Source organism: Phascolarctos cinereus, unplaced genomic scaffold, assembly GCF_003287225.1.
Source record: "Phascolarctos cinereus isolate Bilbo 61053 unplaced genomic scaffold, phaCin_HiC Scaffold_1;HRSCAF=81, whole genome shotgun sequence".
NCBI lineage: Eukaryota > Metazoa > Chordata > Mammalia > Diprotodontia > Phascolarctidae > Phascolarctos > Phascolarctos cinereus.
In genome coordinates this window covers 241802549-241874637 of record NW_027555514.1, presented here as the reverse complement: position 1 = coordinate 241874637, position 72089 = coordinate 241802549, and the positions used below count along the sequence as shown (strand labels likewise).

Here is a 72089-nt window from a genome sequence, read left to right as displayed (position 1 = left end):
GTGTGTGTGTGCTCATAATCCTGAGGAACAGCAGGGCCATAAAGGCAAAACCTCTTATTTCATTAGTCTTGCTCCCTCTAAGGATCTTGCTGTCTTACCTCAAGCCACCATCAGCTTACTTCCCTACGTTTTTCATTCATTTGCTACCAGATAGGCTGAATTAGATTTGAAGGTCACAGCGCCTGCTTTCTCTTTCTTATTTCCCTCCCAGTGGAGAGGCCTCAGAAGGGCTGTGGCATTCAGCATGCTTTTCTGGCATAACTGGTTGCCCTTGCCTGGAACCATTAGGTTACTGTTAAGGAAAAGCTTCCTAGACAAAAATGAATTATACAGAGTACGGGGAGTAGTTTGATGCCACGTTATTTTTGCATCTATTTATGTTGCCTGATACAGTTTGCCTGGAGGCCAAAGTGCAAAATTACAGAATCTGACAGAGTCAGCAGTAGATGACAAAGGTCACTCCATCTCCTCTCTGCTGGCCCATAGTGAAATCCCCTCTAGTGCTTGGTGAATGAAGTGTAAAAATCCTCCTGAATCTTACCCATTCCCTAGCTTGGCAGGAGATTAGATTGTAATCTGAGAATTAGCTTTTGGGTTTCTGGAGTTCTAAAACAATTAGTTTTTGGGTGTTAAATTCATTCCCCAGTCCCTGTCTTTATTCACTATAAAACTCTTGTGCTATGGCACTGCAGGATTTCTTTCAAAGGTGTAGTGGAAAGACAATTGACTGACTTTGAAACCAGAAACCTAAGCTTGAGGCTTGGCTCTGTTGCTAATTACTACCCGTGTGGTCCTGGATGAGTCACTTTACCTTACCCATGAAATGAGAGTCTTGCAACTGAATAAGAATCCCATCTGTACTTGCCAAGTGGTCTGGCAGCTGTCAGTTGAATAATAATAATTATAGTTGACATTTATATGGTGTTTTGTATACATTATCTCATTTGATTGTATAGCAATCCCATGAAGAGAGTACCTCATGGGTTATTTTTGTTTGTTTTTTTGTTTTTTAATTAGGCAGTTGGGGTTAAGTGACTTGCCTAGGGTCACACAGCTAGTAAGTGTCAAGCGTTTGGTCTGAGGCTGGATTTGAACTCAGGTCCTCCTGATTTCAGGCTGGTGCTCTATCCACTGCACCACCTAGCCGCCCCCTCATGGATCATTATTATCAGTTTACTGAAAAAGAAACAAGCGGAGAAGTTAACAACTTTCCCATCATCACACAACTCAGAAGTGTTGAAGGCAGGATTTGAACCCACGCCTCTCATGACACTGAGTCAGCATTCTTTCCACTATACCAGACTGCCTCTACAAGACTGCTCTATCACTTCTTCAACCTCAGAAGCCTAATTCAATTTGGGATCCTTCTATCTATTAGAAAGTTTTTCCTTGGGGCAGCTAGGTGGCACAGTGGATTCACTGTCCCTGGAGTCAGGAGGAACTAAGTTCAAATCCAGCCTCAGATACTTACTAGCTCTATGACCCTGGGCAAGTCACTTAACCTTGATTGCCTCCCCCCAAAAAAAAGAAAGAAAGAAAGTTTTCCCTTGTATCAAATCTGTGCGCACCTCTTTGTAAATTCTTCCCACTGCTCCTAGTTTTGCCCTCTAGGGGCAGGAAGAACAGGTCTAATCACTCTCTAGCCTGATAGCCCATCAGAGTTATAAAGATGATGATTATGCCCCCACAACCCCTCTATTCCTCAGGCTTAATTTCCCCAGATCTTTCAATGGATTCACAGATGGCATGATCTCAAAGCCCATGATAATCTTGGTTGCCTTCTCTGGACACTCTCTAGATTATTAAGGTTCTTCCAAAGAGGAACCAGAACGACACATGATACGCCAAATTTGACCCGACCAGAGCAAAGCACAACTTCTTTAGACTTGAATACCATCCCTCTCTTTATGCAAGAAACTCAGGGTCAGAAAAGTGACTTAGCCTAGGTCACACAATCCTCTATATACAATTGTTATTTAGTCATTTTTCAGTCATGGCTGACTCCTAATGACCCCATTTGGGGTTTTCTTGGCAAAGATACTGGAGGCATTTGCCATTTCCTTCTCCAACTCATTTCACAGATGAGGAAACTGAGGCAAACAGGGTTAAGTGACTTGCCCAGGGTCACACAGCTAGTAAGTATCTGAGGCTGGATCTGAACTCGGGAAGATAAGTCTTACTGACTCTAAGCCAGACATTCTATCCACTGAGATATTTCTCTCTCTCTCTCTGTATGTATATATATATATATATTATATATGTATATATATACACACATATATATGTATATATGTATATATAGACATGTATGTGTGCATATATATGCATATGTGTATGTATATATACATACATCTGCATACATACACATGCATATACATGTATATGTATGGGTATATAAGTATATATGTACATATATATTTACTAAATATATATATTTACCTAAATACACACATATATATATATATCTAAATATATAACATTTGTAATATGTATAAATTTGTGTAAATGAAAAGAGCACTGAATAACTGGTTGTCTTTCAGCTACCAATTTCTTGCTCCTCCATATCCCAACTCTTCCCCTTTTTACTGACTAGTCTTCCCCCCCGCTCAGTAAACTCTAATGGCTCTCTATCTCCTCCAGAATCAAATAGAAAATCCTCCGCTTGACTCTGAAAGCCCATCAGCTTAGCCCCCATCCTACTTTTCCAATTTTCTTGTGCTTTACTCCCCTGCACACGGTAGAATCCAGAGACACCGGCCTCCCTGCTATCCTTCACACCTGACACGTTCTTCCTCCTCCTCTTGCCTCCTGGCTTCCCTGGCTTCTTCCTTCAATACTCAACTCAAATCCCACTTCCCTCCATCAAGGATTTTTTCCTGGCCTTGCCCCTCCTCCACCTGCCCCCCCCACCCCAGTGCCTTTCCTTTGAAATTACCATCCATACACTATACACTGCACACATCTCATATGTACATAGTTGTTTGTACATTGCTCCCCCATTAGACTGTGAGCTCCTTGAGGGCAACAATTTTTTCTCTTTTATCTCTAGCACTTAGTACAGTGCCTGGAACATTGTAAGTGCTTGATAAATGACTGTTGATCAACTGGTTAATGGTATTCCCCAGTAAAATGCAATTTTGAGGGCAGAGACTGTTGCAATTTGTTTTTCTTTTTATCCTAAGCACCTGTACATCACACAGAGTGAGTATTTAATAAATATTTATACAATTGGATTAAATCCTTTTATCAAGAAGATTCATTTGTTATACAGGAATTTAGAAATACAGGAAGATCACTAGATTTAGCCTCATAGGACCGAGTTACATTTCAGACTTTCACTTATTACCTGCATGACCTTGGATAAGTCACTTGAGTTTTAACAGATCAACGAGTTAGGTGGAATAGGTGGATCATTTGCAAAATCCTTTACTACTCCAAATAAATGATCCTATGACCTTTGGAGGTATATAGAGGTGTCTTCTACTGTTTGGCAATATTATAGAGCGGCTGCTAATATCCCAATTACCTGGATATAGACCTGATGTTGCTGACACCTATTTCATCCCTTTGGTGCAATGCCAGCTCCAGGTAACCTGCTATCCTCTTGCACTGGCCCATCTGCTCTGGAATGCGACCAGTTATCATCTTAATAACACTTCACATGTATTCAGCACCTGTCTTCTGAGGAAATAAGAGAGATTCGTAAATTTACCTCATTAATCATCTTAGCTTCCCTCTGAGATTACAAAGCGGCAGGTGCTAGTCTCATTTTATAGGTGAAGGGAAAGAAAGCAAAATTAAGTTCTCCGCACCTAACTTGGGACCACAGAGCTAGTCAGTGGGGAATGGGGAAGGAAAGCAAGGGCTTTTTTCCCTTTATGTCCAATGTTATTTCCATTACCAAGCTTGTTTCAAAGCTACCTCACTTTCTGATATCATCAAGGTGGGCATTCTCTTCACCTATACAGTTGGTAAGTCACCCATGCCTATGAGACTCATGTCCATGTTGTTCCATAAATCTACCACAAGGGGTCTGGGGACCATCTCCAGTTGTCCTGATCTATATCTGGCCACTGGACCCAGATGGCTCCATGAGAGAAAGTGAGGCTGGTGACTTTGCACATCCCTCCCTCACTTAAATCCAATTCATTTGCAAGTCATGTGATGTCATGGTCCTCTTGGAGAATGAAGGACAAACAACAAGAGGTCCACCCATGATGCTGGAATGCCGCCCCCTCCTCCCTACCCCCCCGCCACACACACACATCTCTTAGCATTAAAAAAAATAGCAGAGGTAAAATGTAATTGAAATAATGCTTACAAGGTCAGAGATCAGTAACAGTGCTAGGACTGACCTAAGAGTCCATAGCGCCCAGTCCTCTGATTTTATAAATGAGTAGAATCAAAGAAATGTTAAGTAATTTGCACAGGGTCACACAGCTAGTAAGCATCAAGGGTAGGATTGAACTCAGGTCTTCTCTACTCCCAGCCCAGTGCCCTATCCACTGTGCAACATCGTCTTTTTTTTAGAACTAAAAAAGACATTAGATGTCATCTAGTCCACCCACTTTCAAAGTGGGAGCCAGATCTCTCTCAGGACAAGACCTGAACCCAAGGGTTATGTGATCAACCAATCAGGGTGGAAAGATGGATTCCATTTCTAACAGAACCAGACCTACATTATTCTCTTACTATCCTTACTATCCCTCTCTGTGCTATGCCCTTTACAATGTAAACCTCTTAAGAGTAGGGATTGGTTCACGCTTTTTTATTTATCCCCTTCATGTAGCACAGTAAGTGCCTAATCAATTCTTGTTGACTGATTAATTATTGTAAAGATACAGTGAATGGAAAGAGTACTAGACTTGGAATCAGAGGGTTTGGATGTATATTCCACCTCTACAGCTACTATGTGTAAGTCACTTAAAGTCTCTCAGCCTCACTTTCTTCACTTATTAAATGAAAGGGTTGGGTTAGATTACACTAACTACTAGCTAAACTTTTCTGTACAACCTAATGAATTAAAAAAAAAGTGTGCGCCCCTCCACATTTGTACATTTAATGATTTATAAATTATATGTAGTACCACTGCACTAATAACTATACATAGTATAAAAAAATTGAAAATAGACATTTACAAAGGATGTGATAAAAATGAAGTACCATTTGAACCTAGTCAATTGGGAGCCACTGGAGTTCACGTCATCTGTCCACTGCGCCACCTAGTGGCTCCATATAGGAAGAGCATGATATTAAACTCGAGGGTTAATGAGGTCGTGGAGAAAGCATAGAGAGAGAGGACAAAGACAGAGCCTTGGGGATCACCCACAGTTCGTAGAAGTGAAGCAGACGAAAAGCCAGAAAGGAGATCGAAGAGTCATTAGATAAGGCAGTAGAAGAACTAGGAATGAAAAGTGTTAAAAATCTCAGAGAGGAGAGCGTATCCAGGAGGGGAGAGAGTTGGCAGTGTCTAATAAAGCAGGTTATAAAAAACAAATATAATAAATACATAATGATATATGTTTATATAAATATAACACAATATATTTACATATAAATTCATGATCTGTGAACTTAGTTTTTTTAATAATTGTATTCAACATAACTGATTTCCTTCATAATCCTATGTATTTTATTTTATGCATTTAAAAACATTCTGAGAAGTGATCCCTAGGTTCCACCAGGCTTCCCAAAGGATCCATGAGATAACACAAAAAGATTAAGAATGCCTGGACTTGATCTCTAAGGTCCCTACCTGCTCTAAGATTTTATGATGCGATGATGATTTGTATAAATATGTGGCATGTTTATATATAAATATATAATAATAAATATCTAATAAATAAAGAAGCACTGAGAAAAGGCCATTCAGATTTATCAATTAAGAGACCTTTGGTAACTTCGTAAAGAGAGGTTTCAGCTGTGTGATGAAGTCAGAAGCCAGATTTCAAAGAACTGAGGAACAGGTGAGAGGGAGTAGAGGCACCAGTGTAGATAGATGTGGAAGAGTAAGGGAAGAGAGATAGAAAATGATAACTTGTGAAGATAGCAGGGCCAAGTGAAGGCCTTTTGAGGGTGGAGGGTACATGGGCATGTTTGAAAGTAGCAGGGAAGGAACCAGGAGACAGAGAGATTGAAGATTATAGAACGAGGAGGATTGAGGTCAAAATCTGCTAGAGACACAGAAGCCAATGGGTAAGAGGACAAAAAGGGTTAGACTTGGAAAGGAGAAGGGCCACCTCATTGTCAGGGTTTGGGTAAAGGTGGAGAGAATGGGGGATGGTATCGAGGGGTTTCAAGATAAAACAAGGAGAGATGAAGGCCTCAGCTCATGTCTCAAAGCTTCAGTTTTCTTGGCCTTAATTGACTTCATATGTCAGTAAGAGACAAGGCCTCAGATGAGAGAAAGGGCAGAGGAGGAGATGTGGAAAGAATAAAATATTTCCATTATCCACCCCTCACCATCTTCCCTCCAATTTAGATAATCCCTTAAAGATACTTGTAATGAACTCTGATTTATATCATCTATTTTAAAGTGTCTGAATGCCAATATAACATACTATGTTAAATATGTGCTGAAAGGAGATACTGGGCTCTTTACAACATGGTTTATCCACTATTTGTAACAGTTCTGCCCTCTAGGGGAAAAAAGGAAAAAAAAAAGACCCAGCTAAGTGAAAAGTTATTTTGAGAGTGAATGTATTTCATGTCTACACTACAGAAACATTTTATAAATCATAGCATCACGAAATCTTAGAGCAGGTAGGGACCTTAGAGATCAAGTCCAGGCATTCTTAATCTTTTTGTGTTATCTCATGGATCCTTTGGGAAGCCTGGTGGTACCTAGGGATCACTTCTCAGAATGTTTTTAAATGCATAAACTAAAATACGTAGGATTACGAAGGAAATCAATTATGTTGAATACAATTGTTAAAAAAAAAAACAACTAACTTCACAGATCCCAGGTTAAAAACTTCTGATCTAGTCCAACTCCACCCTTACACCTCCATTTTAAGATGAGGAAACTGATGCCCAGAGCTGTGAGGTGATTCATTCTAGATGTTACCACTAATAAAAGGTGGGGATAGAGCTCCTATACAGACATTCTGATATGAAGTCCAGTCTTCTTTTCCCCACAACATTCTTCATCTTTTTGTCTTAACTTCTCTAATAAAACTGTAAGTTTTCTGTGGACAAGGAGAGTATCAAATACTTCCTCTCTCTGACAGTGCCAAATGGTGAACAGAAAGAATAATAGCATTTTAGAGGTGGAAGAGAGTGAGGGAACATCGAATAATATAACCCTTTACTTTATAGGTGAAAAAACTTAAATTCCCCCAAGAGGTAACATAGCTAACAGCACACATTACATACATCCAGTTTATTGGCACTGAAATGAAGCCATGTTTGAGTTGTCATAGACTGGTTTCATTCCTCATTGTCTGACAGGGCATAAGTCTTTTATGCTAAGGACTTTGGTAGCTCCCTGTTCAGAGCAAGCAGATTTTTAAAAGACAGATGACCACCAAATTGCATTAACTGTACCTCCATAAAGACAAATTAAGATGAAAAATGTGCATTTGAGACTTGAATATTAACTTAATTCATTTCAGCAACATACCTTCAGCCCACCTTTCCATATTAAGTTCACACTCCTCCTTCTCCTCACACATTCTCTATTCCAACCAAAATGACCTATTTCTTTTTATATATGATATTCCAGCTCTTCCCTCTATGGCTTTGAACAGGCAGTAGCTAGAATGCCAGCCTGGAATCAGGAAGATGAGTCTTCCTGGGTTCAAACCCAGCCTCAGACACTTAACATCTGTGTGACCCTGGGCAAGTCACTTCACCCTATTTGCCTCAGTTTCCTCATCTGTAAAATGACCTGGAGAAGGAAAAGATAAGCCACTCTAGTATCTATGGCAAGAAAACCCCAAATGGGGTCATGAAGAGTCAGACACGAGTGAAAACGACTGACCAACAACAAAAATCCATCACCTGGAAAGGTCTTCCTCTTTACTGCTATCTCCTGGAATCCCTAGCTTTTTTGAAGGCTCAATTTAAGTGCTGCCTCCTAGAAGAGGCCTTCCTAATTCCCCAGGTTCATGAGAGATGCATCTTCCCTGAAAAAAGAAAAAAGCAAACAGCTATGAGAGGCAATGGCAGTTTTATCATTACCAAGGAGTGCCCTCTGCTGTTGGCTTGTATGCATCGGTGCTGGGGGAAAAATGTTGGGTGGACAACGCTCTTTATTTGTTGTTGTTGTTGTGTCATTTCAGTCATATCTGACTCTCCATGACCCCATTTGGGGTTTTCTTAGCAAAGATACTAGAATGGTTTGCCATTTCCTTCTCCAGCTCATTTTTTAGATCATGAAACTGAGTGAAACTGGGTAAAGTGACTTGCCCAGAGTCACATAGCTAGTAAGTTTCTGAGGATAGATTTGAACTCAGGAAGATGACTATTCCTGACTCGAGGCCTCTCACTCTATCCACTGCACCACCTACCTGGACACAGTATCCCCTATCGGTTCACAGAGAGTACATAAAAAAAATTGCAGAGGAAGAGAGCGCTAACGATTTAGCCCTACATCGTTAGTGCTTTCTTGCTCTGTAATTATTTTCTCTGATAAGGAGGCTTCATGGGGGAGGTGGTACCTTTTTGAATCTTCAAGAAAAGCAAGGAAGAGACAAAGATGAGGAAGAAATTCAGACCATCCATGGAGCACAACTTGTGCAAATGTGTGAAGGTAGAATATGAAGTGTCATGCTCTGGAACCGCTGGTTGTCCAGTTTGGATGGAGTACAGATTTCATAAGTAGGAATAAGGGAAATAAGATGGAAAGGTTTACAGTCAAATCTGGGGGTGTTTTAATGTCTAGCCACTGAAGGCTTTCGAGGGGTGGAAATGACATGGTCATACCTGTGCCTTAGGAGGATCATTTTGGTAGTTTTGTGAAGGATAGATCAGAGAATAGGGAGACTGGAAGCAGGCATGCCAAATAGGAAGACATTATCACACTGGCTCAGGTGAGAGGTGATGAGGGCCTGAAGGACAATGGTGTTAGTGTAGGTGGACAGAGATGTGGTGAAGGTAAATTGACAAGATTGATTACCAACTGATTTTTTTTGGGGGGGAAGATAGAAGAGTCAAGGATAATTCTAAAATTATGAACCTCAATGAATGGAAAATGGTTCTAGCCTCAAATAAAATAGGAAAGTATTGGGAAGTGAGAGATTGTATGTATGTTTATGCAAATAATAAGTCATGTTTGGGACACCCAGGACATTTAGAAGGACCTATCCAGCAGGCAATTGATTATGAATGACTACAGTTAAGGAGAGGGTTTAGGGATGGATTCATTCCTTTAGGAGTCAAGGCTATGCAGACAATTCTTGAACCCAAGGGAACTTAAAAGACCTCAAAAAGAGAGATAAGAGGCAAACACCGATTTTGAACTGGAGCTGACCTCACAATCCAACTAGACTCATCTCCCTCATTTTACTGAGTGCCAGAGAGGTGATTTGCCCAAGAGTACGTAGGCGATTGACGGCAGATCTAAGATTTTAACACGAGACCTCTGTCTACAAAACCAGAGATCTTTCTATGGCACTATACTGTCTCCCAGGGACTCTGAAAATTGAATATAATCCTGAAGGAATTTATTTACAGATGTAGAACTTCCAAGAGCAATGGATCCAAGTTGGAAAGAGGCACATTAAGGCTTGATGTCAGAAAAAACAAAACAAAACAAAAAACTTCCCAACAATCAGACCTGTCCAAAGGTGGGATGGGTTGCTTTGGGAGGTGGTGAATTCCCCCTCCTCCCTGGAAGACTCGCAGAGGCTTATGACAACCTGCCTGGTATCAGAGAGAATTCCTTTTTTTGTATGAGTTGGCCTAGACAGCCACTGAAGCCCTTCCCATTTCTCACATTCTGTTATTCTACAGTCCTGTAAACAGATCACAGAAAATTTTAAAGCAGCAGCAGCAGAAGTAATAGATTTATCTTTCTAATTTTGTGGTATAATGATTAATTTTACAATTAGATTAAACTCCCTAAACACTCACCTAGAGAAGCTTGCTCAGTGATGGGGAAATATTCTATAAGAATTAAAGAAGTGGCCATAGATAATCCATAAAATACATATTCTATAAATGAATAATTGAAAAATGGTTTTGTCACTTCTAAATATAGTGAGAGGGAAAATAGGGAATGGTTCTCACAAGTAAGATAGGTGAAGTCAAGTCAAATCAATGAGCATTTATTCAGCAATTACTTTGTGGCAGGCACTGTGCTAAGCACGGGGATACAAAGAAAGGCAAAAATAGTCCTTGTCTTCAAGAAGATCAAACTCTATTGGAGAACACAACATGCAAACTTTCGGATGCAAAATCTTATGCATAAAGATATAGACAGGGTAAATTGGATGGACAAAATGTCTGTTTGATCCAAAAAGCTCCATAGCATTTGGTATTGGAGAGAAGATCTTCCATATACCCATTATTAGTCAACTTTGAATAACAGGAAGTATTCCATTTTCATACTTTCATTCCCTAAACCATTCACTGCTCTTAAAGATCCCAAAGCATAGATGTGGAAGCAGAGGTAGCAGATAATACCCTGCTTCACAAAACCACCCCATGCCTGGAACCCCCAAAAAGGGAAAAAAAAAGTCACACATCAGAGAAGGAAAGCTGAGGGGCCATCTTGGGAAATGCTATCTTACCACAATCTTGATAACTCCCACACCACTGCCCCAATCTGGATTCAGATTTGGAGGCATGTGATGTCCCACTCCCATCTCCAGCTGACTGTAAAGAATATCCTTTAATAGATCTCCTTTGGACAAGTAAATCTTATGCATGTGTTTCCTTTTCCTCTCCCTAATGAGGATGCTTGGGTTGCCACATAATCCCTCATTTAGAGAGGCATTTGCTGCCAAATGAAGTAATTGGAATGACCAAGAGAAACTAATCAAGTCCTGCCCTCATTTCCAAATTCCTCATACCCAGGGAACCCTCATTATCCCAATTACTTTTGTGATTGATTGACTCTAATTTAATATGTCATTTCCTTGTTTGAAAATCTTTGACACCCTACTGTCTATAGGATAAAATACAGTTCCGCTAGCCCTCCACTGTCCAACAATTCATGATTCACTGCCATATAGCATCACCAGGAAAAGACTAGTTTAAAAAAAAAAAAGATGTGTTTTTGGCATAATCGGGAGTTTGGGATCAGTGATAGCACTGTGCAAATTGCCAAAGGCAATTCTCTAATTTTTAAAAAATAAAATGTTATTAATATATTTTGTTTATCTTATGTTTATGTATTTTGTTCACATTGCAGAAATTTCACCAGGTATCCCTTCTATTTCCCCTTGCCAGGATTTTTTTTTAAGAAAGAAAAAAGGAAAGCAGGAAAAAACCAGTCAGCACAACATACGCAGCATTCCAAACAGTTTACCTCCTACTTCCACAAAGAAGCAGGGTAGAAGTGTCTTCTCATATGTCTTCTTTGGAAACATTCTTGGCTTTTTTAATTTTTTAATATTTACTTTTGATTAATTTGTGGTTTTTCTTTCCAATTACAATGTTGTAACCATTACCTATGTTGTTTTTTTAGCTCTGCCTACTTCACTTTGCATCAGTTCACGTCCATGCTTCTTTGTAATCATCTGGTTCATTATTTCTTACAGCACAGTAATATTCCATCATATCCCATGTACCACAATTTGTTCTTGTTTTCAGCTCTTTGCTTCCACAAAATGTGCTACCATAGACATTTTTGGTATATAAGAGGACTTTTTTCTTATCAGTGACCTCCTTAGAGTATATGCCTTTTATCGGAATCTCTGGGTCAAAGGGCAGGGATGATGACTTCAAACATTTGAGCCTGAATGACTGATACCCCTAGAAGGAAGAAAGAAGATAGAAGAACAGATTTTAAAGGGGAAGTTAGGGATAGGGAACAGACTTCTGATTTCATTGGTATAGCGAGGAAACTCCTTCTACCAACACAGAGCAGCATCTCTTGCACCACTTCTAGTCTTAGAGTTACCTGGGGGACTTTGCCATGAATTACACAATCCAGATATATCAGATGCAATGGATTTTTAAATAAACTAATTATCTTAAATGATGCTGCCCCTGCAAGTATTTAGACAAGCATATGATAATGTTAAGCTAGAAGAGAACTACAAAATCCAACTCCTTCAATTTATAGGCAAGGAAATGGATGTCCAAGAAGGGGAAGAAGGGAGGAAGAAAATAAGCATTTATTAAGGACATTAAGGTACTGTGCTAAGCACTCTGCAGATATTTCATTTGATCCTCATAACATCTCTAGGAAGTATATATTGTTATGATCCTCATTTTACAGTTGAGTAAACTGAGATAGACAGAAGTTGTGACTTGCCCAGGGTCACACAACTCATACTTGCCTGAAGCCACATTTGAACTCAGGTCTTCCTGACTCCAGGTCCAGCACTCTTTAGTGACTTGTCCAAGGCAGTTCAGTATTAATAGAAAACTCACGACTTGAACCCATCTCCTAACTCCCAGTTTGGTGCCTAGTTTTTCAAACACAATTTACTGCTACTTTATCTCTGGGTCACTTTGGTAACTTTGTAGTGCACACCAAACAAGAATTATGTAGTACTATATTGCATTCTGGGCATCTAGGTGGCACAGTGGATAGGGCACAGGGCTTGGAATGAGAAAGGCTCATCTTCATGAATTCAAATCTAGCCTCAGACACTTATTAGCTGTGTGATCCTGGACAGGTCACTTAATCCTGTTTGTCTCAGTCCCCCAAGTATAAAATGAGCTGGAGGAGGAAAGGGCAAATCACTCCAATATCTCTGCCAAGAAAACCCCAAATGAGGTAATGGAGAGTCAGAGAGGACTGAAAAAATGACTTAACAACAACAACAATGTATTCTGAATACAGGGAAATAATACTTCTAACAACAAATATAAAAATTGTCCCCAATCCTCTGTGGCTTGTGTTTAGCCATATGGGAACGAGCTACTCCCAAGATGCACCAGGAGAAAGATATAAAGCTAAGCCCTGAAATCTGATGTCCCCATTGTGAAAAGGAGCTAAACTAATTCCCTTTTTAATTAGAGAATTTGCAACAATGAAGTATCTAATGTCACCATATCTAATTAGCATCTCAAAATAATTTGTTGAAATATAAACCCATTAACATGTTTGAAATATTTTCCCTGAATAATTCATCGCACTGTTATACATCTCTGTGGTCCCTAGGCATTACCAAGCTCAAGAGAAGCATATGGATTTAACAAAGGCGGAAGATGGGCCTCTAGAAAAGTTCAAATATTCCTTTTGCATCGTGCATATAAATAGAGGACAGTAGTTGGCTTGTTCTGTTTGCATAAAATAATTCTCAGTAGTATCAGCAAATTTCACACATCACAGATCAAATCTTGAATATTCATGCATGCCTTAGTAAACCTTTCCTGTTGCTATGGTGGAACCTAATACCATGAAATGTGTTCCATTTTTCACCTCCGGAGGAGGATGTTATAACTGAAAATTGAATCAAAGCTATTGCTTATCACCAGAATGCTTTAAAAAAAAAAAAGAAAAGAAAAATGGCTCTGCATCTATACTGGGAAAGACTAGATTGGATTCTTAGCCATCGTAACGGCTTGGGACCTTAAATAGCTAGTCGTACACAGTATCTAGAACCCATGGGGAATAAAGCGTTCACCAGAACCATAACTAGGGTGAGGAAACAGAAAGTGCACCAAATGAGAGCACACTTCCATCCAGGAGGCAGCACTTCCTCTTTCTGGTGATGCAGAGACTGCCATCTACACACCTCCCCAATCAGTGAGACTGCTGTACGTACTGCTACCAGCCTGCCATTCGATCAACTAACCCACAAACATTTATTAAGCATCTAGTGCATACTGGGCACTGGGTAAGGCACAAAGACAAAAAAAAAATGAAATAAATTCTGTCCTTCAAAAGCTTGCAGCAATCAGGAATGATGACAAGTATATGTATAAATATATACAAGATAGTGTGGTAATGGGGAGGAGAGAAGAGGCATTAACAGGTGAAGGAATGAGGGAAGAAGAAGAAGGAGGAGGAGGAGGAAGAGGAAGAAAAAGAAAAGTAAGAGAAAGAGGAAAAAGAAAGAAGAAAAAAAGGAAGAAGAAGAAGAAGAAGAAGAAGAAGAAGAAGAAGAAGAAGAAGAAGAAGAAGAAGGTATTCCAAGAGGTGAAAGTGATAATGGTGGAGCAGTAGATAAAGCACAGGCCTTGGAGTCAGGAGGACCTGAGTTGAGTTCTAGCCTCAAACACTGTGTTATCCTGGTTGAGTCACTTAATTCTGATAAGAAAGGAAGGAAGGAAGGAAGGAAGGAAGGAAGGAAGGAAGGAAGGAAGGAAGGAAGGAAGGAAGGAAGGAAGGAAGGAAGGAAGGAAGGAAGGAGGGAAGAAAGAGAAAGAAAGAAAGAAAGAAAGAAAGAAAGAAAGAAAGAAAGAAAGAAAGAAGAAAGAAGAAAGAAAGAAAGAAAGGAGTGTAATAATAAAACAAAACACCAAAAAAAAAAAAATAAAGGCAAGCAACAGCCTAGGTAAAGGTATGGAGGCAAGAGACAGATTGTCATGTGTAAAGATAGCAAGAAGGCCATTGTGTCTAAACAACAGAGTAACAGTACAGCCAGAAAAGATGGGCTGGGACCAGGTTGTGAAGGATTTTAAATAACAGAGAGTTTGTATTTGAACCAAGAAGTTATTGAGTAGAAAGGTGACAAGGTTAAACCTGTGTTTTAGGAATGTGCCCTTAGTGGATATGTGGAGGACAGATTAGAGAGAGGAGCAGTTTATGGCTGAGAAACTAATTAGAAAATAGCAGTTGTCTATGTGAAAAATGATGTGGGCTTAAACTAATGTGATGGCCATGTGAGTTGAGAGAAGGGGATGGATATGAGAGATACTATGAAGGTCAAATCAATATGACTTGGCAACTGATTGTATATGTGGAGTGAGGTAGAGGAAGCAGTTGGGGATGACTCTCCAAGGTCACAACCTATCAGGGTGATTTGAAAGATGGTGATGTGCTTGACAAAAACAGGGAAATTTAGAAGAGGGATAGGTTTTGGGGAAAGATAATGAAACATGTTGAATTGAGGTGCCCAAAATAAAGGTCCAAAAGGTCCAAAAATAAAGATGGTGATGTAGGACTGGAGGTCAGGAGAGACATTAGGGCTAGAAAAATAGACATGGGAGTTATCTGCCTAGAGATAACTAAATCCATCAGAACTGGAGAGGTTACAAAAGCAAAGTGTAAAGAGAAAAGGAAACGGCCCCAGGAGACAGCCAACGTCCTTTACTGCTGTTACCCACTTCCATTCTCCAATTGTCCCCTTTGTAGCTGCTGTGGCTCCCACCCATCCTAAGGTAAGAAAGTGCCCAGTTATCCCTCTATCATTCATGCACAGAAAGTTCCATTTCCATTTTTGGAAAGATCTGGGAGTCAAACTGCATTCCCATCTGTGACTGAAAAGGAGGGGAAAGAAATAGTAACAGGAAGGTGATAGTGAATGAAACATCTGACTTTTGAGACCACTCATGCTCTAGTCCCACGGTGCCAAGACAGCTTTTGGTAGAAACCAGCTTTGCTCCTGCTGTATAAATGACTATAAGTGAAGGCTCCAAGAGGCAGCTCTAGATTGATATTGCTGATTCATTAGGTACCTCAGAGATAAACACAGCTTGCTGCTCCTTGTTGGATTCCTCATTGGCATCTTCCTTCCTGTGCATTCATTAATCACCTTCCTTGCCCACACTTTGATGACTACCATTCCTTTCTCAAGACATTCTATGGCCAATTCTGTGAGTCAGTTGTGCCAGAGATTCATATACTTTCAGACATTTACATTTCATGTCGAAGTATTTCATGTGAGGCCTTCCTTTCCAGACCCATGCTAGTCTGTAACACTGAGCATCAGAGCTTTAAAGATGAAAGGAGAAAGGGGGAGAGGAGGACAGGAATACAACATACATGTATCTAAAGCAGGATCTGAACTCAGGTCTTCCTGACTCCAAGATTCTATATATTACACAAATTTGTCTCAATAGGCTATGATGGTGGCAGTAGGAATGAAAAATAAGGAACAGATTTGAGAAATAAAAGGAATAAAACACAGTGCTTACTAATTGGGGAAGATGAGGGAGATGGTAAAAGTCTCATGCAACTCCAAAGTTTTGAATCTTTATGACCAAAAAGATGATACTATTGGCATGAATAGAAAAGTTAGATAGAAAAAAAAATTGTTTTTAAAGGAGGGTGATGAGTTTGGGTTTTGCATATGCTGAAGTAGATGTAACAATGGGATATCTAAGTGGGATGTCCAGTAGATAATTGGATATCTGGAACTGAAACCTGGTAAAGAGGACAGGATTAGAAACAGATTTTTAAGCTAGTAACAGAGAGGTAGATAGTTGATGCTGTAAGAACTGGTAAGTTCTCTAAAGGTGAGAGAATACATAAAGAAAAGAATATGGCCAAAGACAGAATCACAGGAAATACTCACATTTAGACAAAGAAGTGGAATGTTCATAAGAGACAATGTTTACCTTAAACTCTAGAACACTCAGGAATACTTTTTAATAAAATATGGGACAATCTGAAATGTTCAGACTTCTTTTTTCCACTTCAGTTTTTCTGTTTTAATGGTTCCATGGTCTCATTAGTATAGATACTCCCTCAATTGGTGCATATCATACCCTCACCATGTCTTCACCTGTGTCCTCCTTGTCCCTACCCTAAATCCTACATAGAGTATCCAACCAGATCACTGGAGGTCTTCTGTCTTGTTTTAAAAAAAATGGATCAGTGTAGCAATCAGGTTGTCCATATCCCTCACTTTCCCTATAACTGGATCAGTTTTAACTTTGCCTTCTTTTATACAATAGTCACTGTCCCTTAACAACACCCCTTCACCACTCCCCTCAGAACTGAACCATTCCTTGTCACAAAGTCTAACTGAAGACTGCTGTTGGACCCATAGAGGGTTGGGGGTGGTGCAGGGGTACAGAACCACTTCCTTTTCCACAGTAAGGAAACTGTCCGTTTTAGCTGTTATGATTACCTCTGACTCATTTAGTCAAGAATGCTCCCCATAGCCATTGCTGTGAAAAATACCTCCTAGTTTCCCCAAACTAATGTTTATGTTGTGATCTTTTATCTGTAATTCAAATGTTTATTTAGAGTTTATTGTGGCATAATGATATAAGATGCTGATCTAAACCTAGTTCCTATCAAATTGTGATCCATTTTTTTTCCCGCATTTCTTGTTGAAAAGAGGATCCTTCCCCATGTAGTTCATATTATTTGTTTATCAAACACTGAACTGATATATGCACTTATGGTTGGGTCTTACTAATTTTTCTGCTCTACTCATCTACTTTTCTATTTTAAGCAGTACCTAATAAGGAGGGACAGAGGTGTTTAGATACATCCATTAAAATAGAGAGATAGATAGATTGATAGATAGATGATAGCTAGCTAGCTAGCTAGCTAGCTAGCTAGCTAGCTAGATAGATAGATGATAGATAGATGATAGATAGCTAGAGAGACAGATTGATAGATGATAGATAGATATATAGATGATAGATAGATGATAGATGATAGATAGATGATAGATGATAGATTAGATGATAGATAGATAGATGATAGCTAGCTAGATCTGTTAAACATTTACTATATACCAGGTGTTGAACTAAGCAATGGGGCTACACACACAAGTAAGGAAGCTAGCCGTTGCCCTCAAGGACCCTGCATTCTAACTGGGGAATCTAACATTGAGACAAGAGCTGCAAAGGGGTAAGGAGGAGCAGGGGAGGACACCCCCACTGGGGCGTGGTGAGATGATAGCTGGGGAGTAGTGCGGAGGCCTGGTCCCCTGCAACATAAGATGAAAGCTCACCTATCAGACCCAGAGCTAGGAGACTCAGGGACAGAGTCCAAGTTTCCAGTGGACAGGAAATGGTGGGAGAGTGGGATAATAGGGAGGAGATAGCACAGAAGTAGTATGGATGCCTGGGGCCTTGCAACATCAGGTAAAAGCTTACTTATTAACACTGGGATCATTTTGTTTCTTTTTTACCAATGTCTATTTTTGTCAATGTCAACTGTCAATGATCTTCTTATGGTACTTATCAAATGCTCCCTCTTATAATAGGCTATGACCTACTTCAATCCAGTAATGTCTTTCTATTGGCCTATTCAAAAGTCTCACACCTGTTCATCATGAATATTTTCTTTAAGAAAGTAGTCAGAAGGCAATGGAACATAGCGAATGCTGAATAGCATGAGAAAAATGAAACTGACTGTATTTTAATTTGTTATGGAACTGCCTTTCACTTCTAAATAAACCATATGCACTCTGATCATCTATCGGCTAAAACGAAGGTAAAAACAAATGCAAATTAGACAAAGGGTGAAGATGAGATTGTACAATTACAGTTGTTCCAAACTGACGTGTATAGACAAGCTAGTGACTCCTTCCTTTTTCTTCTTCTTTCTTTTAAGTCACTGATAAAGCCAGCAAAGGTTTTCTTTTGGAAAAGAATTCCAATACTTTCTGGTGGATATTATCACTGAGACTTTTCACATATCTGGCCTGATTCACTGACAGATTACCCTTTAGCTTCAGTCCCTCACTGAGTTCTCAATCACAGAATTTAACTAAAGAATCAGTTACCAAACAATTAAAACCACAGCATCAATTAATCTTGATACCTGAGACAAGTAATTCAAATTGTGAATCATTTGTTGGCTCTTGCAATAAAATTAAATATCTTGTGAGACGCTGCAAATTGCTTTGTGGAGAGGTTGAATGGAAAGGAAACAGATACAGTTTAAAGACTGAAATGAAGTATAAAATTTCTTAATTATTCTAAATGCAGCACTGCCCAGCTGCCGAAAAGTAATTACCTCTTACATAAGTAAATACTATAAAGTATCCAATTGTCCAATTGCCTTCTGCATATTGAGCTATCTGAAAATTGGCTGCCTATGTCAGGATCACTTTCATTAGGACAGTTTCAAGAGATCATAAAAAAGACTGGATGCCATTTGAATGATGAGTTTGTTTTCAGAATTTGAGTTTGTATCCTAGGTGAGAGAATGTTGATTTTTTAAAAATCAAGCTTTAGCTAGGTTGATGCAAACCACTTGGGGCTTTAAATAAAAATGAGTAGGTTAAGATGTCTTGTGGGCAGAGATCATATATGACATATATCGTGAAATCTCAATTATCCACAGCAAAATCTCTTCTCGATACCTGCTGACATCAGCACCCATATCTTCTATTTAAATAATTCCTTTTTATCATCACCAAGTCTGCTTTCTTTTCTTCATTCAGTTTTTAATTTAATGATAACTGGACAGGACAGGTCTTTTAAAACAAAACATGTCAGAGGGGTGAGATGAAGAGAAAGCTCTTCTCCCTCCAACAGTACAGATCAAAATCCTTCTACAACTTGAGTAGATAGTCTTGAGTAGATAGAATTGCTATGGCCAAAAATTCCATCATTCTGTAGCCAACATTATGAGGTTTCCTGAATTTAGTTAAAACCGACTTCAGAAAACACATAAAAGCCAGCTTTGTAGGAGCTGCCACAGGTTATACTTGACATATTGACATAGCTTTCGACAACCCAGAGTCACTTCCACATAATGGCTAGCTTTGACTTGATTTAATTCATGCAACTTAATTCAATTTAACAAGCATTCAGTTAGTGCCTACTGCTGACAAATACCATGCTAGACATGGGTAGCAGAGAGAGGATCATTGCAGCAGCCTGCTAATTGTTTCATGTGTGTTGGCCTTCTCTCTCTAAAGAGACTGGAAGCTCCAGAGCAAAAAGTGAATTATTTTTGGATCATCTGTACTGCCCCACAAGCACACATAATAGAATGTTTAGCCCTTTGAAGTGGGATGATTGACCCTTTCAGAGGCTACCCATTTTCTTCAGGATGTAGTAGTATGTGAAAGAACTTGATGAAACATTTAGTCCATGACAAGACTTAAATTTTTATACTTCCAAAATATACTCTTGGTTACTATTACTCTAGAATATTATCTGGGTATAAAATTAGATTTCAGTGACATGGAAAAATATAATTGGAATAACCCAGAAGGTAAATGGAATTGGCTCCATGACCTGCAGGGCAAACGTGTCACATTTTGTACATCTGATAGTAAGGGAAGGAGACTTGATGGCCTTCTCAACTCTGAAAACACCTGCCTAGTAAACACAGCATGGATGAAATGTATCTGTCTTACTTCCACACTCCAGTCCAAAGTGTTAATGAAGCTTTCAAAGGAAGCTCATGCCCATGTCCTTATTCTGTCCTCTCCATACGTTAGTAGGAGCTGTAGTCACTGAAAATTATTGCTTGAGTCTTGGCGTGATAGAGAGCAGACCGAGCTGACTTCTACTCTTGGTTCTGTCCCTTAACCATCTTGATCTTCATTAGAGCTGGAACAAATCTGGAGATCATCTAGTGTAACTCCTTTGTTTTACCGATGAGAAAACCGAGGTCCATAGGGATTACGTGTCTTGCCCAAGATCACAAAGGCAGTCCTTGAAAACAGGAGATTCTAAATCAGGACAGCTGACACCAAATGCGATGACTTCCCCATTGTGGTCTGTCATTTCTCTGCACCTGGAGCAGCCTCAGTTTCTACATTTGTAAAATGGAAATACCAATCTCCATGCCACCTGCTTCCTTAGTGTTTTAAGAATTAAATGGGATAAAGAAAAGGGAAGCTGCTTAAAAGAATATAATGGAATAGATCAATATAAGATGTGATTACCATTTTCTTTCCTTTACTTGACTATTTCAGAGATCCCTGGATCCCTTTAGTGTTGATGCTTCTTCTATTATGGCAGTTCCTTTATGCCACAGGAGACGGTTTTCTAAAGGTTTTGTGGCTGAAAAAGTTATCATCCCTACAATAATGTAAAGGAAAAGCATTTTGAAAGATTTCAGAACTCTGATCTTCTCAATAGACCACCAATTCTTTCTTTTTTTAATATATAAACTCTTTTATTTGTTTGGTTTTGGGGGGAGGCAATTGGGGTTAAGTGACTTGCCCAGGGTCACACAGCTAGTAAGTATCTGAGGTCAGATTTGAACTTAGGTCTTCCTGATTCCAGGGCTGGTGCTGTATACACTGTGTCACCTAGCTGCCCCAGGACTGCCATTTCTCCAGAAGACATGATGAATCATCTTTCCCATCTCTTGGCAGAGGGTAGATGGATGAGAGCTGCTGAATGAAACAAGAACTTTCACAGCCAATCAATGCATTTGTTTTGCTTGGCTGTTTATCTGTTCCAAGGGAAGGTTCCTGCTGGGGGAAATGAAGTTGAGAACTGTGTAGGGGAAGTATTTGGTAGGTACTGAGAGAGATGAAAAAAAGAAGAAAAGAAAGAAAAGGTCAATGAGGAAACAGTGCTAAATCAAAAATGCACAGAAGAGAGTTGGAAGAAATAGAAAAGAGAATGCAGAAAAGCAGGCCTCTTTTGTGGTGATCATGTTAAATTTAATAGGGATTTTAAAATTAACTATACCTAATAAAAGTTTATAGGTTCATATATAATCCTCTTTTTCTGTTCTGGGATGATGTTTGTTGAAGCTTGCTAAGTTTACAATATAAAAAGGAAATTCAGAGAATAATAATAAAGCCAATATCCTATTATCAACTTGGTTATGAACCTCTATGAAACGAGCTAGACTGGTTTTTGATCAACAGACATGATCCATCACCAGCCCCATTCTGGAAGCTTTACCATGTTGGCTGCAACTGGTGGAGTTTGTACTCCACAACACCATGAGGCCTTAGAATGGAACATCAGTGAGAACATATTAATTTCATAATTAAATTCATAAATAAATTATTAATTTTTTAAATAAATACTATGAATTTCAAGAAGTACCAGGATCTTCTGGATGGCATATATGAGTAGCATGCCCTATGGGTTACTCCCCTGATTTGCACTCACATTCACAGATTCCATGTCTAGAGAGTGGCTACTACTCCTAGAATTCAATGAGTATTTTGCAGAGACTCACTCCTAAAATTATAGCTCACAAGCCCCCACAAGTGGGCTTTCCATTAGCAATCAGGCAGCAGATACAATTAGATCAAAGAATAGGCATTCTTTGTTATTGTTGTTTTCCTTTGTTTTTGAAGAGGACCAATGATATTGTGATATGATGAGTGATGTCTTGACTTGTGAGTGAATTGGATTTAAGTAAGGCAGAGTTTCAAAAAGTTGTCAACCTCATTCTCTCAGTCATAGAAGTCCAGTGGCAGAACAAAAGTCAAGACAAATGGAAATGGCGCAGGATGTAATGGATGACCTTGGCATCTCCAATGTCTAACTAAGCTATAAATGCTCCACAACGCCTGCTTCAGATGCCTTCATAGTGACTGGAACAAATTGTTTCTATCTGTGACTGGGAGTAGTTTTCACATGCTCGGGGTAGACATTCCCCTAACTCATTGATCTTTTTGAGGCCTTTTCCCTCATTTATGTAAATGTCATGCTAAGAGCTGAAACTATAAAACATCCCTTCCCCACAAACCTGGGGCACATACACAGTATTAATGAGAAAATCAGGAACAAACTTAAAAGTATAATGAAGAGAGAAACACAGGTAGGGAACTTATGTGGTCATGGCTATTTACTTCTCAAATAATGTCTGGCCTTTTTCTCTTTTGGAGTCCTCATAAAGCTACCCCTGGGCTCAGCACCTCTACTAGACTATTGTTCAGCTGTGATCTCAGGATCTGGTCTTTTGCTTAGCTTGATTCTCTACTGCCAGGGCTAGATTTATCTTGAGACCATAGACAGCTCTTTTCTTTGCTGCTGGAGGTTGGTCTTTTTGAAGTTGCTTGAATGCTGGCCCCAAGTGAATGGTTTTGTATCTTTCTGGATTGTTTATATGTTTCCGTTCTTTCAACTGTGACTCAAATTGAAATGACTCTTGAAATGACAGCCTCTTGATGTGACTCTTTAATTCCCTGTGTAGGATATCTCCTAATGGGTCAATAGCTCCACCAATTCGAACCCAAGCTTCTCAGAGAGCTGGTTCTTCCTCCATTGCTGGATCCTAATCTGAATCGACTGGACTGCTGATTTTACTTTTAATGGTCACCTAAGGTCATAACCAATCATTGTTCATCTTAAGGTCTTGCTCCTCTCTGACTCAATCATAGAGTGTTCATATTTCTTAAATGAGAGTAAAAGGTGTTGTTAGTATGTTATTAATATATTAACACCTCTACATTTGTGATTAATTTTATGACTATATCAATTGACCTAAAGATAGTAGGGAAACCAATCCTCTTTGGCTTTTATGTGATTTTAAAAGGTAAGGAATATTTTATCTTCCGAGAACTTTCAATTACCTTCAGCTGACTCCTTGTCATATCTGAATCAGTTGGATGGCCTTAAATATCTTTCTCCAATTATCTATGTCATTTGTTCTCAACATTTTTAAGTACAGAGATCCCTTCTATATATCAAAAATATTTGTAAACTGTCATATGACAGTAGTTTAGCCACTAATCAATAAAATAATGATGACAAAAACTAATGTAAATTGAGTATTAGATTTTGTATATTAGATCTATTTTTGTTGGAACTAAATGAAGATCAAAATGATGTTTGGAGTTGTCAACAGGCAATCCCAACTTCATGAAACTTATGTGAAAACCAGGTTTATTACCAGAGAAATGGGTATGCATTTGGAGCCCAAAGCCAGAGCAAAGAGTTCAGTCCTTACAGAAGTTTGAATGTTTATGACAGCCCGGGACAAAGGAAGAGACACTAGACCCTCCACCTAATGGGGTGTGGCATGGGAGGGGAAAGGTGCACTAAAGGTGGGAAAAGGACAAAACTCTAATCTTAAGATAGAGGCACTTTGCTAGACTTTTCTTAGCTATGTATAGTGGCTATGACTAAAAAGCTAGCAGCTTGTTCACAGAGGTTCTAGATACCCTAGCAAGTTGAGGTTGAAATAGCTTGGGTGGCCCTGAAGAAATAATAGGGCAATGCCCAACAGAAAGATGCTGACAACAGAAAGATCAGCTAAATAAATACTAGGTATTGTTATTAAGGCAAAGACTGTTTAACAATAACAATTACTCTCATTTATATAGCACTTTAAAGTTTGCAAAACTCTTTAGCTGTTTAACTCTTTTGATTCTCACAATAAACCTATGATATAGGTGTTATCCTGATTTTACAGATGAAGAAACTGAGGCTGAGAAAAGTTAAGTGACTTGCTTAGGGATCCAAGCAGGGGTGTCTTTGGCAGGATTTGAACTCAGGTCTTCCTGACTCCAGGTATTGCCATCTAAGTATCCACTGTGTCATCTGGCTACTTTCACTGGGGGGGAGGAAGGGTGAAGACAACAGATTAGGGAAGTCTTTTAACCTTTCTCAGTCTGAGAGTCTTCATCTGTAAAATGTAAAATGGTCTAGATGGCTCTGATGAATTTTTAAGGTACTGGGTCCAGAGAATGCCAAGGCAGAGGTGCCTGGAATGAATTCACATGCTCAAGCCTTTTCTTAGTCAAGTGGCAAAAAGTGTATTGCAAAGCTTTAGCAAAAGCAGGCAAAGGTCCTTATGGAAACTCTGTGAGAGACTGAGGACAGTGCTAGGGTTTATATGGATAAGGGGCACAGGAAAGGAATGCCAGGGACACTAATCAGGTAATCTAAGGGTCCAGATATCTTTGGGCACGATGGATGGGAAAGTGTAGGGAGCATACCCGACATTGAGGGAGTTGTCAGAGGCATGGACCTTGGGGATCTTCCCGGAGAAAAAGTTCTTGGGTAACCAGGGACAAAAATGCTTGGGCCAGGCACTGCTCTTTCTATTCTGATAAGAAAATGTGTTCTGCAACAAGTGAAAATTTTCTCACAGGATAGGGACTTACTGAGAAATTGGGAGGCTTCCAGAGACATGATTTTAGGGCGGGGGCCAGAGCACTCCATCAGCTTCATAGGTACCTGCCACCTCTTGATCTATGATTCTATATTCTCAACATAAGTATTTCCAAAATAAATATAATTGGGTATGCCAAGATAAAATAAATATAATTATTAATATTCATATAACAACCAATATAATTGGCTAATTTGGATATAGGTATATATAATTGGATAAGGTAAAATAAATATAATTGTTAATAACATTAATAAAATAAAAGCATATTTGTGGTTAAGATAAATGCAATAATTATTAATGTTAAAATAATAAATAACTATAATTGGGGATAACGAGATGATTGGGGAGGGGGAGAGGAACTACTGAGCAGCTGCTGGGATCAGGAAATCTTCATGTAGTAACTGAGCTTTGAAGAGCTAGGGTTTCTAAGTGGCAAAGGCAAGGAGGGTCAGTCAGTCAACAAGCATTTATTAAACGCTTACAGGCATGGAGGACAGTTGTCCTACAAACACCGACACACATTAAAGGAGTTCTAAAATAATCTTATACTTGGTTAAAGTAGTAAATATAAAAATACCTCAGCCATAGCTGAGTAAAATTTACAAACAACGTTACCACTTGAAAATAAGACATCAATAACTTGGGGAACAGGCGATTACTATATCACAGTCGCGTGGAGGGTAAATCGTGAACTTCAATAACTTGGGAAGCCCAAGCTCACACCAGCAAGCAAAGAGAGCAGCCTAGGTAAGTCAAAAACCACGTGTGCCACAGATCTAAACTACAACTCCCAGCAGGCTCTGGTTGCTTCCGGGTTGCTCTTCCCGCTATGACTTCCTTAACAATAAACCCTACCCAGAAGTCCGCGTAGGACGCTCTTGGTGTAAGTAACGAAAGGGCTCCATGAGTCTCAGCCTTCACTGAGGCTGCGCAACTCCCTCTGTCCGGGGATTCCACGGAACTAATTTCGTAAGGGATTAGAACCTTAGCCGGCGCTGTACCGAGCGCTGCACTTCCGGAAGCCGGAAAGTCTTGCCATGGCTGCGTCTCCTAAGGCGCGGACAGAGAAAGAGTTCACAACAGCGGAGAAAGGGTTTCGGAACCAGAAGCGAGGGAACGACGGTAAGAGGATGGTGGCCCGAGCTGGTCTTTAAGTGCTCGCCTGGCGGGGTGAAGTTGGGGTTGCGGACGAGTGCGGGGGAATTGGGGACCCTGGTGTTCTCGCGAGAACAATGGCTTGCGCATGCCCCGGAGCGCCCGAGCTAGCGATGGAAGAGCCGCTGGCCGCATTTCAGCGCTGGTGGCGGGGGACTGGGCACTCCCGGGGTTCTATCCGTAGTCAAGGAATACAATTCATTTCAGTGGGTGCTTCCAGACAGTGGATAGTATGTTGTTCCAGGAGGCAGTTGTTGTCATAGTGGACAGTGTTAGACTTGAAGGCAAGAAGACCCGAGTTCTGATGCTGCTCAGATAGTTACTAGCTGTGTGACCCTGGTCAAGTCACTTTACCTCTTTTTGCACTCCTTACCTCATCTGTGAAATAGGGGTGATAATAGCACCTACTTCCCAGGGCATTTATCCTGTATGTAGCTTGCTTTGTATATGTTTATTTGCATGTTGTATCCTCCATTGGATTGTAAGCTCCTTGAGGGCAGGAACAGCTTTTTGCCCCCTTTTTATTTCCACGCTTAGCACAGCGCCTGGGTACGTCTGTTGTTCAGTCGTGTCTGATTTTACGTGACATGGGATTTTCTTGGCAAAGATAAATGGAGTGGTTTGCCATTTCCTTCTCTGGTGTGTCCACATTTTACAAATGAGGAACTGAGGCAAATACGGGTTCAGTGACTTGCCGAGAGTCACAGCTGTTAAGTGTCTCAGGCCGGATTTGAGTTCAGATCTTCCTGACTCCAAGCTCGATGCTCCATCTGCTGCACTACCTAGTGCCTGGCATATAATAAGAACTTAATAAGTATTAATTGAATTGAGGATTAACGAGCTAATAATTGTGAAGTGCTTAGCACAGTACTTGGCATGCAGGTGGTATATAAGTGTTAGCTGTTTTTGTTGTTATTATTCCCTTGGGGTTGAATGTTATTGGTAACATCAGATAAGATGATATATGTGAAGCTCTGCCCTATAAATGCCGGTTGTTATTGTTAAGATCAGCAAGCATTTGTTTACTCTGTGCCAGGCAGTGTGCTTAGCCCTGAGGATACAAAGAAAGGCAAAAACACAGTCCTCCTCTCATTGCAGTTTCCATTCTAATGAGTGCAAAACCTGGGTTCCAGTCCAGCCTCTGACAGCTTCTAGCCGTGTAACCATTGGCAAGTTGCTTAACCCTTTGAGCCTCAGTAAGCTTTTTAAGACAGCGGGTTGTGAACCAGTCAGTTTCCAGGCTGATGAAAGTTGCTTTCTAGGAGTGCTGACAGCAGCACTTCACTATTTAAAGCTTTGGGGCTTTTGCAGTTAAGGGATGTGATGGGAGACATCTCTGTAATCTGGAAGTTTCATGAGATCAGGAGCCATATTTAACCTTTGTATAGATTAGATAAACTTAGTGAATAGAGAATTGGCTTGGCCAGGAAGACCTAAGTCCAGGTCTCTGACACATACTAGCTATATGACTCTGGGCAAATCTTTTAACCTTTTAGTGTTCTATGGAACTTCTGAGAGTCAGCTGTAGAGAAGGTCCTAATGTTCCTTATGCCGGTGAAATCACAGGTCCAGTGTTGATAGATTAGTTCCTTTAAAGTTAGAAGAGACCTTAGAGGTCATCAATTTAATACTCATTTTACACATGAGGAAATTGAGGCTCAGAAAGGCCAAGTGCTTGTGAGGTTACGCAGGTTAACAAGTGAGCAACCTATGGAGGATCATATTGGTCTGTACACAGTAATCAGTCAGTCAGATACAGTGTTAATTAAGGGCCTACTCTGTACCAAACACGTTTCTGGGTGCTGAGGTTAGAAAGACAAAAGTGAAAATAATCCCCGCACTCACAGAGTTTACAGTCTAGCCAGGGGAAACAACATATACATTTGTACGGTAAGTACAAAAATGATTTCAGAGAGAAGGCACTAGTGGCCTAGTGGCTAGGGGACATCAGGAAAGGCCTTATGTAGAAGTTAAGCCTTGAAGGGGACCGGAAATTCTGCAAGGTGGAAGTGAGGAGAGAGTGTACTCCAGGCATGAGGGACAGCTAGTACAAAGTCATGGAAATGGGAGATGGGGTGCTCTTTAGGGGAAACAGTAAGAAGGTCATTCTGGCTGTAGCGTACTTAGAGTGGAATAATATGTGACGTGTTTCAGAAAGTAAGATATAGCCAGGTTGTCAGGGGCTTTAAATTCAAGAGATATTTACATTTCATCCTAACAATAATAGAGAGCAAAAGTGGTCAGACCTGGCCTTTCGAAAAATAACTTTGCATTTGTATGGAAGATGGATTAGACTGGGGGCACACCATTGCAGTAGTCCTAGGTGAGAGGTGGATGAGGGAGGTGGCATTGTGAGTGGAGAAAAGAGGGTAGAGGTATTGTGGAGCTAGGTGTGACAAGATTTGGCAACTGAGTGGACATGTGGGGGGAGAGTAAATAATTGAAGATGATGTCTGAGTTACAGACCTGGGTAACTGGCAGGACAGTGTCCACCACATTGGCAAAATAAATAGCGTACGTCAGAAGAAGGATGTGTGGGATTTGAGGAGAAGGACAATGAATTCACTTTTGGGCAGTGAGTTTGAAATATAAATATTTAATAAATGTTTGTTGGATTAGATTAACAATATTTATGAATAAATTATTTCGTAGATGTGGGTGAATCAGAACTCCTCACTGTTCCTGATGGATGGAAAGAGCCCCCATTTACAAAGGATGACAACCCCAGAGGACTGTTAGAAGAAAGCAGTTTTGCAACTTTGTTTCCCAAATACAGAGAAGCCTACCTGAAGGAATGTTGGCCTTTGGTGCAGAAAGCTTTGCATGAACATGTACGGATAGCTCCTGGATTCCTTTCATGAGACTCTTGCTCTTGCTCATGACTTTCCTTTAAAATGTTAATATGTTTCTAAGTTAAGTTTGCTAACATAGTAGGTACAATTTGTCTTCTTTTACTGACCCCAAGCAGCCTAGTACCAGAAACACGGAAACATCTTGTAAACCAGTGGTCTGTAAAGTAGGATTCAAGGCCTGTATGTATAGGTTGACCATAATTGATATGTGATAAACTGTTTGGAGAGTGGGAGTATGGATTGCTTCCCTCTTTTCCTACACAAAGGATGGATTTGTCTCTTAACTCCTCTCACCCACTGTAGTCCAGTGACCTCCCTTTCTTCCCCCACCCTCCTACTGGCTAATTGGGATGAGCAGAGTGGACCCTCCCCCAGAGCAGTTAGAACTTTTGACCTCTGACACTTGGGGAAGCTATTCCTACAGAATTCCCACTGCTTCCCACATATCGGGTGGCTGCCAGAGGTGCCTTTGTGCGTGTGAGCTCTTTACTCTGGGGCAGTCGCTGGAAAGCCTCCCTCTTTCAACTTCTTCATTTTGGGTTTTTTTTTTCCCATAGGAAAAAGCGAGCAGCACACCTTAAATATGCATAGATGGATTGAGATTGGCATTGCAGATCTCACTACATTGTCTTTTCCCCAAAACCTGTTCCTCCTTTGAACTTTCTTATTTCTGTTGAAGTCATCACCATTCTTTATTCATCTAGGTTCTCATCTTGGTTGATCTGTTTCACCAAATTGCTGAAAAAAATTGTAACAATATTACCTATCCTTAAAAACCCTAAATTTTTAGCCTATTTAAAAATTTTCTGAATGAATAGAATTTCACAGTTTTTTAAACTCATTTGTTAAAATTGTAAAAAATATCACACCTTCTAATTTGTAAGATTAGCAGATTTGATTTACTATAGAGGGTTGAAAAATTAATTTTATGTAATTGGTGGAAAAGATTAAAAATGAGTATCATGATTTAGTAAGAGCAGCCAAAGATGCACTTCTCATTTGTATCTGTGCATCTTTGTGTGGTATCTTTTTCTCCTGTGATAGACATCAAAACCAAGTATTAAATGGAACCTAGAACTAGATATTTGAATCACTGTATCACAAAGTATTAAGCCAAAATTTTCAAAAATATTGAACCACATTCATTCCCATAGTTCTCTGTAAAATATTTTAATAATATTTTAGGACAAAAAAGTTTTTTTGTACCACTAATAAATAAAATATTATTTTCAAAATATTATTTCATCCTTATCCTTTAATTTTTTTATTTTTAAGTAGCATATTTTATAAATAAATCAATTAATTTATAAGTAAATATACATTGTAGGCATATGCTCAAAATATTTTTACTGATAAAAAATTTGGAGACCATTGCTTTGCTATTGTGATGTTTCGATTCTTGCTGAAGCTTTTTACTCAGATTAGTGATCTGTTCCCTGAACTTTTGGTTTAGATGCAAGGATTGGATACTCCCATCTGGGGCCTATTTGGGGTGGCCCAGTGAGCCATATGTATTCTCAGGTCAAAGCTGTGGCAGCCGACATGGCCCCGTTGACTACAGGAAGATCAACCTTATGAGGAAATGTTTGCCTATCACTGGCATTTCTTGAATTTTATCTGTTGGGGTATGGAAATTAAGTACCTAAGTGGATTTTTTAATTTTTTTGATATATAGGTGTACAGTATTATGAAGTAATCTTTATAAATCTTAATTTTACCTCCTTTATTGCATTTTTTTCCTTTTTCACTTAATCTTTTACTGGAGGAAAGTTTAGGAGGGAAAATCTAGTCTGATAATAGTCTGTAATAGATTGTAGAGAAGACAGGGAGGGAGTATAGGAGGAACAAACTGGACTGTAAGTCAAGGCTTCACAGTATTGTATCTGATAGGCATTTTCCTAACTTCAGACTTATCCTGATCAATGTTCAATAAGTTAAAAAAAAACATTGTTGAGCCAAATCTTAGTCTGGATTGACAAGAATTTTAATCTTTGAGTGATTAATTAAAGGTTAATTGTTTATGGATTTAAAAGAAATGAGAACTTGAGGCAGTTGGAGCTAATTCTTCCCATATGAAGACCTAACTAATCATTTCCTAATATTGTTTTGTTTTACCATTTCTGCAGCACATAAATGCAACACTGGACCTAATTGAGGGTAGTATGACTGTTTGCACAACTAAGAAGACTTTTGATCCTTATATCATCATCAGGGCCAGGGACTTAATAAAGCTTTTAGCAAGAAGTGTCCCATTTGAACAGGTATGTAACCGGGAAACCCAGGAATTAAAGATTGATCTCAGTTACGTTAGCTATTGGGAAATTACACATTTCTTCTGCAATTATAAACTTATTAAAACTAAATTAAGTTGACTAAATTATTAAGTTAATTAAAGGTAGAAACTGACTTTATTCACATAATATTGCAACTGTTGAAGTGATGAAAGGCTGGCTAAGTTTTTTATTTTAAAATTGGAAATGTTTAAAAATAATTATTTTTGTTTAAAGGCAGTACGAATTCTTGGGGATGACACTGCATGTGACATCATCAAGATTGGTTCTTTAGTAAGAAACAAAGAGAGATTTGTAAAAAGAAGACAACGGCTTATTGGGCCAAAAGGATCTACTCTGAAGGTAGCTTTCAGTAACATAAACTTAAGTATCTTTTTCAGTTTAGTTTTTATACACAGAGTTAATTTTCACACATCTTTTTTCCCATGGTATAGGCATTGGAACTGTTAACAAACTGCTACATCATGGTTCAGGGTAACACTGTTTCAGCTCTTGGACCATTTAATGGTTTAAAAGAAGTAAGTAAAAACTTTTTTAATTTAACTTTTATTTGTCATATATTTTTTAAAAATTAAATTTAATTATAATTTAACATCTGGTCAGAACATTTTTTTCAATGCAAATATCACCCACTGAAAATTATGTTCTTTTAATTTGAGATCCTTTTATTACATATGAAGTTGAATAAATAGCAGCTAAATTTGATAAACCCTTAGAAGTCTATTTTTCTGTTTCTCTCTTCATCACCTCTCCATCTCCCATTTAGCACCAGGTTGGTCTGTGAAAGAGTAGTCTTTTCTGTGTATTTCTAGAAGACAGAATCAGGCCTAGTTTGTCTTTGCATAAGGAGGAAGTCAGAAGGAAGATTTGAGGTCAGAAGAAATTTTGATAATTAAATTTGTGTAATAATTTTAAGAAAATAATTCCTGGATGAGTCAGTTCACTCTGTGTGTCTGCCCTGTGTGACTCTGGGGAAATCATTTACTTTTTCTGGACCTTCCTCATCCTTAAAAACTGAAGATGGGGGCCAGTGTCTGAGTTTTCTTCCATCTCTAAAATGTCATTGTTTGGTTACGTGGAGGCAGATAGGCTGAGGGAAAAAAGACTTTAGGAAAACAGGATGACAGTCTTCCAACATTTGAAAGACTGACTTGTGGAAGGGTACCATAGTATATCTGAGCTGGAACTTAAGGAACTCTGAGAACACCCTCCAGGGCAGGAATTCTCTCTGTGTCGCTGACAAGCAGTCTTGTAGCTTCTGCTCCAGCCCTTTAAAGAAGGGGCTGCCTCTGGTAGCAGCCCCTTCCCATTGCTTAGATGGTTACACTTTTAGCAGAAGTCTGCTTCTCTTTGTAACTCCACATACCGCTTCTGGTTCTGCCTCTGAGCCAAGCAAAACAAATTTAATCCCTCTTCTTTGTGCAATCCATTCACGCATTTAAAAGGCAACTAATAGATCCTTTGAAGTCTTCTCTTCTTCTGGCCAGTATCCCTAGTTCTTCTACCTGATTCGCTTGTAGCCTCATACTGGATACTCTTTAGTCTGGCAATTTCTCGTAACTGTGTTGTATAAGATGAGCATGCAGACATGAAGGAATGAATGAGGGACCAAGCATCACTCAGATCTGAAACAAAGGAGGGTTGAACACGCACTCACAGAGCTTGGTGTAGATATAGAGGGGGACATAGTTTGAGGGAAGAGGGAATAACGTCAAAGCCAATTTCCTGATCCTGAAAAGGGGCATAAAGTAAAAGAATGAGAATCTCAGGTGTGCCCATCAGTTGGGGAATGGCTAAACAGACTGTGGTACATAAATGTAAAAATGCAGTCAGATACTATTATACCAAAAGAGATGGTTTCACAGAATCCTGGATAGTTTGAACTGATAGAGAATGAATTGAGCAGAATTAGAACAGTTTAGACAAGGACAGCATTGTGAAGAAAAAACTGTGAAAGACTGAACTTGTCAGTGCAGTGGCCAACCATTTCCTGGAGGACCTATGATGAAGAAATTACTCACCTCCAGATGTTAGGGCGATGGACCCAGAGGACAGAAAGAGATAGGCAATTTTGCACAAAGCTGCTGTATGGATTCATCTTGCTTGACTATACTTATTTGTTACAAGGGTTTTGTTTATTTCCGCCCTTTTGGTTTTTTTTTTTTAATAAGGCAATTGGGATTAAGTGACTTGCCCAGAGTCACACAGCTAGTGAATGTTAGGTGTCTGAGGCTGGATTTGAACTCAGGTCCTTCTGACTCTAGGGCCAGTGCTCTATCCACTGCACCATCTAGCTGCCCCTCTTTTTTCCCTTTCTTCTGGCCTTTCAGTTGAGAGCTGGAGACTGAGGTGGAAGGGAGACTTAACAGTAGTGTTGCCAAAGAAAAGAGGGCCATTAAAAAGGTTTTTTAAATGTACAGAACAGAACAGGAAGTTCAGAAGGAAGCGTAAACAAGCAGAATGGTTTTTAAAATAATGTGTAATTATTATATGCTTTTTAAAAAGTTATGAAATGGAGATTCAAAATTGTGTATACGATCTTCTTGTGTTCTGCTGTATATGTGGAAAGAGATTTTTGGGAGGTATTTACATTCAGAATTAAAAAATAAAAGGAATAAAAATTTTAAAAAGGAATGAATTGGAGAAAAGAGAAACTCAAAACTGAGAGACCCATTAGGAGGCTATTGGCTAGCAAGATAGAAGAGGGCCTGAACTAAGATAGTGACCATCTGAGTAAAGAGAAGAGGATGAATGATGGGTTTTATCTTCTCCAGTATGTGATTTACTTACTGTCGGTCAGGTAAAGTCTGTTGTAGAGTGACAGCAGTTACACTATTGTCCCTCCACCCACTTTCCTACCCACCCTGTCACAGCCCCCGCAAAAGTGAAAAAGGACTGTACAGGACTAAGGGTTATTTTCTTTGTTTCATGTGTTTCTGTAGCAAAGAATTCATTGTTCCTTAGCCAGTCTACGCTAATGCTTTTTTCTGTATTTAACTTGGTGGGTCTTTGGATATCAAACTCAGTTGTTAACTGTAATTGTACTTAAGGCTTTTCCAGCTTGGTGTATATATCCTGTCTGAGCGTGCTCTCCTGTAGCATAGTCTTCAATAACTCAGGGTAACATCATCACCATAATGAAGCGCTAGAATTGGATAAAGGCCTCTATTCTAGATTCTTGATAAGTTGACAGCATTCCATTAGTCATCATTCTTTGCATCTGTTCATTCAGCCAATTCCTACATCCACCTAACTGTTCTTTCATGTGACCCACATTTCTCCTTCTCAACAAGGTAATGATAAGAAATTTTACCAGAATGCCTGTTGAAATCCAGATATACTTTAGCTCCCTGGCAGAATGAAGACCAAAGGATTGGTTCTGGCATGGAAGTTTGAGGACAGATACCTGCTCAGTGTCAGAAAGAGCTTTGTAATCCTTCAAGGCATCTAGCAAAGGCATGGCATCACCTTGTAAGAAATGGTGTGTGCACGGCCACCCCCACCCCAGACCCCTCACGTGGTCTTGGAAAGTCTGTAAGCAGAGGCCTGAAGACTCCCTTGAGGGGTCTGGTAGAAGAGAGTCATGCATGGAGCATGCTGAACAAAGCGGGCTCTGAGGTCCCCGTTACCACTGAAGCTTTCAGCTGCCGTGTGGAGTTTGTGATCTGAGCTCCCTTTACTTTGTCACCTTTACATGCTCCCGCTTCCTCAAAGAAATGTCTGCCTTATTCACTTTGGCAGATTCACTTGCTCCTGGTCATTTAAGCCTGGCAGTCAGTACCCATATCCCCACCCTCAGTCAAGGCAGGGACTTTTAACTTTTTTTTTTTTTTGGTATCCCTTTTGCCTAGCACAATGCTTTTTACAGAGTGAGTACTTAACGAGCATTTGAACCGAATTACTGAATTTGCACTGTACCATACAGTCTGCCTAATTCATTGTCTGAAATCTGTCATTTCAGTGTTGTTGATTTTTGCCAAATGTGTGCGATTTCATCAGCATAGAGGGCCACCGATAAGGAATGTGCTCAGAATAGAACTTGTCCTTTCCTCCAAACCCTTCCCTCTTCCAGACTTTACTGTTACCGTTGAGGGCGCCACCATCTTCTTCATTAGTGAGGTTTGCAGCGTCAGTGTCACCCTCTCCTCGTTCTCACTTTCCCCGCACAGTCAGTGAGTTGCCAGATATCTTTCCTACCTTCACAACATCTTGTGTATGTCCTCTTCTCTCCCTTCATACCGCTACTTTGATAGGTCAGGACTCCCATCGCTTTTCTCTCTCCAGGACTATAACAGAAGCCTACTTGGTCTCCATGCCTCAAGTCTCTCCCTTTTCCGATCCCTCTTCCATCCTCCCAGACACCCATTTGCACTCTCCTCATTTGTCCAGTCTGTTGCCGAGTCCAGGATCAAATATAAAATCTTCTGTTTAACTTTTAAAGCCCTTCACACCTTGGCCTCTTCCTGCCTCACCCTTTACTCCCTTTTTTCATGTACTCTTATGATCCATGACATTGGACTTCTTGATCTTCCTCCTGTTTTTCACACGTTACACTCCATGTCTTCTCACTAGCTGTTTCCCATTCCTAGAGCGTTCTCCTTCACCTCCACTTCCTGTCTTCCCTAGGTTCGGCTCAGATCCTGTCTTCTGCGAGAAGCTTTCCTCACTCCCCCCAGTGCTGATGTCTTTTCTCTGAGAGTGCCTCCAGTTACACTATATATATCTTGTACACACAGAGGTGTTTGCGTGTTGTTTTCCCTGTTAGAATGTGAACTTCTTGAGGGCGAGGATTTTTTTTTGCCTCTCTTTTTATCCCCAGCGTTTAGCGTGGTCCCTGGTGAACACTTAATAGTAACTGTGCTTGTTGACTGTGACTGCCAGTGCATTCCAGTAACTTGTACCTTCTCTGCACATTGTGGTCTTAGGGTTGCATGGGCTTATGGCATATTGAGCTGATGTGCCTGGGTTCACTGGCTAGTCTGTGTGAGAGGTGAGACAACAAAGCCAGTTTTCTATTTGTTATACTACTACTGCTCCTTTTTTGAAAATAAGTTAGCATCATTATAATTTCTAAAATGGTTCATCAACAATGCATCAGTGTGTGCTATCTTCCCAAACCACCCCCCCCCCGCCCCACTCTACCCCAATATTGACTATTCCACCTTTTGTCATCTTTGCCAATTTGCAGGTGGGAGGTAAAACCTGAAGGTTGTGTTGATGTGCATTTCTCTTATCAGTGATTTCAAGCATGCCTTAATATGATTGTTAATAGTTTGTTTTTTTGAGAACTATTCATCCCCATTGACTGCTTATCTGTCTATTGGGGAACTGCCTTTTTAAGTCACTTTTATAAGTTACTGATTGAAACAATTTTATTAAAATTAAAATTTCTTAAAATTTTTTCTATTAATTTTAGGTTCGAAAAGTAGTCCTAGACACTATGAAAAATATTCATCCAATCTATAACATCAAAGTGAGTATCAGCATACCTTTTAGCAAAAAATGAAATTGATGAAAGCCTTGGTGTGTAACTGTCTAGTCAATGTGTTTTCCCCCCTCTCTGACGCCATACATGAAGATGCAGTATTTTAGAGGTTTCTCTTATTTCCAGGTTCATGTAAAACTATGAAATAGATATATATCTACACATACGTAGGCACATAGAGTATCTGTCTCATCATAATATTTTTGTATGGATAACATTTAAAACACAGGATTTCACATATTGCCATCAGTGGAGACACAAAGTAGACAAGTTATATTTATAGTATAAGCACAAATATGCAAAGATTTATGATTTGGTCAGTATAGGAATTCCTGGAGTGGAAATTCCATATATCAGTATAGATTACTTAGGGTGTTGGCCAAAACCCACAGAAGTTAAATAACCTGCCCAGGGTTACAGAGCTAGTAAGTGTCAGAGACAGGATTTTAACCCAGGTTTTCTTGACTACAAGCTCAACATTACATCTAGTCTGTGTGAGAGGTGAGACAACAAAGCCTTTTGACCAGTACCCTACACATTAGACCAGGACTTCCAAAATCCAAGCTTCCAGCCCTGGGGGAAATTAAGGTGTTTGTCTTTGGAGCTCCAGAACCAGGACACAGCACAGTTGGTATATAACTGAGTGAGTTCAGACTAGACTTTTTAACCCATTATGTCTGCTACCTGGCCCTGGACACCAGACATTTTCATCTTCTATCCAGCAACCCTCCCAGTCAATTTTACCATCTTCCTGCTGCCAACTCTGTACTCAATCTCTTTTCCCTACCCTTAAAACTTTCTGCTTCTTCCTCTGAGTACAGTAATGAAATCAGTAGTACCCTTATTTCTAAAAAGTTTCATTATTTCTGATGTTCCATTAAACACCAATTCACTGTCCCTGTGACTCCCTAGACGGATACTACCCTAACTGCCATTTCTCTCTGTATGTGTTGTCTTCCCCTGTTGGAATATAAGCTCCTCATGGGCAGGGATTGCCTCTTTTTATAAGTGTATTCCAACACTTAGTGCCACGGTTAATAAATGTTTTTTTGTTGATTCATGCACATTTAGATAAAGTCTAATGGAAACATGGATGGAATAAAAGCTCTTTAGGGTTATAAGGCAATGTGCCTACATTCAACATAATTTTGTGGTCACAAAATTATAGATTCAGAGTTGGAAATGAACTTATACGTATTCTAATCCAATTTCATTTTATAGGTAAGGAAGCTGACCCAGAAAGGTGGAGTAACTGCCCTCAGGTCACCTGCAGTAAATAGTGGAGCTAGGTTTTGAACCCCAGCCCTCTGACTCCAAATCTGAATCCTCTTAGAGCTTCCTGCCTCTAGCATGTGTGATTGCCTATGATGTAGTGAATTGCTGTTTAATGGTAGTTTATAAAGACTATTGAGTATTGGCTACTCTTGGGAATTTTGCATTGAGGTAAATGATACTAGAAATCTGATGGTTAGAGAGGGGTGAGTGGGGGTGGAGTATTTTGTACAAAAAGAAAGTGTGGTGGCTCCTACTGGCTGTTCTTGCTATTTCCAGTTTCTGTAGTGGGATGAAGTGACTGGATTGATTGATTGATTTTTTTTTTCATGTGTTGAATTCTGTTAGTAGGGTGTCTTCTTCCTTTTTATAGCTCATTTGAAAAGTGTGGCCTTTTGTAATTTTTATGTTTTTCATGTATTGCCATGATCAAAGACTTTGATGATTAAACGAGAGCTCTCAAAGGATGCTGAATTAAGATCACAAAATTGGGAAAGATTTTTGCCACAGTTCAAACACAAAAATTTGAATAAACGCAAGGAGCCAAAGAAAAAAACTGTTAAGAAAGAATATACACCATTCCCACCTCCACAGCCAGAAAGTCGGGTGAGTTCATTTCTTAGCTTTTGTAAGGAGGAGAAAAAAAAAAGCAACTTGTTGACTTGTTGGACTTCAATTCTAAAGGCTTCATTGAGGTATTTTGGACAAACAACTTTGCAAAGTGCTTTGCAAATAGTAAATACTTAATAAATCTTTATTGAGTGAATTGCTTATTTTTTGCTTGACAAAAGGATAAAAGTGATAGCAGAGCTTGCCAAGCTGTCTGGGTGGTGGAGAACAGTTTCCGACTTTGAATTCCTAACCGTAAATTCCATTAAGGTGATTGGGCTCACTAGGTGAGCTGTGGACGTCCCTGCTCGAGTGACCACATCACGTTCTGCTCATTTTTATTTCACGACTTCTCTCCTGCATCCCATCTTTTTCATCCTCATGCCCTATTCCCACAAGCTTAGATTGTTGCACTCACCTCATAACTGGTTTCTCTCCAGATTAAGCTTCATAAAACATTGAATTTCTCCTGTGACGCAGCTGCTCAGAAGCCTTCTCTGGCTCCTTGTTAACAACAGGATAAACTCCCAACTGTTACCCTGGAATTCAAGGCCTTCCCCAGGCTAGTCCTTGCCTACCTTCTCAGCTCTGCCACCCACTTCTCAGCTATACCAGCTTCCTGCTATAGCAAGACTGTTCTCCCGTCCTTGCCAGCTCCCTTTATACTTTTTCACTTGTGTCTGCAGTGTCCTCCATTTCTCATTCTCTGTTTGCTGAAATCTCATATACTTCCTTACCTGTCCCTGAAGGAGGTTTCTGTGCTTCCTGTAGCTGGAAGTAATGTCGACATCTGTAAACTTCTGTAACCTTGCTGTCTGTAGTCATATGCTGGAACGTTATCACAGTTACTTATTATGTCTTATGTCCTCCTGGAGGATCTAGTCTGGATAGAAAGTATGTGCTTGGTAAAGAATTTGTTGTATAAATGGTTAAGACTTTGACCTATCTCTGAGTCTTTCACTTGCAAAAAATTACTAATCCTCTTTCTGTACAAACTGCCTCTTTCCTGATGTTGTAGATGTAAGACTTCACCGTGAACTACAGCTTCAGTCCAGAAATGCACTCCAAACTGATTTTACTTGTTTTGCATCTGCATCTAAAATGTGAACTTTCCAAATTGAAATGTGTGTAAATTTTTTTTAACAGATTGATAAAGAATTGGCTAGTGGTGAATACTTTTTGAAAGAAAGTCAGAAAAAGCAACAAAGAATGGAACAAATAAAGGTAAGCCTCTGTATATTTAGTCTTAAATAGTAAAAGAAGAGTCACTAAATTTGTCACTTAACTATTTAACAATGTTTATTGAACTGATAAGATGGCTTTTCTTTATATTCAAAATGTAGGCTAAACAAGCTGAAGCAGTCAGTAAAAGACAAGCAGAAAGAAACAAGGCTTTTATCCCACCAAAAGAAAAGCCAGTTGTGAAACCTAAGAAAGGTAATGTAGTCTTTTGGGTGGTGTTTTTACTCTTTTGATACAAAGGTGAACTCTGATAACTCTCCCAGGGAGCCTGCCTTCTCACATTTATCATTAAATATAATGAACTACGTGTGACTCTGAGTACTTTATTATTTATGATTGATTAGATTTCTTTGTGTATAATTTGAGGTATCATAAAATTGATTGTGGTCAGCCCTGGTTTGACCCAAAGCTGTGCCTTTGAAAGAATCCTTACTGTACGAGACACAAGCTGGAACAGCAGCGCTCTAGTTAAAAGAGATGGGCAGGAAGCTACCTCTGAACCCCACTCGTACAGATCGTCAAAGAAGCATAGCATGATAGATTTTCTTGTTTTCCTATCCCCCCTGCCTCCTGCCTTCCCTGGCTTCCTTCAAGATTTGGCATAAATTCTTTAACAGGCCTTTCTTTCCCAGTTTCTTCAGCCTTTAGTCTCTTCCCTCTGAGAATACTTCCCATTTGTACTGGATATATTTCATATGTACGTAAGTTATTCAAATGGTATCTCCCCCATTAATATGAAATCAGGGACCCTGTCTCCACCGTATTTTTATATCCCCATACTTAGCACAGTGCCTGGCACATTGTAAGGGCTTAATAAATGCTTGTGGATTGACTGAATAATTTGTTTTTTTATCTTTTAATGGTTTGTCCAGAATTTCTTTCTTGCCTTCCCTTACTCCCTACCCTGACACTGTGACCACAAAGGAGGCTATCTAAATGGTGGCAGCAGGAATTTCCTTTTGTTTCTCTTTGGTCTCTTATTGTCATGTCTAATGCTTTCTGATATCCTTTGGCTCCTCCCTTTTCAGATCTCTGGTACTTTTCCCCCCTCTTATTCCTTGATAAAGGAATAGAAAATGTTTCGTTGTTATTCCTCTTTTGGCGTCTTTTTTCTCTCTGATATAATTTGGATGTCAGAGATTTAAAAACAGGAGACTAATGACATAAATTGGTAGTTAAAAAAAATCTCTCTTAGGTGGTTGTTACTTGCTGTGGGAGTAACAGCTTTGAAAGTTCTCTGCATACAGATCGTTGGTTTTCTAATCAGCTGTTTGGTTTTAATTCCTGCCCAATTTAACCCTCTTCAAATCTGTGTTGTTGCAAATTGGCAGTTTTAGCAAAGTAGCTTGTTGAGCTCTTAACTCTCTCGCTGCTTTCTTCTTACTTAAAGTGACTTTATTCAGTAGGATTTTTTTGTGTATGTTTGGATTTTTTTTCTACTTACTCTTTCACTGCTCTGAAATTTCTACTCTGGGTTTAAATTTTTTATTGTTTTGTATTTGTTTTGACACTCTGGAATATTTCATTTAAATGAAATATCGGGCTGGAATAAATGGGCTCTTGGGCTGCTGTCTAGAAGCCTTGCTTTGTAGAAGGTTGAGGGTTTTTTTGGTTTTGTTTTTCATTGAAATGGAATTTGACCAGTATCATCCTTGCTTAGTTGCTTGGTAATTGAGGAAACTTGAAAGGCTAGTTCTTTATAATCTTCATTCGTGGTTCACCAAAGAACGCATTGTATTTTTTGTTCACTTGTCTTTTAACAAAGCTTTGTAATTAGAATTTCTTAAAGAAACTGGTCATTGTGAGCCTGGAAAGGAGAAGACAATTGGGAAATGTCATGGTTGCGTTCAAACAGTGAGAGGGCTGTCTTTTAGTAAAGAGAGTAGATCTTCTGTTTCTGGAGGAAGGAGCTAGGATCATTTGAAGTAAAGAGAAAGATTGCAGTTCAGTATAAAAAAGAACAACTCACAATTAAAACAGTCTCACAAGGGAATGAATTTTCCCCATCACTGGAAAGGTTCAGACCATCAGGAGCAGCACAAAGAAGGGCTTCTTATCTCCTCTACTTGTGAAATTCTGTAATTTTAAAATTTATTTAAGATCCAGGTAATACTTCTAAATTCTGGGAAATTTTAATGAATATTGGAGGGAAAGTATATCTTCTTCTCAATTCCCCTACTGGAGAAGCTCTTAGGAATGCACTTATTCCCATAATGCACGCTGACACTTTCTTTGCTACTTTACTCTAACTGTTGTCTTGGGGCACTGAGAGGTTAAGTGTTTTGCCCAGTGTTCCCTCCCCACCCCAGCTCCAGAATATTTCAGAGGCAGAATTTGAATTGAGGTCCTCCTAATTCCAAGGCAAGGTTTTTGATCTGCTGGGCTACTCTGGCCCTTTAATTCACTGGGACAAATACAAAGGCTGGATTCTTAAGGATGTTTAGAGGGGAATATAAAAGCCTTATCTCTAGCAGTTGATTCTAATAATTGATTTAAAAACTCAGAAAAGAACATGTGCCTTTCAATAATAAAAAAAATTATGCTTCTCTTATTCTGGGACTATTAGAGGAAAGGGAATTGAAGTGGTCACAGGGACCTGCTTCATCTTTCCCGGAGGCCTCCTGGAAGGACTGTTGTAACAGAATTATGCAATGAAATGGCTATGAGGGGCAGCCCTTAGGAAGAACACTGAGCTGAGGTTCCAAACATCAGGATTCCAGTGCTGGTTCTGACTCTTCTTAACATGGTGACCTTGCACAGGCCACTTAACTTCCCCAGACTTAGTGTCCTGATGAGAATGATTTCTAATACTCTGTTTTGGCTGATCAGTGAGATAGGCTTTGTAAAGTATCATAGAAATGTGAGGTATGGTGCTAATTATTAGAGCTCCACAGAGTAACTGGCTCATCTTATTTCTATTCATGCAGCTTCTACTGAAACAAAAATTGATATAGCTGCCCTCAAAGAAAAAGTGAAGAAGGCAAAGAAAAAGAAACTGGGAGCCCTTACAGTTGAGGAAGTCAAGCTGAAGATGGAAGCCGATGAAAAGAGACAGAAGAAGAAGAAAAAGTGAGAAGCAAAAAAGGGACTTGAGTTAGAATAGGTTTTGTGTATCTTTCCTTTTGTAAAGGATTTTTAGGTCTTGACTTTTCTTTCCTCATCTGAAAAGCAAGGCTGTGCAATGGGACACACTTCTGATAATTTAAATGAATCTCGTTTCACAGAACAAGACTTTCTCTAAATACAGGCTGTTGTTATCGTTTACATATTTGCTAACAAAATAAATTATGAACTAAAAAAGAAGGGCATGTGTTTAATTTATATAGATTAAGGCAGTTTTGTTCCAAGAGGGTTCGGATAGAAATGAGATTCCATTCAGTTTTATATCAGGTAGACCAGAAAACATCTGACATGTGCTGACCTGTTTTGCCGTCAAACTTACCTTGTAAAAGCAAATTAATTTGTTGTTACTTGTTTTCCCTAAAAACATATCTTGTAGTATTCTTAGCTTCAGTGGAAGATATGTTATACTTTCTGTGTATCAAAAACTCTTCTATTTTCCTTACCAAAAAATACTGTTAGTGCTTCTTTGACATAACCATAGTAAATCATATTTTAAATTTACTGTTTACTCTGCTTAATTTCTTTGTTGACATAATTGCTATCTCTTTACTCTTGCTCAGATACATTTTATAACCCAGCCAGAAATAAGGGAAACCTTTTTTGTCTTAACTATTTCCCTAGCTTTCTAGCTAAGATTTGAAACTGAAAAATTGAAAACTAAAAGAGAGAAAAGATTGTTTTGGAAGATAATGTTTTTCAGCCACAGAAAACTGGAGAGTGAAGATGAGTTAAGTTTGGAACTACAGAGGTCTTCTGATTGAATACTCTTATTTAATTTTTTTTTTCAATGAACAAGTATTTGTTTTCTCGTCTCTTCCCACCACATATAGTCCCATTGGGAGGTACAGGGTTTCCAACAAATCACATAGACAAACAAAACAATAGCGATGTCTAAAAATGTGCATCTCATTTTGTGTCTTTAGTCCATCACATCTCTGTCAGGAATTGGGTAGTTTTCCTCATCATTGCTCCTCTGGAGTCTTGGTTCATCATTACATTTGTGAGAGTTCTTAAAAATCTTTCAAAGCCACTTGTCTTTACCATTCTGTTAATTGCATAAATTGTGTTTCCTGGTTCTGCTCATTTCAGTCTTTGTCAGTTCATACTGGTTTCTCTGAAACTCTCTCTTTCATCATTTTTTTTAAATAGTGTTTTATTTTTTCCCAGTTACACATAAAGATACTTTTCAGTATTTGTTTTTTATGAAATTTTGAGTTCCAAATATTTTGTCCTTCCCTCCCTCTCAACTCTGCTCCCCAATAAGTAACCCATCTGATATAGGTGATGTGGATGCAATCATGTAAACATATTTCCACATTAATCATGTGGTGAAAGAAGAATCGAAACAAAAGGGAAAAACCACAATGAAAGTGAAAGAGTATGCTTCGATCTGCGTTCAGACTCCATGGTTCTTTCTCTGAATGTGGATAGCATTTTTCATCCTGAGTCTTTTGGAATTGTCTTGGATCATTTTATTGCTGAGAAGAGCTAAACTGATCATAGCTGATCATCGCACAATGTTGCTGTTACCAAGTACAACGTTTTCCTGGTTCTGCTCACTTCACTCAGCATCAGTTCATGTAAGTCCAGGTTTTTCTGAAACCCACCTGCTCATCATTTCTTATAGCACAACAGTATTCCATTCCATTCACATACCAAAACTTGTTCAGCCATTCCCCAATTGATGGGCATCCCCTCAATTTCTAATTCTTTGCCACCACAAAAAGAGCTGCTGTGAATATTTTTGTACATGTGGGTCCTTTTCCCTTTTTACTATCTCTTTGGGACACAGACCTAGTAGTGCTATTGCTGGATCAAAGGGTATACACAGTTTGATTGCTCTTTGGGCGTAGTTCCAAATTGCTCTCCAAAATGGTTGGATCAGTTCACAATTCCACCAACAATGCATTAGTGTTCCAGTTTTCCTACATCTTCTCCAACATTTATCATTTTCCTGTTTTGTCGTGTTAGCCAATCTGATAGGTATCATGTGGTACCTCAGAGTTGTTTTGATTTGTATTTCTCTAATCAATAGTGATTTAGAGCATTTTTTCATATGAGTATAGATAGCTTTAATTTCTTCCTCTGAAAACTCCCTGTTCATATCCTTTAACCATTTATCAACTGGAGAATGACTTGTATTCTTATAAATTTGCCTTAGTTCTCTATATATTTTAGAAATGAGACCTTTATCAGAGACACTGTAAAAATTCTTTCCCAGTTTTCTGCTTCCCTCCTAATCTTGGTTACAGTGGCTTTTTGAGTTTTCATTTTGCGATCACTTTCAGGAAGGAATCGGTGGATCTTTTCAATGACTCTTTTACCCTCTGGTTGATAATTTCTTGAAAGATGCTGTCCAGGCTCTTTTTTTTGACCATGGCTTTCAGGTAGTCCAGTAATTCTTAAATTATCTCTCTTGGATCTATATTCTAGGTCAGTTGTTTTTTCCAAGGAAGTATTTTATATTTTCTTATATTTCTTCATTCTCATGATTCTGTTTGACTCATTCTTGATGTCTCATAGAATCATTAGCTTCTTCTTGCCCAATTCTAATTTTTAAGAAATTAGAATTTTCTTCAGTTAGCTTTTGTACTTCCTTTTCCATTTGGCCAATTCTACTTTTAAAGGAATTGTTTTCTTTGGTGGATTTCTTTTTTCCTATTTGGCCAATCCTATTTTTTTAAGGAGTTGTTTTCTTCAGTCAGTTTTTGTGCTTTCTTTTCCAAGCTATTGATTCTTTTTTCATAATTCTCCTGCATAACTCTCATTTCTTTCCCCAGTTTTTCTTCTGCCTCTCTTACTTGATTTTTAAAATCCTTTTTGAGCTCTTCCAGAGGTCTTTTTGGTCTTGAGACCAATTCGTATTCTCCTTTGAGGCTTAGCATGCAGGCATTTTGACATCGTTGTCTTTTTCTGAGTTTGTGTTTGAATCTTTCCTGTCACCATAGTAGCTCTCTAGATCAGGGCTCTTTTGTCTTTTTTGCTCATTTTTAAAAGTTGAGCTCTGCTTCTGGGGTACATGGGGCACCAAGTTTCTTGCACTGGGGGCCAGGGGCCTGGTCACTGGCTTTCTGCACTGGGGGCTTCTGGGGATAATGGCTTGCCCACAGCCTTGTTGTGGCTGTTGTGCCCTGGATTCTGGGGCTGGCAGTTTGCCTACTGTGCTGGGGATGGAGGCCTCACAGTTGGCCGGCTGTACCACTGGCCTGCTGAGCCAGGACCACAGGACCTTGGGTGCTGATCTGTGCTGTGTCCAGTAGCCTCCCTGCTGGCTTGTCCGGACACCACCTATGCTGGGCTCTCTCCATAATTCTTTTAGAGGCTTAATTTAACATTTCCAGGGGAAAACAGGGAGAGCTCAGGCTACTTCCTGACTTCTCTCTGCCATCTTGGCTTCACCCCCCATCCCACACCCTCTCCTTTCATCATTTCTTATTGCACAGTAGTATTGCATTACATTCAGGAGTGTGCTGGAGACAGCTTTGAATTGCTTCCAAGAGCTCATTATTTTACAAGTCAGAAATGAGCAAATGCTGCAAATCAGGGCTTGATTCATTGTTTTGTTGCTTATCTAGACTTAAGGTGATAAAGTGTTAATAATACAGATTAAATTTAAAAGTATGTCATGCACAGCTTTTTTTCCCCTAAAGAGCCAATTGTTAAACATTTACCAACACACCCCTGATTACACTAATATATCATAATTTGTTCCACCATTCCCCAATTGGAAGATACCACCTTCATTTTTAGTTCTTTACCAGTACAAAAAGAACTGCTATAAATATTTTTATACATAGGAGTCCTTTTCTTTTTTCATTGCTCTCGTGCTTAGCAATGGCTTAGCTGGGTCAAAGGGTTTACACCTAGTCTGATCACTTTCTGGGCCTTGTTCCAAATCACTTTTTAAATCTAAGTCACCGTACCATCAATACTTCCTCAGTGTTCTTGTTTTCGAGAAGTCCTAACAACAGTTGCCGTTTTTCTTTTTTGTCAACTTTGCCAGTCTGATGAGTGTGAGGTGAAACCTCACTGTTGTTTAAATTTTAATTTCTCTGATTAATGATTTGGAATATATTTTTATATGGTTATTGATAGTTTGAGTTTTTATTTTTAAAAACTGCATCTTTTGACCTTTTATTAATTAGGGAATGACTCTTAGTGCTTTTAAACTCACAGTTTAAGAAGTGCTGAAGGGGTCATGAGTGGAAAAAGTTTAAGAAGTTGTGGACTCTTACATATTTAAATCATACATACATACATACATACATACATACACACCCATGAAATGAGACTCTTATTAGAGTAGCTTCCTGCAAAGATATTTTCCCAGTGAAATGTTTCCCTTCTAATCATAGCTTCATTGGTTTTGTTTGTGCAAGAACTTTCTTCCTTGTTCCTCTAATTTGTTTGTGGATTTGCCCTTTTCTAGCTAAGTCTTATATCCATTTGGAGTTCTTCAACCTCAGTTTTTGTTTTTTGTTTTTTAAACAGATGATGAAACAGGCCCAAAGAGGTTAGGTGCAGTATCACCCAGTAATAAGAAATAGATCTGGGGTTCAAACTCAGGTTCTGTAATTCCCAAGTTAAAGCGTTCTTCCCACTCTACAACACTGTTTTAGTTCCTCCTGATGAAAAAATTTCTGTGTGGCTTCCTAAGTGTAAGATACTGTGGATTTCCAGAGAATCAGACAGAAAACATTTCAAAGGACAGACAGCAAAATGTAGTGGAAAGAGCCTCACTAGAAAGCCAGAGACCAGATTCTGGTTGCAGCTCTGCTTCCGTTTCCTCGTGAGACCTTGGAAAGGTAACTGATTACTGATAATCACATTTATAGAGAGATTTAAAGATTGTAAAGTCACTTTATACTCTGCATGTCCATTTTCTCAACTGTAAAATAAAATTGAGTGAGACTATATAGTTTCTAAATCCACAGGTGTAACTTTTTTTTTTCACTCTTGCACTTCAAATTGATTATTATAAAGGATGTGGTAAAGGTGAGCAACAGACATTTCAAAAAGAAACCAGAGATCTCAAGTACAATACACATTTTTTAAATAAGTCTTAGTTCAAATAGATTTATTATCAGTTATTAACATTTAATTATAAAAGGCATGGTAAATAGAATTAACAGTCAGCAAACATTTATTAAGTGCCTACCTTGTGCCAGGCTCTATGCTAACTGTCGTAGATACAGAAATAGGTAAAAGACAGTCCCCACCCTCAAGGAGCTTATAGTCTGTTGGAAAATAAACCTAATTAGAGTCTTCCATTATATGGTACCCAGTGCATGAATGTACAAAGGTTTCTGCAGCCATAAACTTCATATAATTTTTTTTTTGGTTAAGGAAGAGAAGGCTCCTATCAAAACTCTCCCTGGGTTGGACTTTTTGTTCTATTTACCCTGAGGTATTGGGTTTCTGTTGTGACACCAAGTGGTAGGAAAGCAAATAATTTAAAACTCAGTTTAAATTTTTAGATCTTTAAAAATATTCAGAAATGCATTTCCCTTCCTGAATTAGAAATCTTTTGTGGTTCAGACATTTTTAAGGATGATATTATCCCATATTCTCTTTTGATTAAAGTTACTTAGAAATAGTTTACCTTGGGTAATAATGCTTTATCAAAATGGCCAATATGATAGACAATATAATCAAAAGTGGCACCAAGATGAGAACAAGAGAAACACTCCGTTGACGTGTGCCAGCCTCCTCCACATGTTGCTTATCTGTGAAAGACATCAATTCTTAGCCACCGTTTCTCATGATATGGTGATATCATTCATTCTTGTTTTATTGAAGCAATATTTGTTGTACATACCTATATCTCCGTCACGATTTGGATTTGCTGTGGGGATGAGAGAAGAAATGTAAACAGGTGATTATAATCAGAATGACTGACATTTCCATTGTTTTATAAGCTAACTCACTTCACAGATGTTTGCCTAATACACATTGCACATATTCTTCTATGAGTCAATAAAAAGACAGCAGGCAAGAAAGAATTATTGGGGCAGAGATTTGTCTCCTTTGTACTAGACCTAGAGCAGGTAGAATATCTTCATTTTCCCCATTAGCTAATAGTATAGCTTGACAGTTATTCCTAACATTTAGAAAAATATGGCATTTCTCACTGAAAGTTAAGATTCTTTTTTATAAACACTAGATTCTTAGAATGGAATGCCTTAAAGTGACTTGAGGATTGCCTAAAATTAGGGAAATGATAGTTTCATGAATAGAACAGAATGGTATATTGAGAAGAGAGAAAGACTTGAAGTCAGAAGAGCACTAAGTTCAAATCCTGCCTCTGAAGCCTATTTATTAGGTAGCTTTGAGCAAGGTACTTCTCTGCATCTCAGTCTGCAAAATTATACCTGTAACACCTACATCGTGTAGCATCTTATGGTCATCATAAAGATCATTAGATAGCTGTAAAGCACAAATTGGCTGTGTGAATGTTGTTTAGTCATTTCAGTTGTGTCTAACCCTTTGTGACCCCGTTTGGGGTTTTCTTGGCAAAGATACTAGAGTGGTTTGCTGTTTCCTTCTCCAGCTCATTTTAGGGATGAGGAAGCTGAGGCAAACAGGATTAAGTGATTTGCTCAGGGTAAGTATCTGAGGGCAGATTTGAACTCAGGAGGATGAGTCTTCCTAACTCCAGGCCTGCCACTCTACCTACCGCACCACCTACCTGTCGTGAATAGCTGATATGAATGTCAGCTTTTAATTGGAATTTAATGGCAAGACTAGATTGGAGTCTGTAAGCCATAAATGGTTGGGAATATTAATGGATTTTAAATCAATATGCAAAATAGCATATAAATTGACATTTTTTTTTGAGTAAATTATTGTAAAGCTCAGGTATGTGACAAGCTGGACATATAAGTACAAAGCCAGACAGTCCTTGCCGTCAAAAAATTTTACAGTACAAAAGGGAATGGCGGCCAGGGCATTATGTAAGGTTTGGGAAGTCACAAAGATGTCTAATGAAACAGTAGGGTTAACATGTTCTTTCTGTTGACAATGGCAATCCTGATTTCTATTTCATGGAGCAAGAGGTGGAGAGGACACGAGGGGAGGAGAAGGACTTTGGAAAGGTGCTGGCATAGCTGAAAATAGCTAGGCTGAAAATGAGACTGCATGGTGCCCAGGAGTGCAGAGCAGAATAATAGCTCCTCCTGACCCTTTGGAATTATAGAGCAAGACTGATGTCAGCTTAGTATCCCAAAGGGTGAAAGAAAAGTGCCTCAGCACCTGCAAAATGACTGATATAAGTCCTACTACCTCTATACCTCAGACCATCTCCAAATAGGAAGTTGAATGAAAACAATCACCTGAATATTTGGAAAGAAGTCTAGTTTCCCCATAATTACATAATTATCTTTATCCTTGGCTTATTGCACAAAAGAGGCTGGGTTCTATTTCTGAGCAGTGAATGGCACTCTTGCAGACAACCAACATCCTGTTCCCAAGGCTCCTCCGTAATCCTAAGCAGTCTGTGGTTCACGCTGGGGTTATAGAGTTGTGAAGGTTATTCAGTGGCAGTAGAACATGATTTCCAAAATCTTCTAAAAAGATAGTTTCAAGAAGGAGTTCCTGCTTTTGATTGTGGGATAGGAAAAATGTGAAGATGCATACAAGGAAAAATTGAGGCAATATGACAATGAGAAGAGGAAAAAGCTATAATTTCTTTGGGTCTGGGAAAGATTCAGAATCACAAATTATGAGGCAGAAGGGACCTTAGGAGATAGAAACTGTATTTTACAGATGAAGAAGCAGCGCTAGAGAGCTGGTGATATACATATGGTCACAGCAAGAAGCTAATGATAGAGTCAGCATTAGGGTATGTGGGAGCCTGCTCTAACTAGCTGATGAGTGATGGTTGTTAAATTTTCACATCTATCTATCTATCTTTATATCTATCTACCAAATGTGAGCATTTATACCTTGGGAATTAGCAAACTTGATATATTGTTTTATTGATCATCTGGACTTAAGAAAATGTTAATAATGTAGATTAATTAGGAAAGCTGGTTATTTTATCCGGAACACCACTGATTACAGTCTAGGTCTCCTGACTTCTAGTCCGTGACTCTTTCCACTGTACCATATAAGAGCATGATTTCCAGCCACTGCTTCTGAGATATGCTGCCTCCACTCCAGTCATTGTTCTCATCTTCCCTCCTCTAAGCACCCCTTCATCAGAATCTTGGACTTTTCCCTCAGGACACAGGACTCAGTGTTGAGTTTTGCCCCCTTGCCTGGAGCCAAACCTTCCATGTCACTTTGTGGCTACTGCTTCAAAACCATGGTGGACAACCACCAAATTCTTCCCCCAATAGAATGTGGATGATTCACTCATTCCCTCTCACCTCCCTTCACTTCTCCTCCACTGTAAAAAGTTTTTTCTTGTCTGTTTTAAGTGAGATAATTTGACCCATTCTACCTCTCCCTTTCTCCTCCCAATACATTCCTCTCTCACCCCTTAATTTTCTGTTTTAGATGTCATCCTTTTTTCTTCAACTCACCCTGTGCCCTCGATCTATCTATCGCTCTATCTGTCTATCTATCTGCCTGTCTATCTATATCTATAGATATTTCCCCCTCTAACTACCCTAATGCTGACAAAGGTCTCATGAGTTACAAATATCATCCTTCCATGTAGGAATGTAAACAGCTTAATTTTAATAAGTCCCTTATGATTTCTCTTTCCTGTTTACCTTTTCATGCTTCTCTTGAGTCTTGTATTTGAAAGTCAATTTTTCTATTTAGCTCTCAAGAATGTATTCTCAAGAATACATTAAATTCTTCTATGTCACTGAATGTCAATTTTTTCCCTTCATTGATTACACTCAGTTTTGCTGGGTAGGTGATTCTTGGTTTTAATCCTAGTTCCTTTGACCTCAGGAATATCGTATTCCAAGCCCTCTAATCCCTTAATGTAGAGGCTGCTGAATCTTGTGTTATCCTGATTGTATTTCCACATTACTTGAATTGTTTCTTTCTGGCTGCTTGCAGTGTTTTCTCTCCTTGACCTGAGAACTCTAGAATTTGGTCGTAATATTCCTAGGACTTTTCCTTTTGGTATGTATTTCAGGAGGTGATTGGTGGATTCTTTCAATTTCTATTTTACCCTCTGGTTCTAGAATATCAGGGCAGTTTTCCTTAATTTCTTGAAAGATGATGTCTAGGCTCTTTTTTTGATCATGACTTTCAGGTAGTCCAATAATTTTTAAGTTATCTCTCCTGGATCTGTTTTCTAGGTCAGTTTTTTCCAATGAGATATTTCACATTGTCTTTTTTTTTTTATTCTTCTGGTTTTGTTTTATAATTTCTTGATTTCTCATAGAGTCATTAGCTTCCATTTACTCCATTTTAATTTTTAAGGAATTCTTTTCCTCAGTGAGCTTTAGGACCTCCTTTTCCATTTGGCCAATTTTGCTTTTGAAGGTGTTCTTCTCCTCATTGGGTTTTTGGACCTCTTTTGCCATTTGGGTTAGGCTATTTTTTAAGTGTTATTTTCTTCAGTATTTTTTGGGGTCTCTTTTAGCAAGCTGTTGACTTGTTTTTCATGATTTTCTTGCATCACTCATTTCTCTTCCCATTTTTTCCTCTGCTTCTCTTACTTCTCAAAATCCTTTTTGAGCTCTTCCAAGGCCTGGGACCAATTCATATTTTTCCTGGAGGCTTTGGACGTAGGAGCTTTGATTTTGTTGTGTTGTTCAGAATGTATGTTTTGATCTCCCTTGTCACCGAAGTAAGATTCTATGGTCTGACTTTTTTGTGATGTTTGCTCACGTTCCCTGCCAATTACTTGATTTTTAAACTCTTTGTTAAGGGCTCTGGGGGTAGCTCAGTGGCACAGTGGATAGAGCACTGGCCCTGAAGTCAGGAGTAACTGAGTTCAAATCCAGCCTCAGACCAAATGCTTGACACTTACTAGCTGTGTGACCTTGGGCAAGTCACTTAACCTCAATTGCCAAAAAAAAAAAAAGGGCTCTGCTGCTTCCAGTGTGGGGGGTGTACTGTCCCAAGCTTCAGGGGTTTTGTGCATCTGTTTTCAGAGATACTTCTAGGGACCTATAAATTTCCAGTTCTTTTAAGGTGGTATGATCAAAGGTGAGGTGTTTACTCCCTTCCTGGCCTGTGCTCTGATCTATGAGTGACCACAAGCACTCTTTTCTGCCTTGGAACTGTGAGGAGAATTTACTCTTCACCACCACTCCACCATGCCAGTGCTCCTCCTCACCCCAGGACTGCCACCCAGGTCCAAGCATGGGCAAAGCAAGAGAATCCTGCCTCAGCACCAGCAAAGAGATCCCTGCAATCCCCCTCTGATCAGCCACTCAATCTCCCACAGTCTGTGGGCCAAGAGCTCCAGAAGTAGCCACCACCACCGCCACCCAGGGCTGCACCAGGACTGGGACCTGGACTGTGCTCCTCTCTCACCGAGGTCTGACAGACCTTTCCTACTGACTTTCTAAGTTGTCTTTGGCATTTGTGGGTTGAGAAGCCTAGAATCACTACAGCTGCTAGTGATTCAGTCCCCTGAGGCCTGCCCTGGGTTCGCTGAGGTCTGGTCTTTACCTGCATAGCCCATACTGAACTGTGCTCCTCTCCCAACCTGTTGCAGTAGACCTTTCCCATCAACCATCCAGGTTGTCTTGGGCTGGAAATTTGTTTCACTTTGTCTTTTTGTGGGTTCTGCTACTCTAGAATTTGTTTAGAGCCATTTTTGCAGGTATTTGGAGGGGTGTGGGGGAGACCTCAAGCAAGTCATTGCTTTTACTCTGCCATCTTGGCTCTACTACCCCCTGTGGAGTTTTAGAACTTTGCTGGAATGTCTGTGGCAGAGCCAGGCAACTCTAGGGATACCATCTTAACCAGAAGTATCAAACCATTATCTACTTATATGTTGGTATTTCAGATATTAATTAGGGGATTATGTCCAGGTCACTTTCTTCATCTGAAGACATGCACATAACATAGTGCTTCTTTATAGAAAAAAAAATCTTGGCCATGATGCCCAATTGATTAGAAGAAGATGGTGATACTGGGACCGAGACTGCAGGCTCCATTCCCATCTTAACTACTTCCTTTACTCATAGAAGAATTCTCTGCCATGATCACCGACTGACTACTGTGAACCTCAGCTGACCATTACAGAAATGCAGGCTGTGGGTTCAAGAGGAACTACTAGGGAAGAGTGTGATTAATTGTGCAAACATCACTGATAAGAAAGAAAGAAAGAAAGAAAGAAAGAAAGAAAGAAAGAAAGAAAGAAAGAAAGAAAGAAAGAAAGAAAGAAAGAAAGAGAAGAAAGGAAGGAAGGAAGGAAGGAAGGAAGGAAGGAAGGAAGGAAGGAAGAGGAAGGAAGGAAAGAAAGAAAGAAAAGAAAAAGAAAAGAATGTGCCCTCCTCACACTGTCCTATCATGTGAGAAATGGTACATTTCTTAAGAGGAAATAGGGAAGATGAAGAGAATATGCTGTATATAAGAAACAGGTATCTAACTACATGAGGAGTGAAGAAGTTTAGGAAATGCAAAATAGGAAGAAATTGTACAGAGAGTTTTAGAATTAACTTTTAGCTAACGTTGGGTACTAAAGCAAAAGAGTTATACTTAATTTTTAAAGCCAACAGTTTGTCAGGGATGTGCTCAGACAGTCTGTGGATCCCCTTCCTTCTCTTCCTTCCTCTCTCCCTCCCCCCCTTCCCCTGCCTCCTCTCTCTCTCTCTCTCTTCTCTCTCTCTCTCTCTCTCTCTCTCTCTCTCTCTCTCTCTCTCTCTCTCTCTCTCCCTCTCCCTCTCTCTCCCTGCCTCCCTCCCTCCCTTCCTTCTTTCCTTTTTTCTCCACCACCACCATCATCATCATCATCAATAAGAGTAGTTTTATCTAGTAATGGTGCATATATTCATGACAATATGCTACATAAGTTTATGGTTATTTTTTATTGCTCCCTTTCCTGCTATACTGGGGCAGCTAGGTAGCCCAGTGGATAGAGCACTGGGCCTGACGTTCCGAATAGCTAAGGATATTGACTGACCACACAGCTGGTTTATACACGTATCCTCTTTGCAGGCACTGCAGGGTTTTCCCTCTTCATATGGTCGCATGTAAACATAATTTCCTCTGTGAAGTAGAAGAACAGTGTTCATTAATTGATACATATGGTTTCAAAAGACTATGAGCCCCTGAGCTAATTCAAAAGGATGAAAGGCCTGGAGTGTAGAAGGTAAGCCGGGCAGGGATCAGTGGCTCCTGGAAGAATAGGGCATATTCACTTCCAGGCCAAGCATCACTAGGTCAGCCAGTCTCAACACTGAACCATCCTTATGGTCCAGGCTCATTTACTTTGTTATGGCAAACTCTTCTTGATCCTACCAAATAGAAAGCTTCTACCAAATGCAAATGGCTCATGAGATAGGAACATCTGGGCCTATTCTCTTTGCCTCCAAACATATTGTCCTAAAATAAGAAGTTTATTTTTTGTTTTTCATTTTTTCGTTTTAATCAGCTTGCCAGAACTCCTAAGTCTAAATGAATGTTATTCCCTTCCATGTATTCACCTTGGGACACCATATACTTTTTATTATGCTGTCATGGCTCAAACCAGTTTGGGTTTCTTCTGGAAATATCGTCAGAACAAATTCATGAGTCACAAAAGGAAAATCAGTGTACACTCTCAATTATCCATCCAGTAGTTTCACTAGGCAGATACTTAGCCGTCCTTACACTTTAGGGGGGCTTCAAAAGTTAGTGAAACTGAAGCAGCTAATTTTAGTTCTTTTCCTCCTCAGTGGACCAGATAATTTTTCCTTTTATGGTCCAGGTGTATAAGGGGAGGAATGTGGACACCAAAGTAGAAGTCCCCCCTTCTGTCCTTTCTCTGACTTACTTAACTGGGAGACAAAAGTCAGACAGTGAACTTAAATCCAATTCATGCTAGAAGTCATCACCCCATGATGTCATTGGTCCTCTTCAAAAACAAAGGGCAAAGACCGACAACAAAAATTGGGAGAAGGATGCTTGACTGTCCCGTGCTAAAGGATCAGGGTTAAGTGTGGGGCAAAGGCACTTCCTAACATTCACAGGAATGAAGACTGGAGAGAGGATGGTGGGGAAGCATAGAGAGATGATGTTGCTTTTGTTTTCTGCCATGAAATTCATCTGATATAAATCAGTACTCAGAGAAGACTTCCTCTCACAAATAGTGCCAACTAACCCATCAAAAGCACGATTGATCACAAACAGGAAGTGAGAACTAAGTGTCATCACTGTCTGGTCAGTTTCTGTAGGGATGGTTTGTTTTCCACAGAAAGGAATCAGATCTAATTTTATTGTATTCAAATCACTGGGAGTTGGGCCAGTTTAATTTATCAAAATGACCCAAACAAATGCTATCCAGGGCAGAGGACCTGGGTTGAAAGAGGCCCTGTCACTTAGTATCCTGTGTGGTTTTGAGTGAGTCACAATATCCTGTACCTTTTTTTCCCTGAAGTGTAAAACAAGTACAGAAGACTAGATGACTTTGTAGCTTCCTCCTATCTCTATATCTCTGACACTCGAGGGGCTCAGTGAAGGTCATTAAGTGTAAGACTTTCTAAGTTCAAAATCCACCCCCACATGATCAAGTCTGAGCCTCACCTTTTTTTTTTAATCTGTAATGTAGGGTTCACTTTTCATTTCATTAATCCAAAAAGCATGAGTGAAGTATCTGCCACGTGCCAGGCATTGGGAATACAAGGTAATATACAAGGTCCCTACCCTCAAAGAAGAGAAAGGGGGGAAGAGAGGAAGCATTTATTAAGCATCCATAAGTGCCAGGCACAATGCATTAAGCATTTTACAAATATTATCTCATTTGATCCTCACAGCAACTCTGGGGAGTAGCTGCTATTATCCCCATTTTATAGTGAGGAAATTGAGGCAAAAAAAGGTTTAGCAATTTGCCTAAAAGGGCATCCAACCCTTTTAAAAGGTGAGGAATTGCCACCCTTCATGATGGCCAAGCAGGACTGCATCAGATTCTGGGAGCAACTTAAAAGAAAGTTCCCCCAATAGCTTGAACAATGGAAGTACCATCGAAACAATCATATAACTGCCCTAAAGGGACACGGCTTTCCAGGGGACAATATTCATTTATTTTTATTTTATTATTTAAATACTTATAATTTTTAAAAAATCAACCACATTGTATTATAACAACATTCCATACTTTGTCTTTCCTTAATTGTGAGATTTAATTAAGACTTAGACCTATAGATTATACTTTGTCTCTCACTTTGCATATACCTATGTGCCAAAGACCTATGATTAAATTGATGTGGGAATTCCCAGACTGGATACTCCATCCAGTAACTCAGAAAACTACATGAGTCTCAAAGATGTTAAGTGACTCAGTTTCCTCACTTGTAGAAAGAGAGAAGGTTGGATTTAATATGCTCTAAGGTCCTTTGAGTTCTAAATCTATGATGCTATGATTCACCCATAATCTAATCCCGCAGAGGTGGGCAGCCTGCAGCCTCAAGACCACATGTGGCCCTCTAGGTCCTCAACTGTGGCCCTTTGACTTAACGAATTTGTTCTGTGAAGTCTGGATTCAATCAAAGGGCTGTGCTAGAGGACCTAGAGGGCCACATATGGCCTTGAGGCTGCAGGTTCCCCACCCCTGAATTCCAATGAATGTGAGATATGATTCATTAGAACCCCTACCTTATTTCAGTCAGCGTTAATCAGTTTGATATTTTACATAGATCATATAAGGATAATTAGATAAGACAGGGTATCTTCTATTGGACCTTTATAATCAGCCTCAGACTTTAACGTAATGTTCACTACTTGTTCACCAGCTATGATGTTCACTTACACAACAAGAATGCAGACAAAGATATCTCCATCCTGCTTTGCTCAAGTTCCATGTCTAAACCCTGCATGGGTGGGATGCTTTGATTCTTTGGATTTTTGTGCCTCTGGGCCACTCTCTGTTGTCCAGCATGACCGAGTGACCATCTCATGACCATCTTCTGACTGGTTAGTCAGTGGTCATAAGTGCTTTGCCCAACCCAAGACCTCCCTGCAATATACCATTTTTTAGCTAATACATCATTTTTGGTCCTCAGGAGCAAGATCTATCAATCAATGAGATTCTGCATTTTACCATGCCTCTTTTGCATATTTGGGCATCAAATCATATGAAAACACAATCCTGGGGACCATGAGCATCTTAGATCATGAGAAAGATTGTGGGTCCACTTCATTAGAGGGAATCATGGACCCTTGAGATTCTGCCTCAGTTTCTTTTATTGTAGGTTGAACAATTTTAAACTCCCTGTAAGTGTGTCAGAGGAAGAACGTGAAACCATGGTTTTCCAGTGCTTCACAGAACATCCTATAAACTGTACCACACACCTTCTTTTATTGTAACTTTGAAGAGAAACAAAGTGAATTATAATTAGGTACACACACCAACTAAATTATTTTATGATTAAAACTTTGGTCATGAACTTCTAATTGTGTGTGTGTGTGTGTGTGTGTGTGTGTGTGTGTGTGTGTGTTTCTCCATACAAAGGCAGGGATAGCTCTTTATTCAAGGTCTGCCACTTGTACTGTCAGCATTATTTCAAGACAGACATATAGATTTCTTTTAACTCACTTTCAGGGATCAAAATAAATGACTTTCAGACAGATTAACAGAAGAACTTACGCTGGTCCATAGTTACACACAAAAAGTGCTCCGTTGCTAATGGGAGTCCCTGTAAGTTTTGGGCAAAATTGAACTGCACAGCCAACCTTGTAACTATTTGCCCAAACAACCTGAAAGAAAATAAGGGCTTTGATTCAAAAAGGTTATAGCAGGGAATATTCCATCAGGAAGACATGATCTTGAATCCTACCTCTGACTACCCACATGACACTAAATATATCATTTAACCGCTGTTTTTGTCTCATTTTTCTCACTTGTAAACTAGTGATAATAATAACACCTGCCTCCCAGGATTGTTGTCAGGGTCAAGGGAGATAACATATGCAAAATGCTTTGCAAACTTTAATCACTATATAAAATGCTAACTATCATTATTATGAGTCTAATTGGACCCTCTTAAGAAGAGTTTTGTATGCCTGAGTATTCTCTGGAGCCTGACAACCACCTAAGCTCTTTTATGATGAAGTTAAACTACATTTAGATTATTTATTTTACATTTGGTATTTCTTGTCCACAAATCTCAAGTGTGCTTTGTCCAAGTTGCTGAAGCAGCCTTTCCATTGTTGGTAGGTACAGAATTGGGTAGGGCAGTATACTTCATGTTTCAGATATAACTCTTTCTTCTTCCCCATATACTTATGATCTCATTCACCACCACCTCCTTTTAAAATTCTAGAACTGTTTTTTTTTTCTGTTAGCAGAAGGAAAAGAGGCTAGTAGATAAATGTGAAGAAATGACGTGGAGAAGAGGCAAGACTGTGACCTCTTTGGCTGTGATGAGATCTGTGATGGAATATGGCCCAAGTGGTAGCCTGTATATCTTGAACCCATGTTGATTCTCCCATCCTCCACCCTCTTAGACTCATCTGTGGTATCTATGAAAAGGAAATATGAAAAACTTGGGCACTGACCACCTAGAGAGTAGCACTAATGCCAGTTGGTGACGAGAGAGGAATGCTGCTGATGCCACCTCTCTAATTCATCATCCTATACCCCTCCTTTTTTTGGGACCCATCCTAAGAGTTTCTTCTCCCCTCTACTTTCCCAGACCATGTTATTTGAGAAACATATTGAGGAAGGGGCAACACCATTCCTTAATATCCAGTGATTTGCTATGCCCTGTGGGCTCTAGTCTACCATATTTCTCACATTCATCTCTCCATTCACAGGTAGGTGTCCAGGATAATTGCAATAGCTTGCTAATTAGTATCCCTGCCTCCAGTCTCTCTTTCTCTGTCTCTCTCTGTCTCCCCTTTCTCTTCTCTCTGCCTCTGCCTCTCTCTCTCTGTCTCTTCTGCCTCTCCTTTCTCTCTTTCTCTTCTCTCTGCCTCTTTGTTTGTCTCTCTCTTTGTCTCTCTCTCTTTCCTCTCTGTGTGTGTCTCTGCCTCTCTGTCTATCTCTCCTCTCTCTCTCTCTCTCTCTCTCTCTCTCTCTCTCTCTCTTCTCTGCCTGTCTGTCTGTCTTCGTCTCTCTCTGTCTCTCTCTCTGTCTCTCTGTCTCTCCTTCTCTCTCTCTCTTTCTTCTCTCTGCCTCTGTCTCTCTCTGTCTGTGCCTCTCTGTCTCTCCTTCTCTCTCTCTCTCTGTCTTTGTCTCTCTCTCTGTCTTTGTCTCTCTCTCTCTCTCTCTCTCTCTCTCTCTCTCTCTTTCTCTTCTCTCTGCCTCTGCCTCTCTCTCTCTGTCTCTGCTTCTCTTTCTGTCTCTCCTCTCTCTTTCTCTTCTCTCTGCCTCTGCCTCTCTGTCTCTCTCTGTCTCTGTCTCTCTGTCTGTCTCTCTCTCTCTCTTCTCTGCCTCTGCCTCTCTGTCTGTCTGTCTTTGTGTGTGTGTCTCTCTCCTCTCTCTCTGTGTCTCTCTGTCTGCCTCTCTGTTTTTGTCTCTCCCTCTCTTTCTCTTTCTCTCTCTCTCTCTCTCTCTGTCTCTGTCTCTGCTTCTCTTTCTGTCTCTCCTTCTGTCTCTCTTTCTCTTCTCTCTGCCTCTGCCTCTCTGTCTCTCCTTCTCTCTCTCTTCTCTGCCTCTCTGTTTGTCTGTCTATGTCTCTCTCTCTGTCCTCTCTCTCTGTCCTCTCTCTCTCTCTCTTCTCTCTCTCTCTCTCTCTCTCTCTATATATATATATATATATATATATAGATATATATATCTATATATATCTACATTACCATTATTATTACTATATATTTATTATATCCTATATATATTACTAAAGATCTGTATAAATCAGTTATTACTGTATATCTATATACATTACTATTATATTATTACTATTATCTATATACATTATATACGTCATGTGAGGTGACTCTAACAGGCATTATTTAACACATTTCAAAGAAAGGTTAAATAATCTACCCATGGTCACTCATTCAATAAATGTTCTTGTTCAATAAAAACCAATGGCATCTGTGAAAACCAGACTCGCTGCATCTTTTGAACACTGACTCCATTTTGTGAAAGACCTCCATTTAGTTGTTTTCCTGTAAATCACCTGATCTGAGGGAATTCCATTCACTTGCTTTCCACTCCTACCCCTCAACTTGAAAAGTCCCTGAGCTTTCTTCCAATAAGAAGTCTGATTACCTAATCCTACATCCTGTTTTGTATCCTGTTTATTGTTTTCTTTCAATATGTAAAAATCTGTGCAAAATCTGTCTTCAAAATCTTTGTTCCTACTGAGGGGCCCCACACCCAGTTTATTATGCTTGCTCTGCTAATAGATCTCATAGCTTGGACTTTGTTTCCTCAGTTATTATGAATCCACTTATGACACTCCCTATTATCCCAAGGATTAAAAAACATACTTCTCTATCCAGCACTTCAAGCACTTCATAACCAGGCTCCTCTAGCTTTATAGAATTATCATATATAATTCCCCTTTATGCATTCTATAGTCTAGCCAAACTATCCTTTGCTGTTCTCCATACATGACATTCTATCTCCTCTTTTCTCACTTTGCCATAGGCTCTGCCCCATGTATGTAATAAACTTCTCCTCTCTTCTACCTCTAAGATTCCCTAGTTTCCATCACAACTCAGCTCTAGGACCTCCTTGTATGTGATACCTTTCCTGATCTCTGCAGCTGCTAGCCCTTTGGCACCCCACCTTCTAACCTCTTAATTTTTATTTTTATATGCTTACCCATGTACATTTTGTCTCCCTAATAGAATATCAGCTTCTTGAGGGCAGGGGTGGTTTCTTTACTGCCTTTGTATCCCTATCGCCTAGCAAGTGCCTAGTATACATAATGGACAACAAATATTTGTTGATACATTATTTGGGGTCATTACAAATCAAATGAAAAAATTACCTGAGTGTAATGGCCACACACATGAGTACATTTCTGAGTCTGGAAGTTATAGTTTTTGACCTCATCATTCCACATCTTGATGGCAGATTCTTCAGAAAATGCCCCAATTGAGCCTACCCAGATATTCTCTCCCACCGAAGAAAAGGTAGGGTGCAACTTCTTGGGATTTGTCAAGTCAACATTATGTGCAAACTGGCACTTTTTTGCCCAGGCTTTAGCAGTCTTGGCCAATTCTGTGTCCCAGCTCTATAAAAGAAAAGAGAGGTTAGTGAATTATAAGCCCAAGGAATCTGTCACTCATGGATTTGTTGAGGAAATGGAGAACAAGAATTTGATGGGGAGACTTGGGTTAATGGAAGCATGGGATAGGCCTGCCACTCCTTGGGACATGTTCTGTGTGGAAGAGTGGTTTGTAGTGTATATGGGCATTGTTTTGTTTTTGTTCACATAGGTTGTATGTGCCCACATGAGTCTGTTTAGATAGGGCCCATGGGGAGCCAAGAACAGATATTTCTAGCATCTCTTCCTCTCATTCTTCTCCAAGGGAATTTTTGATTCCTGCCAGGAGGAAAAGCAGGATGTTGGGGCCAGAGCTTGGTCACTCTTCTGCTTTCCTCAGAGACAAGGGGTACCAGGTTAGATTTATGTCTATCTGATCATCTCTTAAATATTGTAAGTCTAGGAAAAGTAATTTTTAGCTTCAAGCTGTGTTTCTGATCACTATCTCTTAATAAAGAGGTGCCCAAGCTGCATATCTAAGACTTGACTTCTTTCCCACAGGATACCAATTCCACAGTGAATACATATAGGAAATAGCAAATAAACCCATCTATCCAAGTTGATAGCAACACAGAAATCAGAGCAGGTACATACACAAGAATACATGACCAATATTACATATTCAATAAGCTCTCCCTGTGGAAGTGAAAAAACTCAGCTCAACCAAGAGAAAGAGTCTAAGATCTTACCCTAGAGGAAAGATCTCACCCAAAGTTTCCAGTTTAGTAAACTAGAGATAGGGACATGATACAGACTGACAGCTTCTCTACACATCAGCTTCTTCCCAGAGTCATTCTCCCTCTAGAGTCCTGTAGGAAGGTTGGAATGGCATACCTTCTCTATTAACACCGGAAACCAGAAGAGCATGAATCTCTTCTCTCTCCATCTCTCACCTACTCTGCCTATCCCTAACACAGGCATGGGGCATTGTCAGTCACCAACAATGAGGACAGAGTCCTGTGCAAATGGTCCTTTGAGCAAGAGTTACATACACGAACATTGTCAAATAGTTATCATCAAATAGCTCTGATAAGCATGTGATATCCAAGAGGTATAGGAAATGAGTAGTAATGTATAAGATCAGAAACCGTTCCCCGTCCAATAAATGGCCAAAGGATATGAATCGACAATTCTCAAAAGAAAATAAAATACAGTCTATTAACAATCATATGCAAGCAAAATGCATCAAGTTAGTAATAGTAATTTTTAAAAATAGAAATAAAAGCAAGTTCTCTTAAAATCTAGAAAATTGGTAAAGATGACCAAAGATTAGAAATAATCAGTAATGGAAGGGTTGTGGAAATATGGATGCATTAATGCATTATTGGAGCTATAATTTGGTCCAAACATTGAGAAAAGCAATGTGGAATCGTGTGGGAGCAAAAAAAAAATGACTAAACATTCATGTGTCTTGACCCTGAGATTCCACAGCTAGACACATAATCCAAGGAGGTAAATGATAAATTGAAAGGCCCTTTATGAACCAAAATATTTATAATAGCACTTTTCTGTAGTAGTAAAAATCTAGAAACAAAGTGGATGCCCATTGATCAGGAATGGCTAAGTAAAGATGGTTAGGAATAGCTAAATAAATAAATGATGGAATAGTATTGTTTTATAAGAAATATGAAATCTGGAGCAACTAGGTGGTTCAGTGGATAGAGCTCCAGCCTTGGAGGCAGAAGGACCAGAGTTCATAATCCAGCCTCAGACACTTGACACTTACTAGCTGTGAGACCCTGGGCAAGTCACTTAAACCCAATTGCTCACCAAAAAATAAAATATTTTTTTTTAAAAAAAGGAATCTAAGGATTACAGGGAAGACATGAACTGAAACAAAGTGAAGTTAGCAGAAACAGGAATGTAATTATATGACAATATACACAATATCTACAGCAGTGTAACTGGAAAAAATAACAGTTGAATATGAATGTCAATGAACTATAAAGACGAAGGTGAGCCCTAAAGAAAATATATAAGGTACATCCCCCTTTTCTTTGCAGAGCTTGGCATCTATGGTTATGGAGCACTGTATATCATAGAATTTTTTTATGTGTTGATTAGTTTTGCTGATTCTGTGTGTGTGTGTGTGTGTGTGTGTGTGTGTGTGTGTGTGTGTGTTTTAAGGGATGTCTAGGGAAGGAAGAGGATGCCAAAAACACTGGAAAATGTAAATGATGTGAAAGCAAAATATATCAATAAAATTTCATTTTAGGAAAAAAAAGAAGAAACATTGCAAATGAGTTTTCTTTGGTCTTTTGGAAAAAAAATTTGTCCCTAGTGTCACAGAGCTAATAGTTTACAACTTAAAGGACAGATAGTATAATACACACAGAAAATATCAACTCAATTACAGTGAAAAACCTACAAACAAGAAGTTATACAATTAAAAAAAACCCTATGAACAACAACACTGAGCAAAGAGAAGAAAATTCTAAGAGTAATGAAACATTGTTCTTGGAGCCTTGATGCCAGGGTCATTCCCAGTTGCCACTGGGAAGTTTGTCAGGCAGCTGCAAGAAGACCTGAGATGGAATCCTGCCTCAGACACTTGCTAACTAAACAGCCCTGGGCAAATCATTTAACATCTATGAACCTTAGTTTCTTTATTTATCAAATGAGGTTAATAATACTGCCTAATAATAGCTATGAAAAGTACTTTGCAAACCTTAAAATGTTATGTAAATGGTAACTTCCCTTCTCTCCCACCCCCACCCAAAAAGCTCAGTCTTGCAAAATTATTCTCCATGTTAAGCCATAACAACTTAGTGAAATCTAGTTACCAGGGATCTGCCACAGAACCAAGAACGTCTATTCCTTTTGTATGTGCCATGGATTATGATTGTCTCCTTACCATACGCAGCATGTTACTGGCTTTGGGATTCACTTGTGACCGAAACTTGTTATGAATGTCGAGACATTCTTTGATGAAAGCTTCATTTTCGATGTTTGGCAGAGTGTCCATTTTATATGCCCAACTGCAGACAGAAAAAACTGAAAATATAATTATTCCAAGCCAGGAGTCCATGGCCATCCAACTCCTGTATCCAATAAACTTTGTAAGAATGAGGCATCAGACCTTTACTGATGTTTGCAGGGTGTGTCCTGTCTTCAATTGTGAGGCAACAGAAAGCAGCAAGCATAGCATTAGCAAAAGGGAAGTCTGAGGATATTGGTTTGTGGTAAATGAGGTTACTTCTCTACATAGTGTAACAGGATACAGTTGTTTGTTTGTTTTTTGCTTTTAACACTGTGACATTTAAAACGTTAGAGAGACATAATTTCTGGGTGATTAGTCATTTTAGCTATTATTTAGCGTTATTAGCTAGCATTTTAATAAAAGAGGTCAGTGGAATTCCTGAATGCCAAAGACCCTGATGGCAGTGGGCTCAAGGTTTATATAGCCTTGGAAAAGTGGGTGATTCAGAGGGTGACAATCAACTCTGGTGACAAGTAATGAGAAAGAATGAATATTACAATGAAGGGCTGGACCTAGTCTAATGAATTTTGATTATGTCATTTACTTCTATATTACCCACAGCCTTGGGCAATCTAATCAAAGACTTTCTCCCCATCTAAATCTGAGTAGAACACCATGAGATTAAATTCCTTGTAAAGTTGGGTGGGGTCTTATTGTACCAAGAAATCAGCGAGCGAGACCCAGACGTAATTTAAAATGTGGATTTATTAGCTTGTGACTGCAAGGGGTATGCACACCCAAATCAAGCGGCCCTGATCAGGGGTTGAGCTAGGGTTTATATGGAAAAGAGCATGGGAAAGAAATGCCAGGAACACTGATGAGGTAATCCAAAGGTGCAGGTGTCTTTGGGGGCTATGGATGGGAAAGTACAGGGAGTATACTGGACAGGGAGGAGAATGGATCTTTGGAGTCTGGCAGGAGGAAGAGTCCTTGGGCTGACCAAGGACACCCCTCTCCCTCTGTCTTGATGAGAGAATGCTCTGCAGCAAGGGAAAGCTTTCTCACAACACAGGAACTTACTAAGGAATTGGGAGGCTTCCAGAGACATGATCTGAGGGCTGGGGCCTGAGCAGCCCAGCTCTGTGTAGCTGTAACAGGGAGAGAGATAAGGGTCATGCTGAGGCCCATGCATGAATAACTGCTAGGCACAGTGTCCTTGGGCTGGGGAATGGTTGTTAGAGACAGTGTTTCTGAGACTAGGGAGAAACTGGGGCACAAGTACAAGCACAAGCACCCGAGCACCCCATCATTACAGGTCAGAGATCACACAAACCAGACCAGGTGTCCTGGTCTCTGGTATAAACATAATTATCTAAAGCAATTATATTGCAAGCTTTCTTATCCATTTGCATTGGAGGTATGGGCTATGCTGAGCTATGTAAGAGTACATTTCACTATTGTTTAGATTTTAGGAGAAAAGAGATCTGGGGCAAGATTAAGCAGTAATTTTTGCTTTCCATGACTTAAAGGGCCCTACTACCTAAATGGTAAAATAATGTTCTGCATTACAGTCTGATCAAGATTGAGGAGAGTTAATTCAGTCTCATTATCAGTAATGTCCTTTAAGAGATTGAAATTTGAAAAAAAAATGTTTATCAGTAATGTCCTTTAAGAGATTGAACTTTGAAAAAAATGTTTTTAATTTAAAAAAAGAGACTGAACTTTGAAATGAGGACTATAGGAAAAGGGGAAACTCCAGATCTCCCAAATCATGGTTATTAACAATCATTTCAACATTCTGTTTTCAGTAGTTCCTTGTAAAGAAACCTCTTCCGTAAAGTAGATAGTATTCTGAGTCATGCTCTGCAGTTTAGTAGCTTATATTAGGATTACAAGATTAAAAAAATGGGGGGGCATCATTTCCCCATCTGAAAAATGAGAGGATTGATTGAGATGACTTCCAAGGTAAATAAATCTCTGATCCTACAATCCTGGGTCAAACTTGGTTTATAGTTTTTGAGCTCTCTTAATAAAACCCCAGAAATATCCAAATCTTTATCTCCATCCCCATCGCCACTTCCAGGTCCTCCTTCTAACAACACCAGCAGTAACTTTTTCTCCTTCAAGGGTCATTCAAGCCCTATGTGTCATCCATTCAAGATTCTGGTAGTAGTGTTGTACAGAGAAATCAGCGAGTGAGACCCAGACATGATTCGAAATGTGGATTTATTAGCACGCGGCTGCAAAGGGTATGCACACCCAAATCAAGCAGGCCGAATCAGGGGCAAAGCTTGAGTTTATAGAGGCAGAGGCCACAGAGGAAATGGTCAGGGGTTGCGTAAGCTGGAAGTTACAGAAGCCAAACCCCAAATACAAGGGGAGACAGGCTTTTATGCACAAGACAGAAAATGGACTAGACCCACAATTGAGTAGAAAGGGAACTGAGCTAGCTCTCATACTGAGTCACAAAATAGAGTCATTATGGTTCACTCAGTTCCCATTACCACTGGCTATTCTAATTCGCTTGCTATCTCAACTCCTTGGAGAACAGATTGAACTGCATACTGTCATTGTTCATGCCTTGGCAAGCTCTAACTCTGGATCACTTACCTTTTTCACTTCTGACCCTGCCACCAACCACTCTGCCCCTCTCCTCACACCTAGACCACTGCCATTGCCTGGAGGGGTTGCTCTCGCTGCCTCAATTCTCTCCCTACTCCATACATTCTCTGCTCATGTTCAAATGAATCATCCAGGGAGTGGCTAGGTGGCACAGTGGATAGAGCACCGGCCTGGGAGTCAGGAGGACCTGAGTTCAAATCCGGTCTCAGACACATAACACTCTCTAGCTGTGTGACTCTGGGCAAGTCACTTAACCTCAATTGCCTCACCAAAATAAATAAATAAGTAAAAATAAAAGAATATCAAATTAATCATCCAAAAATGCAGATTTGACTATATCATTACCTCCCATTCAATAAGCTTCCATGGCTTCCTATTACCTCCAGAATCAAATATAAAATCCTCTCTTTGACATTTATAACCTGGCCTTCCTCCCACCTTTCTAGTCTTCTTAGCACTCCCTTCACAGTCTGTGATGCAATGACAATGGTCCCCTTACTGTTTCTTGCACAAAATATTCCATCTCCTGACCTTGTGCATTTCATTAGTTGTCCACCATACCTGGAATTATTTCCTTTGTCATCTATGCTTCTTGGCTTCCCTGGTTTTCTTCAAGTCTCAGATGAAATTCCACATTCTACCAGAAATCTTTCCTGATGCCCCTTAATACTTGTGCCTTTCTTCTGCTGATTATCTTCAACTTATCTTGTATATTGCTTGTTGGTAAATTGTTGTTTGCATGTTATCTCCCCCATTTGAGTGTGAGCTCCTTAAGAATAGGGACAGTCTTTTGCCTTTTTTTGTATCTCTGGCACTTATCTCCTGGTGCACTTTTTGCCTGCCACGGTCTGCCTGTGTCCATATTCACATACTATTGAATTGTTGGAAACAGCTAGAGAAAATCACAAAAGTGTGTTGACTGGGTCCACTATATTTGTGTATATTATATAATCTCAATCAGACTCTCACTGCAGCAAGATAATCCTTTTATACCACACTAATCAATTTGCTATCCTCACTCCTAAGAGCAGCTTGTCAAAACCTTTTCAGTCTTCCTCAAACCTCCCATAGCTCCTTCTCTTTACCCCCTTCCCTCTCAGCTGAGAATCTTTCTTCATACTTTATTGAAAAAAAGTGATGTAATTTATGTAGAGATTCCGATCTTCCTCTCATTATCTTACATTACTCAGATGTCTTTCTTCCTTTTCTCCTCCTTCAGATGCATCTCACATGAAGAATTGGCTCTTTACTCTCTCCATATGTACAAGTCATCTTCTTCCATCCAATCTTCTCTAGCACATTATCTCTTATCATCTCTGCCTTCTCACTTATCTTCAATCTTTCCTTGTCTACTTACTGTTTCCTTACTGCCTAAGAAACAGGCCCACATCTCACACATACTAAAAAACGCCACACTGGATCTATCATCTTTGATAGCTATTGTCCTATATCTCCTCCTTTTGTGGATAAACCCCTTAGGAGAGTCAACTATACTTTTCTCCTGCACATACTCTCCTTTCTGGGTTTTTGAAACACTACATTTTCAAAATAAGCATTCATTTATTAAATACCTAGTATTTTTGAGACATTGTGCCAGACACTGGGGATAAAAATTCAAAAACAAAATAGTCTTTGCCTCCATGAAGCATACATTCTATTAGGGAAAACAACGTACATACACACACACACACACACGTGTGTGTGTGTGTGTGTGTAAAACAAATAGATACAAATAAATACAAGGTAAGTTCAATGGGGATAGCACTAGTTGCTGGGAGCTGAGGCAGGGATAATCATGATTCCTTTAACTAGGAGACATTGAAGTTTCCTAGTGTTTATTTAAATTATTATTATTATTTTATTGTTTAAAATAAATGTTTATTTAATTGAATTTATATGAATTTTTATTAGTTTTTTTACTGCCTCTAAGGCTTATTTTTTTAAAATTATTTTATTGTAAAATAATGTTATCAACAGACACAATCATTTCAAAACACACAGGAGAATGGGAAAGAGAATTATATACAAAATAACTACTGTTTTAAACTTCTGTTATATACAGATAATTTCTTTCATATGCTTATTTTAAAAAAGAAATATATATGAAGTTTAACAAAGTAACAAAATTGCCCTATTTGCATCCCCTTCTGTATTTTTTTCCTTTATACATTAAAAAATGTTTTATTGAAGCTCTTTTTCTATGTCCTTTGATATTCATTAGCTCATCTGCTTTCCTACTCTGAGGAGAAACCCTCTTTAATAATAAATAAGTCTAGTCAAGGCAAACAAAATGATTCATTTTGAATATCAGTAATTGAATTAAAAAGGAAATGCACCTCCTCCCCCTCCTTCCTCTATAGGGAGAGAGATTTACCTAATATCTTTAAAAGACTTCTTAACTCTTCTTTTTGACTCTATCCATCTGCAGTGCATCTAGTGGGGGTGACTCTTTACACTGTAATTCCAACTGGTATTTATGTCATATACAACACATGTATGTGTGTGTATATATGTATGTGTGTGTATATATATATGTATATATGTATGTATGTATAGGTATATGTGTATATTATATATATAATATATGTATGTGTATATATATGCATACATATGAATATATAATCTTTCTGTGTATATAGAAGAAATTTTTTAGTGCTTTGGAAATAAGCTTATCAGAAACAAATTTATTAATCAAATTAGTTCTAATTCTAAGAAGCTTCTATGCAGTATACGAATATGGTAAGGTATTTGATTATTTAGTTAACATATCAACCTATGTGCATAGTATAATTTCATTTTTCCATTTGACAAAATTTCCACCAATCTACTTCCCACTTTACTGGCTTTAGAGTGGTGAGATCAAATCAATTAAATTCAATCAGCAAATGCTTATAGACTACCTTCTATGTGTCAGTTATTATGCCAATTATTATGAGTGTATTTTAATGAAAATGTTATACATGGTCCCATCTCTCAAGAACCTTATAAAATAGTTGGATATATGACCTATACAAGTATAAATTTTATTTTAGATGCTTTCTTATGGTACAGAGGATTCAGTGAATCATTTTTCTCACTCTTAACTGATAGCCTGCACCCAGGTAATCTAGAAAAATGTATGCATAGCAACTCCAAGTATGCTAAGACATGACCCCTACTTGCAAACATGAATTCAACAACAGTAAAGAGGAAAGGAGAAAAGCAAAACCAAAATTCTAGACATGTGTACAAATCTTGAGTCAGTTACAAGTGTGACAGGTCTTCTGGAAGAGACTCCCTGTCTTGTCCTCTCTCAGCACAATTGCTTCTAGTCAGTGGAATGTATGAGGCATCATGCTGTTTTTTTCTCTTTCTACCATTTGATGACACTCTTCATGGTACTTCCTCTCCTGTGGTATTGAGAACTGACCCTGGTCCCTCCCAACCCCCCAGTTCTTCAGGGAAAGTGCAGATGAGTCTCATTTTTCTGTACTGTCCCTAGTCAATATAAGAGAAATATATCTTCCCTTCAGGGTCTTTCTCTTCTTTCTGCTTGCTACAGCTTATTCTTTTAGTTAACAACGTTACTTAGGTAAGAATATTTTATTTTCTTCAGTAACTCGAAGACGAAAAGAATAGAGGAAGAGAAACTGTCTTATATTACTCATATGTTTCACTTCTTCCTGGTCTCTCTTCCTTCACCTTCTCTTTCATGACAATGTGCCTCTTCTTTTTGCCAAGGGGATCCCAACCCCAACAGGTATATGTGATCCAGGAGATTGTCCATTTTATTATCCCCACTTTCTAAATAATCTCTATTAATCTGGTGGCTACTTCACAGGAGTTTATAAACACTCTTATGTCTCCTCTATCCTTAAAAATCCTTCATTGAATCTAACCATCTCTGCTAGCTGTCATCGTACATCTCTCCTCCCCTTTGGCTAAGCTCCTTGGGAAAGATACCTACCTCCTTTCCTTCACTCCCATCTAAATCCTCTCCAATCTGGCTTCTGACTTTATCATTCAACTGATACAGACCCTCCTCTGCTGGAACTTGGTTGTTGAGTATGGGAATGTGACACATACACAAACTATAATACATAACAGTACCTGCCATGTTCATTAGAGAGAGGCAAAAAAAAATGCCCTTTGAGAGCCATTGGGGGGGGGAGTGGAGATGGGGAATGTCATTACTAATTATAAAGATCAGAAAAATTTCTTGGAGATGACATATTAGT

The 72089-nt window shown here is 39.2% G+C and overlaps 2 protein-coding genes across 2 annotated transcripts; one reads left to right on the top strand and one right to left on the bottom strand.

The window, feature by feature from the left end:
- Positions 1 to 25876: 25876 nt before the first annotated feature.
- On the top strand, positions 25877 to 43551 carry KRR1 (KRR1 small subunit processome component). The gene is made up of 10 exons (XM_020968870.2): positions 25877 to 26143; positions 28829 to 29007; positions 31155 to 31289; positions 31536 to 31661; positions 31754 to 31837; positions 36736 to 36792; positions 38512 to 38682; positions 39832 to 39909; positions 40029 to 40122; positions 42855 to 43551. The coding sequence occupies exons 1-10, from the start codon at positions 26059 to 26061 to the stop codon at positions 42998 to 43000; spliced, it is 1155 nt and encodes a 384-aa protein (XP_020824529.1). The 5' UTR covers positions 25877 to 26058; the 3' UTR covers positions 43001 to 43551.
- Positions 43552 to 48110: 4559 nt separating this feature from the next.
- On the bottom strand, positions 48111 to 65463 carry GLIPR1 (GLI pathogenesis related 1). The gene is made up of 6 exons (XM_020968876.2): positions 65185 to 65463; positions 62052 to 62297; positions 58754 to 58863; positions 55094 to 55179; positions 48869 to 48895; positions 48111 to 48776 (listed from the first exon to the last, which is right to left on the bottom strand). The coding sequence occupies exons 1-6, from the start codon at positions 65362 to 65364 to the stop codon at positions 48649 to 48651; spliced, it is 777 nt and encodes a 258-aa protein (XP_020824535.1). The 5' UTR covers positions 65365 to 65463; the 3' UTR covers positions 48111 to 48648.
- Positions 65464 to 72089: the final 6626 nt, after the last annotated feature.

Coding starts and splice junctions, on each gene's coding strand:
- KRR1 (XM_020968870.2), top strand. CDS start 26,059: ATGGCTGCGTCTCCTAAGGCGCGGACAGAGAAAGAGTTCACAACAGCG. Junction 31,290..31,535: donor GAAGTGTCCCATTTGAACAG/GTATGTAACCGG, acceptor TTTTGTTTAAAG/GCAGTACGAATTCTTGGGGA. Junction 36,793..38,511: donor ATCCAATCTATAACATCAAA/GTGAGTATCAGC, acceptor CCATGATCAAAG/ACTTTGATGATTAAACGAGA.
- GLIPR1 (XM_020968876.2), bottom strand. CDS start 65,364: ATGGCCATGGACTCCTGGCTTGGAATAATTATATTTTCAGTTTTTTCT. Junction 62,298..65,184: donor CCAGTAACATGCTGCGTATG/GTAAGGAGACAA, acceptor TTTCTTTTATAG/AGCTGGGACACAGAATTGGC. Junction 58,864..62,051: donor TGTGTGGCCATTACACTCAG/GTAATTTTTTCA, acceptor ATTTTCTTTCAG/GTTGTTTGGGCAAATAGTTA.